The sequence below is a fragment of the Lycium ferocissimum genome, chromosome 1, assembly GCF_029784015.1.
Source record: "Lycium ferocissimum isolate CSIRO_LF1 chromosome 1, AGI_CSIRO_Lferr_CH_V1, whole genome shotgun sequence".
Lineage (NCBI taxonomy): Eukaryota > Viridiplantae > Streptophyta > Magnoliopsida > Solanales > Solanaceae > Lycium > Lycium ferocissimum.
The window spans coordinates 55,552,883-55,624,971 of NC_081342.1; the positions used below are offsets into that span (position 1 = coordinate 55,552,883).

At 34.0% G+C, this 72,089-nt stretch overlaps 4 protein-coding genes across 5 annotated transcripts; 1 reads left to right on the plus strand and 3 right to left on the minus strand.

The window, feature by feature from the left end:
- Positions 1 to 10,729: 10,729 nt before the first annotated feature.
- On the minus strand, positions 10,730 to 13,233 carry LOC132030157 (uncharacterized). Its single transcript, XM_059419670.1, has 2 exons — positions 12,893 to 13,233; positions 10,730 to 11,894 (listed from the first exon to the last, which is right to left on the minus strand). The coding sequence occupies exons 1-2, from the start codon at positions 12,957 to 12,959 to the stop codon at positions 11,320 to 11,322; spliced, it is 642 nt and encodes a 213-aa protein (XP_059275653.1). The 5' UTR covers positions 12,960 to 13,233; the 3' UTR covers positions 10,730 to 11,319.
- Positions 13,234 to 25,671: 12,438 nt separating this feature from the next.
- On the plus strand, positions 25,672 to 34,512 carry LOC132055809 (uncharacterized). 2 transcript variants are annotated; one of them, XM_059447809.1, is made up of 7 exons: positions 25,672 to 25,821; positions 27,450 to 27,601; positions 27,949 to 28,058; positions 28,144 to 28,229; positions 30,671 to 30,772; positions 30,846 to 31,023; positions 34,130 to 34,512. In XM_059447809.1, exons 1-6 carry the CDS (start codon positions 25,712 to 25,714, stop codon positions 30,982 to 30,984), a joined length of 699 nt encoding a protein of 232 aa, XP_059303792.1. In that variant the 5' UTR covers positions 25,672 to 25,711; the 3' UTR covers positions 30,985 to 31,023; positions 34,130 to 34,512. The 2 variants fall into 2 exon arrangements, with proteins under 2 accessions (XP_059303792.1, XP_059303800.1); XM_059447817.1 differs by having other exon boundaries at positions 30,849 to 31,023.
- Positions 34,513 to 35,908: 1,396 nt separating this feature from the next.
- Positions 35,909 to 39,499, minus strand: LOC132055788 (F-box protein At4g18380-like). The gene is made up of 2 exons (XM_059447777.1): positions 38,017 to 39,499; positions 35,909 to 36,292 (listed from the first exon to the last, which is right to left on the minus strand). The coding sequence occupies exon 1, from the start codon at positions 39,314 to 39,316 to the stop codon at positions 38,063 to 38,065; it is 1,254 nt and encodes a 417-aa protein (XP_059303760.1). The 5' UTR covers positions 39,317 to 39,499; the 3' UTR covers positions 35,909 to 36,292; positions 38,017 to 38,062.
- Positions 39,500 to 65,035: 25,536 nt separating this feature from the next.
- On the minus strand, positions 65,036 to 66,451 carry LOC132065468 (uncharacterized mitochondrial protein AtMg00810-like). Its single transcript, XM_059458884.1, has 2 exons — positions 66,305 to 66,451; positions 65,036 to 66,187 (listed from the first exon to the last, which is right to left on the minus strand). Exons 1-2 carry the CDS (start codon positions 66,449 to 66,451, stop codon positions 65,036 to 65,038), a joined length of 1,299 nt encoding a protein of 432 aa, XP_059314867.1.
- Between the last annotated feature and the right edge of the window lie 5,638 nt (positions 66,452 to 72,089).

Here is a 72,089-nt window from a genome sequence, read left to right on the forward strand (position 1 = left end):
ACTGAGCAGATATGTCGTCCTCTAAATCTATACCTGCATCGTGAAATGCGGACCCCAGGGTAAATAAAGGGACATCAAGACATTAAATGTACTAGTATGTAAAGAATGAAATAGACATGGCGCGCATACGAAATAACACGGTGGGGTGGCTAAAACCGAAACCTAATCTGAGCATGAATGTAAAGATATATATATATATATATATATATATATATATATATATATATATATATATATATATATAACATGAGAAAAGTATCGGTGGAAGAGCATTAGTATAACCGATATGTAACCACCACGTTAGTACGTGGCGTCTGATCTCTGCCCGACCAGCTAAGCCATCCGGTACCTTGCCAGGGTACAAGACATGAACATGAACATGAATGGATCCAAATCCCTCAATGGGGAATATATGAAGGAATCATCCTACTGGGCGGAACGATCCTTATCCTACGTTGGCATACGTAGTTTTAGGTATATAAAACCTTCTCGGTAATCTGCGCAACTCCCAAATTACATGAACATGGATATAATTGGGTTAGTAGCCCATGAATTATATAACTTGCTTGTAAACATGATTCTTGCTTGTATTATAACATGACGGTGATATACAATATAACTTGTATGAAAACATGGAGACATGTAGGATTTTCAGGAATTTAAGCATAATAACTCATATCTTGCATGTAAGGACCCATGGAATTCAAAGAATGGGTTCTCATGGATTGCGGACAGATTCTCAATAACCAAAAGGGACTATTAAGAATACAATAAAGAAGTAATCATACAAACATAGCATGTCATGGTACATGTACTTAGGGCTATCATGAACATGGCTAAAACCCTAGTTTGATATAATCTCAGACTTTCATGGAAGAACGTGGCGTGAGGAAGAATAAAGATGTTCCCATACGTGGATAGAAACTCTACATACTTGTAGTAAAAATCTGAATTTTGAAAAGAATCCCAAAGCTTAGTCTTGAATTCCCTTTAACTGGGTTTTCTTGAAACCCTAGGTTAAGAACAATGGATTCTTGCTTAATGTTCATAGATATATGTTAGAATCCATTTGGAATAGGTTAGGGTTGCTTACCTTAGTGTTCTTGGTGATGGAGAATGAGAGCAGGTCGTTCTAGGGTTCAAAATTCGAAAAAAATAATGAAATAAAACTGAGTCTACGTATTTATACAGTTCACTAAAGCGAATGAAATACGGACGCCAAGTATGTCCCGTATTTTAAAGTACGGGCCGCACCTTATGGCCCGTACCTGGAATGTCAACTTCCAGTGAGCATCAAATTTCTCTGGTGAAGTACAAGCACCAAGTACGCCCTGTACATTGAAGTACGGGCCATACTTACAGCCCGTACTTGGATGCCAATTTCCAGTGGCTTCTAAAATTTGACATCGAGATACGCCCTACTATGTATGTCTTGTACCTTGAAGCGCGGGCCGTACTTGGGTCGTAAAAATGCAATTTCACCGTTATGAAGAAATTTTCGAGTTCCAACACCTCCATCTTGGTTTCTAAGTCTCGAATCATGAACGTAGCCTAGTTTAAGGTACGAGGTGTTACACTTGCACTGCTATGTCTCACTGAATGTAGTCCTTTGATTATAGTTGCTTTAAAGTATGTTTGGGACCCCTTTGAGTTTGAATCTAGCCTGCTCTAATATTTCATATATTAGAAATATGTTAAGTAGATTAGGAATCGACTTCGTTTGAGGATAGCTTAAGAATCACTCCTTGCTAAAAGAAAGAAATAACTAGGAGTTTAATATATTCAAAGGTTTAAAGCCTGGGAAAGACTTGGAGTTGCTTGCAACCCAGTTCAGTACGGCCAACTTAAATCAATGACTGTTTAAAAATTAAAACTTAATATTAAGGTGGCACTTGGAGGGATTAAGAGTTGCTTGCAACTAGGTCCGGTAAAGTTTCACCAATAGACAAGAGGGGTAATTAAAAGATTGTGCATAGAGGAGTAGGAGTTTATTTCAACCCAACTTAGTACGGTTCAATCAAAATAAGGATCAGGATTTACTAATGATTAGAAGTGGTTTTCTTAAGAATTAGTTGAAGCTTGAAAAATGATATGCATAGGATATACACAATGTTCTTCATAAAAGATGTAGTCTTAACAGGGGTATATCAGGTATATGCACTTGATATATATGTCAAAGTGTATATCAAAATTGTATATATATATATATATATATATATATATATATATATATATAATTGTATAAGTAAGAAGTGTATATTAGCCATTCGAGAGATGTATAGTCTATAGGTTTCAATACTTAGCCAATCCAAAGGATTAGAGGAGGTTTGGGCTCGGCCCATCCGAGATCAATATAAAAAGCCTACATCTACACTTAGAATTAAAGCAAAGGGACAAAGGGGGGTCGAGTAGCCCATTAAGAAAGCTACATTGGGTTATCAATGTCAGCCCATTTCGGGAATTATGCTTTGTGTAGGTATGCGTCATCCGTCCTCCAAGGGTATATACAGGTTGTGTATATGTATATTTGTGATAAGTTCATAAAATTAATTTTAACCGGGTTTTTCTTTTCTCCCTTTCTCCTCCATCTCATGGGCCATTTGGGCCTCAAACCTCCCTACTGGGCTGAGGCCTAACAGGCTCTTCTTTCATAGCAAAAGCAGTTCACCAACATGAAAGGGAAACGAATATGTACGTGATTGCGTTGAAGGCCCAACCATGGGTAAATGGTCAACTAGGGGCTTGATATGCCCCTAGCCTAACCTTCCTTTTATTATTTTTATTTTATATTTCGAGAATGTGGTATTTTATTTGTGTATTTGTAAAACTCACATTCATATTGAAATCCATTATGATTAGTGGTAGTCGTCTTAGGACAACTGTGCTTATGCCGTTTAGTAGACTTTAAGTCCCCAAACGATTTTCAAAACCCTGAAATAAACATGACAACTTTGAAAACTCGAGAACAAAAATGATCTTTTGCAATACAAGTTTTGATTAAAAGACAAATGATTTCAAAATCTAAAGTGTTATGGATATTGTTTTCACAAACCGCTTTGTTTTATCAAAAGGAAAAGGTTTCAAATATATATGAACCGGACTGAATCCGAAAAGAAAATAATTTTTGTCTATTAACGAATAAGTATTTTGTGCCAGGACCCAACAAGTGTGAACCGGACTTTGGGCCAAGCCCCAACTAAAATACTTTTCATAAAACAAAAAAATGCAGATTTTGGGCCCAAGCCCAACTCAAACCAAAACCAATTTTGCTTACATATATACGGATCCTAGAAAAAAAAAATCAAATCATTTTTACAAACAGAACTTATTCAAAAAAATAAAATAAAGCACACTTGTAAATACGAGGATCTAGAATGGGATGTTTTGTAGTAACATATATATATACTAGTTATATGAGGCTCGTGCTAAGCCCGGGCCCAAACTCAACATATATATTTTAATTAAAGAAATATAATTACACACACACACACACACACACACATACTCATGTAGTCCATTTACAATTACGTTAGTAATAATTAAATTTCATATAAGTATATTTTCAATATATGAAAGTAAAACTTTCATTCCACTTTTTAATATTTTAACTTCCATTTTTATGAAATTATTTACTTCAAATCAAATGAAATTTGACATTTATAAGTTATGTATCCTAATTTTCTAAAGTTATTTAGTTCTAAATAAACAATCTATACATAGTTAATGAACTTTAAAGACAAATATATATTTAACTTGTGCAAATCCTCCCTTAATTAAGGATCAGGGGTTCAAACATGGATATGAAAAAATCTTTGGAGGGAGCGTTTTCCCCGAATGGGCGCTATACAATGCGAATTATCTGGATTAATTGGGCTCAAATGCGGATATCGAGCACCAAATAGAAAACCAAAGAACATAAAAAAATGAGGTATGAGGTTCGATAGCTTTAGAAAAGTAGACCTTAAAAACAAAACAAACAAAAAAAATTGACTTAAATATATAAGATTAGGACCTAAAAGTAATTAATTAAAAAGTTTTTTAAAAAATTGAAAATTCTTGTGAGGACTACAAAAGTCCCTATGTTTTCCCTTATATATATAGTAATATACACACACACACACACACAGACGCATATTTACAAATCTAGATGAGTTGGCACTTTTCAAAACAAAATATATTATCCTTATGCATGAAAGGGATTTATTCTTATCCGGATATTATAAATCCAAACCTAAAGCGCCCTTATAAAGGTGATATATTCAATTCTTTTCAAAAACCCAAATGATATGTTGAATGACAATATTTTATAAATGCGGGAAATTTAACACAATATAAACAGTTCATGCATAATTCATACATTGGAATTCGAAGGTCAACCGTATACTAGATCCGTATAAAGGGTGCATAACACCTTCCCTGGGGATCACTGTAACCCTTACCTAGAACTTTGGTTACAAAGGCTTTTTCACGGTATTTGAATAAACCCTTTGAACCCGATTTTCCTAATTTCCTAAAAATTAGGTGGTGACTCTTTTTCAAAACAAAGTCTGAAAGAGCACCAACTATCTCTTAGTAGCTTTCCGAGCGCTAACCCCGCCTACGAAATGCTAACTGTAACACCCCCCAAGTGTGATCATTAATATACTTGTAGATGCGAAACCTAGTCGTGCTATCATACTTATTGGCCCACATCTAGCCACAATTAGGAGATACGCAATCCACGCTATAGAATTTTCTGCAACTCTTATTCGGTTTAAAACATAAAGGTGTCTTCACCAAAGCTTTATTCAATAACAACTTTAGCTCTCGCTTGTTACTAAATGTTTGCCCGAGATAAAAACTAGTTCTATCATTGAAGTTGTGGTTGGGTTGTGATCCAGTATGTTGCCCAACACTACCATCACACTCTTCGTCATCATTTTGGGGATCATCCATATCTATTGGATAATCACCATGCCCTCATATTGCATTGTATTTTTATCTAATGTTGGCTGTGGTGGGGTTGGGGTAGAGGTGGGGCTTCTGATGTTAATGTTGAAGCTACTTGAGACCTCACAACAACATTTATCCTTAAAATGGGCCTAGAACCATTAGCAGCAACATCAAGCATACACAATCTTATCTGCCTATCATTCATTATGAATGAAGAATAAGTTTCCCCTAGCAAGCAGAGCATCAATCATATAACTAGTGCTCAAGTCGTTGGGCTCACAAGTTAACTCCCCGCTTCCATTACGCTCTCAACCATGGCATTATATGTATTATTGTGATGTGTGGCAATGGACATTGTCACCTTATTCACATATTTCAAATTCAACTTTTTGGGGTATATTTCCATTTACCCACATAATCACCACCTACTATAACATATTCCACAATCGATATAATAAACCTAGATCGGTTAACTGGAAAGAACAGAGATAGCTCCTACCAATTACAAGCTGAGCTATTGGAATGGAGCAATGACTCCCTAAGAATGTATACTCCTAAAATGACTTCCAAAGTCGCTAATTGTCATGACCCAATTCGGGGTCACGCGGGCACCTACCTTTACCACTTCGGTAGGCGAACCCTCTATCGAATAGCACATCAATTAAACAACAAATCATTTAAAGCATTAGATAATTAGAAATACCGTGGAACTCCATAATATATTCAATAAACTCAAGTGTTTATATGTGTACAACAATACGTGATTATAGACTTGATACAATTTCCCATGACCTGGTCTAGACTGGTACAAGAGCGACTAATGACTTCAAATTACCACTACATTTTAAGACTCAACCTCCGTCCTGGAATGAAATGGGAGGTCGCCAGATAGCACCGCGTATTTCCACATATGCTTGATCAATCACCTTAAATAATCTACACCCCCAAAAGGGTGTAGCAAGTGCAATATCAAGACACAAACCACGCGTACTGAGTAAGTATCATAGGCCGACAATGGTTAGTAAACACATATCACTAAAAGAATTCACAGTTAAACATGATAACAACCCAATCAAGTCATACGTCTATCTACCACACATTCTATATCAATACCCTTAAGCATTAATTTCACTCTAATAATTCGCAGTCAAGCTCACAACGATCTCGAAACTCACAGATCATCATTAAATCGATCGTTTCGGTCTAGTAGTCAACTCATCATTAAGACACCGTTATCCTACATCACGCCAGACCAAACATATAACTAATCTTACGGACGGTCTATGGGATACCTCAACAAGTTCAATCAATAAATCCGCATCCAAGTGCACATCATTGCCTAAGTAAAGTATCTAATCCCAAATGTGCCAAGTCTGAATAAATCAATCTGAATCCAATCATCATAAGTAAACGCCAAATCATCTCAAACAAGCCATAATGCAATGCAATGCAAGATGTATCAATGCAATGCAATGGAAGATGTATGAATGCAATGCCATGCCATGCCATGCAAATGAGGTGTACACGTGTACTCCGGACGAAAATATCGACGTCTCGGTAGCACAACCTTGTGTGACTTGCAAAATCTAAGTGTCATCCGTCCCGGATCTTTGCCCAAATAGGCAACGGACCCCTGACAGTGCTCACGGGGTGAGTCTCAAGATCCTCCGAGGACCGCGGAGTCCATGCACTAACAACGATTCCTAGATATCATCGGAATCGGCCATGTAACAACGATGCCGGAATAGATCATTGGACATCGGCCATCTCACAGTCACTCAAGTAAAAGAGTCTGTCAAATATCAATTTCACACAATCAACGATTCTGGAATTGAACCTCGGATATTGGTCTTCTCACAATCACTCAAGTAAAAAAGTTTACCAAATATCGGGTTTCATACAATCAACGATTCCCGTAACGGATCTTCGGACATCGACCTTTTCACAATCACTCAAGTAAATGAGTTTATCAAAATATCAATTTCGCTCAATCAACGATACCGGATCATCACCGGGTATCGGCCATGCATCATGAATAGATGAGAATACGTGCAATGCGTGGTTCAACATCAACAATCAAGCTCTATATCACAAGTACGAACTATGGGGTACGCCAACAATGTATCAATATCACAATACCAATAGTGGGTAGGCCAACAATGTATGAATATCACAATACCAACAGTGGGTATACAAACAATGTACCAATATCACAATACCAACAGTGAGTATGCCAACAATGTATCTATATCACAATACTAACAGTGGGTATGCCAGCAATGTATCTATATCACGATACTAACGGTGGGTATGCCAGCAATGTATCTATATCACGATACCAACAGTGGGTATGCAAACAATATATTCCAAATCAAGATGAATGCTAGGGTCTAATCTCTATCAACAACCTCGGGCATCAATCCGGACAATAGAACTCGTCAAACACGACTCAACGGTCAATCAATCGATATACATTTTACCACTTCCTTAAATCAAACCTATTATCTTAGAACACAAATCTAATCTTACACTCAAAATCTTTCGTCACAAATCATTTAGAACTCAATCACAATCGTTGGTACATTTTATCCTCCTATTTATCCACTAGATTCACTATTAATGACATAACACAAGTAATCACATATTACAAGAAACTTTCATCATTAGGCACAAAATTAAGCTTCGTCCGCTACTACCATGTCATATAAATCCACCGATATTCAAGAAAAACCACATCAAACAACCTAGGGAATCTACAGGCCACAAGCCCGAATAAATGAGTTGGACAGCAATACCATCCTAGGATTCCATCCCAAATCTCCGATTTCCTACACATGCATTCTCCGTTCCTTCTAATGAAAAATATAGGAAGCTAACCGGAGTCTACCGAAGGGAAGCCATAACCTACCTGGCAGCCAAACAGGTGCCACGAACCCACACGTTGCTTTGTCTTTCAAAGCATCTCCAAACAATCAAACTCTATCACATATGAATTCTATGTAAGAAACCATGAATAATGATGCCCATATTGGCTACTTTCTATTCGGGCCAAATTCCAACCCTTAATTTAGGAAAAACGGGCCCTAAGGGCAAAACGAAAATTTTATGACCAAAATACCAAATTCAATACTAAAAGGTCAAAACCCATTACTTTAATCATAGGAATACTCAATTAGTTCTCAAAATCATCATTTATATGAAAACCCCAAATTTTGGTCTAAGAACCTAACTTTGATTCAAGAATTTTAACTCTAGAATGGATGATTATTGGTTAACAAGCCTAGATATATCATTATCTAGCATAAATAGCAACATTAACATCGTTTATTCACAATCTAGGAAGCCAATTCGTTTTGAGAACCTTTTCAAGAAACCCCCCCCCCCCCCCAAAAAAAAACCTTCTTTTAGTCTTAAGCTTCTAGGAATTTCTAGCATGGATTCTTACTTAGGAAAGAAAATGGAAGAGATTAGGATTAGGGGACTTACTTCCAAGAGAAATCTGACCATTCACCCCTCAAGTCGCCTCCTAGGTGGCAAGAAAATATAATAGAAGTTATGGGAGGAAATAAGGGTTTTTGGAGGCTTTAAAACATAAAAACTGCTCGTCGACCGCTACAGCGGTCGCCCTTACCGCTCTAGCTAATGTCACCTTTACATTGCGGCAGAGTACGCGTAGCTGCCATCCTTACCGTTGCGGTCACACGTACACTCGAAAAATCTGGTGTCTTCCAAATTTGAAAACGACATCCTGAAAAATCCCGAAACCTCCCAAACACAAACCAAATATGTAGATATACATAAAAACACTCTACAAACGCACTCGTGGCCTCGGAATTTCCAACGGAGGCTTCGTTGACCAAGTCAACCCCCGATAGCCTAAATATCAACTTTCCAACCCAAGTCCCAAAATGCAACCGAGTGCATTAGGAACCGAACCAAACCCACCAATCAATCACAAATGGTCATCCGGACCTCTCAGAATTGACAGATTTCCGAACGAAATCCGTTCACCCAAAAGTCAACTCCCGGTCAAATAGTTTTCGCTTCAAGCCAAATTTTTCTAGCAAACATTCCAAAGCCCAAAACGATGCCTAGGAAGTCATGCCAACTATCTTCTCGAGTCAAAATAGTTCTAACAAGGCTCAGGAACGGGTCAACGAGGGCAAATATGGAAGAATCACGTTAACGACAAAACGGGTCGTTACACTAATGAGGCTGGAATTTTCACCAAAGAGAGTTTTTACAACAACGGGAAGCTAATTGGAGCTCTTTTCAAGGATTTTGGAAATCTAGGAAGAATAATGGCTCAACTGGAGAAGCTTTCCGGCCTTAGGGGGTGGTTTTCCGACGAAAATGGACCGGAAAAGGGGTGGGAGGGTGGGGGTAGTTTTTGGATGGAGAAGTTTATTTTATTTCTAAATCAGGGATCTAAAACATTGGGGACGGAGACTATCTTATATCTTTTAAGACTTTGGGGCTGGGGTGTAAGTCTTTTAAGACTTTGGGGATGGATACTATTTTGTATTTTTCAAGACTTTGGTGCTAGGATGGACAGCTTTTGAACTTCTGTTGTTGATGTCATAAAGGATGTCTATTTTACCAATTTTTCAAGACTTGTGGGGATTTTGCCAATTGAGAACTCAAAGTGGGATTTTATCCAAGAGATCCGAGTTTAAAAATTCAAACTCATTATTCAAGAAAATGGACGTTGTATTGAAACTTTAGTTCTTCAATGATCGCATGAATGCCCTTATCTTGGGGTGGTCTTTAATTTTTTCCCCCTCAAGTCGTAGGTGTTTAACTTTTTTGTCCTTCGACACGTTAAGTAACAAAAAATTGGCCGCAAATACCCCTGACATCGAAAAAAAAATCGCCTACCCACCTAATTTAGCAAGCATAGTTCTATAGAAATTTTGCCTTGTCCGGCATAGTTTTTGTAAGTATTAAATTTTCCGGCATAAGTTGTATAGTAACTGATTCGCTCGACACTACACAACTTATGCCGGATGATTGAATTCTTACAGAAATCATCTTTGGACAACGCAAAGTTTCTATAAACTTTTGCCTTGCGAATTAGTTAATACACAACTTATCTTTGAAAAATTTAATTTCTATAGAAACTATGCCGGACAAGGCAAAGTTTCTAGAAAACTATGCCTTGCGAATTTTTTTTTTTTTTGGTAAGAAAACCGCGAATTCATCATCTCTGCTAGGGATCGAACCCAGAATCTCTAATTTCGTAGACTAATGAATAAGAGTACTTTGGCCCACACATTTTCATTAAATAAGAAGCTGGGGCAAAATTAAAGACCAGTGATTTGAGAGGCAAAAATTAAAGAGCAATCTGTTTGAAGGACAATCTGTGCAAAAAATTGTTCTTTAATTGTTTTAGAACCAATTGGTTATAAGGAATACATATTTTAGCTTAATTTTCTTTCACCATTTAGTATTAATGTTGATAATATGATTAAGTAATTGATAATGTTATGGTTGGAGAATAGAGAAAATGTAATATTGATCGGAGAGAAAAGAAGATTAATTCTTTAGTTAGACATTTTTTATTTTCTCTCATGACCGCGTGAAGCGTGGGCAAATGCTCTTGTGAAAAATAAGAGAAAGGTTGGGGCTGCTGTGGTTAAAAAAAAAAATTGTAATGGAAAGGTTTTTTCCCCTTTATTAAACTTTTTAAACGCATTTAAAAAACTCTTTAACACATGTATGTCTTTTTGACATGTTATCGGCCAGTGTAATTCACGCATGTGGCATGCCGGACTTGAGTATTCACGAGGCACATTATTTATGTAGACTAGAACTATTTGGTCGCTTGGATTGTTAAGGTGCTTAAGTGGCTGTTGGTGACAAATTTAAGTGTCTCTATATGTATTTCATCTTTAATATAAGTAAATTGATTGTGTCCTCTTAAACACCATGCATTCTTTTTAATATTAAAGGTATATTTTGAAAGTAATTGTCAACTTAAATCTTGAACTTCTAAAGTGAGAATTATTTTAGAACTTTTTTTGTTTTTTGAGTTAAAGTGAAAGTTAACTTGGGACACAGGGAGTATATATTTCTAAATAACGTGCAAATAGTGAGAAAACAAGGCAATTGTATGGCTGATCTCTAATTCTAGAAAAAAAAAATTAATATTCGCAAGACACTTGAAATTCACTTAATCTGAGATATCAATGTATTTGAGGGCTCTCATAAGCTATGTTGCTCAGACTCTTCAAAAATATCGTTGGGTGCATGTCTGATATTCCAAAAATAGTGTATTTTTGAAGAATCCGACGTAGATGTGGCAACACTTTTGGAGAGTCTGAGCAACATGGCTCATAAGCAGGTGCCTCATGACTTAATTACTGGCATCTTCAGAAGCTTTGAAACCTACTCATTAACTTCAGTTTCTTTTATATGGAGAAGCTCGAGCATATACTCCACTCCATTTACCAAATCATATACCATCAAGCCTATTGTTCCTCCTACCCAACTGCCCAACTGACTTCCAACCATATAACCAAACCTGCCTAAGTTGTGTTCACCAAGATAGCCAACCCAATGGGTGCCCAACAAAGTACCTAAACTCCTAAGGAATCCCTCAACTGATGTACCCCCAAAATAAAGTGCTTCAAAAAAATCCCATCCTGCAGAAATAGTAGGACCAATAACACGCTTGGTTTCCCCGACAGCTGTCTTTGCTGCTTTTTCTCCTTCTTTCTGAGCTAGTTTAGTTGCATCTTTTGTCGTTAGGCCTTGTGATATCGCATCACTCAAAGCAGTCTTAATTGCTAAATTCTTTACTCTATCCACATGAGAGGATCTGCTGTTATAGAAATACAACTTCACACCTTCCTTGACGGCACAACCTATGGTTCCTGAACCCCCATCAAAACAGTTCCACCATCTAAATTGGCCACTCTTAGATGCAGCCTCTTGACCGACCAAGTCGCGACATTTTCCAGCTGTAAAGTAGTAGAATGTTATAACATGGTTGGTTTGCTACAATATTGAGTACTACATAACTATGTTGGAAAGGAACAAGAAAAATCATCAGATACCGATGATGAACTAGAGTTAATTGAACGTAAACAGTAAAAGGCACAAATCCCTTGTAACAGTCTCAACAAGACCTTCCGAAGCAGAAAAGATAAGCAAAGAAAGTGTCTGAACATAGCTCCATAAAGCTACTTTTGAGCAGGGAAGCACACAAAGGCAGAGTCCGAATTGGAACCTTATAGGTCAGAGATTCTAGTTCTTTAAAGTTCTTTGGGTTCTAAGTTAATAACTTCTACATATTCAATAATTTTTTGAAGACAAATACAGGGTTTGAACCGAGATTAATGGATTCAGCTGAATCCATAAATTATATATTGGCTCCGCCCCGGGAAGCACACATGGACATGGAATTTCCATAAATTAATATTGTCAGGATGAGTGATCAAGATAACCACACATCATGAGAGCACAAAGGATGAGAATATTACTCCCAAAATACATATTACTGCAGCTGCTCAACTATATTATTAAAAACATTTTAGCATCAAATTAAGTCCTGCACTCTTGCTTGAATACACAGCTCTACACATAGAAGCACATATGCAAGAAATATGTAGCATAAGATCAAAATAATTGCATATTATCTCCCATTTGCACATTACTTCCTACTAGATAGAACAAGTCTTTCTTAAACTTCATGCGGAGCCAAACTAATGCCACATAAATTGAAACACAGGGTCAGGGAGTAGTATTTTAATATTCTTTTATTATCATTAATATCATAATATAACCTTTGTTTTCCGTCAAATACCATAATCATATATAGCATGAAAGGTAATAAAAAGCTAGAGAATTCAGGTGAAAAATCAGAAAGCAACTAACAGAATCTAAGAAAGCGTACTCCATTTGGGGCTCGATCGAATGAAATTAAAAAAGCGAGAAAAATCAAAAATTGAAATATTACCGGTCATGCTAAGAGTGATCATGCTAGCTAGAAAGACAAGAATTTGAACTCTCTTCTTCTCAATCATGGAGCTTTTTTGGCTGGTTGCACCTTAAAATTTTAATGGTGTCTATCTAAACAGATTGGAATGTCAAAGGGTGTAAAGAACCAATTGAACAACGCATTGGCGTCAACTTCTTTCTTTAATTTCCTTGATCGCAACAACAACAACGACGACGACAAAACCAAGTGTAATCCCACAAGTGGCGCGGATCGCTTTTTTTTCATTTTTCCTTTTCTCCAACTTTTTAAGCATGAAAGAGTGCGCTAGACTAGTCCAATATAGGGGGATCCGGCCTACTCTCAGTCCGTAACCAACTCCCCTCTTCTCATCTTTGCCCAAAAAACAAGAATAAATAAAAATAAAAATAAGATACATTAATTAATAAATGAAAACATATTTTTCTTTTTGGGTGTGAAAAAACCGAAACAAAACAAAGAGTATTTTAGTTAGCATCTTAGGAGCTGCTATCCTTTACCTTATATCCTATAAGTGTTGTTTAGTTCACGGATAATTATTGTAGATATCGTGGCGTACGTAAAAAATCTCCTAAAGTTTTAACTTTGCTTAAGTATCCCAAATCCTATTAGTGTTGTTTAGTTCACGGATAATTATTGTAGATATCAGTGGCGTACGTAAAAAATCTCCTAAAGTTTTAACTATGCTCAAGTATTCCAATCTAGAAAGACTTTACATCCTTAACTACAGTTTTGTTATTAAAATAGTTTCTGAATATACTGGTTAGTTTGGGCCTTTCTAGTCAGAGGCGAATTTAAGATTTCTAGAACATGGATGCAGTACTAAAGAAAGGAGAAATGTGTTAAGTGGGAATTGATCCTTATTCCTCTTGATAAATAAAGCTTTTAACCAAGTGCATTTCAGCCTTTTTGTAGCATGAGTGCCATCAGGTAATATTAATTAGATCAATTCTAGAAATTATGTACATAAAATATCTAATTTTAAGGAAAGACCATGAATTCACGTGCCCCCAACATTTGCACATAAATTTGCCCCCGTGTCTAGGTAAGGGGTCGTTGGTAACCGAAAAGACACGAAAAATTCACTTACTGAAGTTCGAATGCTCGACCTCTCCTTAAGAATTCAAGCACTTCGCTTGCGAACCAAGAAGCTCTTTTTGATAAGTGGTGTCATTTATGTTTATTTTACCAATATTTTATTTTTTGTATTATTTATATATGAATATTTGCTCAAATTTTCTGAAAAAGCTGTGTGTAATGTGTGTTCACCTAGGATAGTTCTAAATACAAGAATTGTTATATAAGGATTTATAATTTTTATATTTTTTTGGGTGCAGACGCATTTTAGTGAATGTTTGATTCATAGTATTAAAAATGAGATACACGTATGATGTACAATTTAAAACTCTATATTTTGTTTTAAATTGAATGAATTCTTGCTTTCAATTATAACCTCGAAACACCCAAAGGTATAAGGAAAAAGGATTTGGAAAAAGGCAAATTTGATTTTTGGATTGTTTTATCCGAATATACTTAATCATTATATTGTTATACAACAAAGATTCTGGTATACGGTTCTTGTTTAATAATACTTGGGTTAACTATATTATATTTGAAATGGTAACCAAACTAAATAAAAAAACAATACATCTTTTTATAGAAGGATTATATTTTTTAATACTGGTAACCAAACATTCCAAACGTAATTGGAATTGGTGTAATTACTACCCTAGTAATTAAAATGTAATTATATGAATTAATGTTAAAAAATAGCATATATAAATGATATTAAATTATTTATTTAATTAATTTCTTGAAAATATGTTAATTAATAATCATATAGTAACTAATATTGTGAAAAATAATTGATACATAATTTCAAATTAATAATATTTTAATTGATTATAAAACTTAAAAGCATACCTTTTTTGTAAGAACATCACGGGATTAGACTTCATTTAGAGATGTTTGATAATAACTAAGTGAAAAGATGATATTTATTTTTAAAATCAAAAATATAACCTCAAAATCATAATATTTTTAAGTTTCAACGTAACATAGAGATACTCTTATAAATCAAAAGAAAGGGAAAAAATATTCTATAACTCATTCACAATGAAATTCTACTTTAATAACATCACTCATTATGTACCAAGTTTGTTAATGACTCATTCTTTCTAATATTAAGAGATGTAGTTTTAAAAATTAGAATATTAACACGGTTATGCTAAATGAATAAAATAAAAAACTAAAAAAAATACAACAATTCAAGAAGTAAAAGGTTGAGAATGAGAAGAAAGGAAAGGAAATATAAATACTATAAAAAGAAAAATATATTTTAAAAAAATAAAAATAATTAAAAAGTAAAAATAAAAAAAAATTAAATAATATAAATTAAAAAGAAAAGAAATAATAGAAATAAAAAATAAATTAAAAAAAGAAATAAACTTAATTAATTCTACCCCCTCTTGATTTCCAATTCCAAAATACCGGTGGCTTTCTAAATAGGCCCTAAAAGTATGAATTGTAGCTTCATTTATTAAATATTTTAGTCATATTATTTATCCACTTTTCACTTTACACATCCTTTAAGAACTCATAAATAAAAGTGTATTTTTACTACATTACTCTTTTCTCTGTCCAATTAATTGCCCTCTAATAAATATTGATTACTATAAAAAACAATCAATGTTAAGGGCAAAGTAGAAAAAACTTAATTAATTCTATCTTGATTTTATAAATGAACAAATATTTTAGGACGGATATTTATAGTAAATTAGTAATGTGGCAACTAATATGAAACGGAGGGAGTAATTATGAAAACTACAAAAAGAAGGAATCACTAAAAAGGAAAACTTTATCAAGAGTTTTGTCAAGAAAGAAAGACAGAATGGTTGATACTTCATAACTTCAAGGTAAACCACACATTGTACATGAATTTTGAAAAAGAAATTGAATATGATTATTCTTTTCGCGGAAAAGGCATATGTATTCCCAGACTTGCCCCATTTTTATAATTAGAGAAAATGGTCAATTAAAAATGGAATAATTTACTCCCTGAAACGTTATACCCATATCTGAAATATGCAGTGAAATACACGCGCCAACCAGCATTTAACACGTGTATTTTTCATTTAAATTCGTTTTTTATTAATTTTTCCCTAATTCTTCTTCTTTCCAACATACTTCCACCATTAAACAATTTTAGAGCTCCAAATTGAAGAAATATAGAAACCCATCATTCAAAGGCTATCAAAAATCAACAGACAAAGTATTGTTTCATTGAAAACCAAAGATTAGTATGAAATACTTCTTACCCGGAAAGAAGAAAACTTTGCACTAGCTTAAATTTAAAAAATAAAAAAAATAAGTCGCCGGAGTTGAGGAGGAAGATGGTGGAGGTCACCGAATTATTCCATTTTTTTAATTTCTTTTTCTTTCCTTTCCCTTCCACCTGTGCTTCTTCAGAGCATGTCACAATCTCCTTCCTTACTTTAAGATCGATCTTTTGCATAGCAATTAGCGTAGAGATTCGTCTAGGGTTAAATTCTTGATTTGATTCCTATTTTATTTAATGTTGGCATTTAGAATGATGGGCCGTTCAAATTTTCAATTGGCTCTTTAGTTCCTTTTTTCTATTTGTGTATCTAATATTCAGTGAAGATGGTTGGATCAGACGAGAACCAACAATGGTGAAATTGGTGTAGTTCCAGTACTGAACTGGTGGGGGAATGACGGCCACCAATGAAATGAAGGTGGTGTTTGGACGGCAATCTTGAGCTCTATTTTTAGGTCTCTCAATCCTGTGTCCGCCTTTTTCCTCAATGTTTAGCCCATTTGTTCTTCTAAAAATTAAATGCACAAAATCTGGAAAGAAAATTCCCAATCTCTAAGAAAAACGTGAACTCCCATATCTTGTTTTCTTGGGTTTTGATTTCTGATGATTTTGATCTTTTCTGAATTTTCTTGTTTTGATCTTATTTGTTGTTATGAGAAAAAATGGAGTTTCCAAGGGGAAATTTTTCCTGCAATCAAAATCCAGTGACTTGTTGAAGAGAAGAAGAAAGAAGAGAAAGAAAATGAAAAAGAAAGAGAAAAAATTTAAAAAATCAGAAAATTAAATAAAAATACTTATAAAAATAAAGTTTTAATAATCTATTTTTGTCTCTCATTCTCTTTGAGAGAGTGAAATACACTCTTTCCAACCTCAACATTTAGGGAGCAATATATTCCACTTTTAAAATGCTCAGGCGGGTAATTAGGGGTGGGCATGGTACGGTATTTGAAACTTCAATTTTCGGTTTCTAAAAATACTATACCATTACCGTGCCAAATTAATTTGATATGGTTCGGTATTTTAAAGTTCAGTTTCGGTATTTTATGGTACGGTAAATCGGTACCATAGTTTGTCCTACTTCGACTTACATATACTCATATCGTGGAGAATTATGACTTCCGCTACTTAAGAAACGTCTCAATTATTATGTACTAAATACCTTACACATGTAAAAATATTCAAAAGAAAGTACAAGTAATCCCCATCGTAAATCAATTACACAGAAAAAACATTTAAATCAAATAGAGTAGTCAAAGTTCCATCGTTTAAACAATTAGTTTTCTAATAATACTAGTTTATATATTTGTTAGTATTATAATACTAAGATATATGAGTTGTATATACTTCGGTATGGTATTCAGTATTTCGGTATTTTCTTTATGAATACCGAATACCGTACCGAATATCAAACTTTTTAAAAATGCATACCAAATACCGTACCAAATACTAGGGATGTCAATGGTACGGTTCAGGCTGTTATTTTATAAAATGTATACCATACTAAATTTTGGTTATTTAATTTATAGAACCAAAATCAGACTTTTCGAAACCGTCCCATCATCTCGGTTTCTCTTCGATATCAATACGGTTCAGTTAATTTTTGGGTTTTATTTAGAAAAAGAACATCATGTTATAGTCACTAGTAAAAGTTAAAGACACTATATGATGCATACTTTTATAGGACTTTGACCAAAATTCTCTAGATATTTTTATTATTTAAAGGGTGAAGAATCAAGAAAACATGAAAGACGACAAGAATAAAGATTGATCCCACTATTTTACGATAGTGTAAAACAATGTTAAGCAAAGACAAAAAGTATAATTTAAATCGCATGAGGGGGCAAAATCAATCAAGATGGGACTCAAGAACGGAGTCTACTAAGATTAAGTATCTAATAAGATAAATTTAAAATCATACGAGAAGAAAGATATCTAATACTTTGTCGTTTTTCATCCAAGATCGTTAGAATACCTTGTAGCTTACAAGCTAGTTACTACGTCTCGAGATTTTAGAACTAATTTAATTCAATAGGAGTAGTATAATAGGTTTTAGCGTTGGAACTTTGGTGTTAATTATGTTGCCGCCTTGTAGTCGTTTTCATCATCCCAAACCCAAGGTAAAAATTTTAATCTTTTATTGCATTCAAATTTAATATATGGAATATATTTTACACATATAATCTTATTCGGTGCGGTTCGATATTTTTTTGATTTATTTTTATAAAATTAAAAATCAACCTTATTCGATACGGTTATAAATTTATATAAAAAATAGTTGGTTTTATTAAAAAATCCTAAAAATCGGTTCGGTACGGTTCGGTCTGTTAAGTTGGTTTTTTGAAAACCATTGACACCCCTACCAAATACCGTAATACCGAAATCGCGGTATAAAATTTTTGATTTCGGTATGATAATCAGTATCTACTATACCATGCCTACCCTAAGGGTAATAGGATTCCCGCAAAGATAAGGTGTGTAGTTGGCATTTCGGTCAAATGTTGGGTGTTCATTTGGCTATTTCCTCTTTATAGTTAGACACGTTTACTTTGCGATAGTCCTATTATTCTGCTAGACTTCTTTCGATGTGGAACAAACACCCTTAAATGACGATGTGACAGCAAAAGTATTTTATTTAGAGGGAACATAATGAGTTTAAAACTGAGTAATATGTCCACATGGCATTCCTTAATGAAAAAATGGTGAAAATGCTCTTTTAAGTATGCAAAATTCACGACATTTTCCCTCCATTAATGGTTTAACTCAATCATGCCCATATCCTTACTTAGTTGGACCAAATATGCTTCTATTCATACGGAACCTAACAGATCATAATTAGAAGACTAATTGAAGGGCAGTTATGGACCTACTGGATGCATTAAGGGCATATTTGATCAAATTTTATTTCCAACTGAATGTTATGCAAAAACTTGGTTAAGTTAGTAGTAAATTTTCACTGATGCATCACATAGAGCACATTCTGTCTCATTTTTTAACAACTTAAAGTGTCATTTTATGCAATTTAAATTAGAAGCTCTAGGTAAAGATACAACAACCATAACGTCAAAAAAAAAAAAAAAAAAAGAAGGGAAACTACATAAATGACAAAGTTCTGGACTAAACTCAAGCCACATAGCATATGTTTCACCAATTACATTTGGTAACAACATTCAGCAATATAGCGCGTGTATACAAATTTTGTTTTTTCGCTGTATACATGAATACATTATTTGTATTCATGTATACAACGAGTTAAAATTTGCCCAAAAATTAACAAACACCATATTTTTCGGTATGTATACAACAAATACAGGCGTATACAACATAGATACACCAAAAATATTAACAAAAACAGGCGAAAAATATTGTATACAACATATGTACACAAAAAAAAAAAAAAAAAAAACGAAGACACTCAAAATATTGAATACAAAAAATAAAATTGATTGTATTCATTTGTATACATGCGTTAAAAGATCTATTCATTTTTACAAAAAATCTTTTTCAAAAAATGCGAAAAATATTATATACCGTGTATGTATACACGTATGTATACAAAAAAAAAAAAAACTTCCAAAAAATATGTATACATTACTTTGTATGTATACACGATGCGGAAAAAAACTTTCGGTCAAAAATTCGATCAGATCTGTGTACACCTTCTTCTCGTTCACCTTCTTTTCTCCGTCATCATCACCGTCACCTTTAGATCTGAAAATATCTTCACTGAAAGGAAAGTAAGCTCCGGTTGGCTGCGGTTGGTGTTGTTGTTGTGGTTCACCGGAGAAGTAAGCTCCGGCGACTTCTCCGGCGATGGCTGTTGTTGTTGCTGTTGCCAGTGAAGAGGAGAAGAATGGCTGTGGTTGGTGTTGTTGCGGTGGTGAGAAGAATGGTTGTGGTTTTGTTGCTGTGGTTCGCCGGAGAAGTAAGCTCCGGTGATGGCTGCAGCCATGGCGGCGGAACAGTGGGGGAGAGGGGAGAGAGAGATGGGAGGGTTGGGTTGGAAGTGAATAGTGTGATGGGTATTCTACTTTGTGTGTATATATATATAGTTACTAAATGTCATTAATATACAAATGTTTGCTATGAGAAGTAATTAAGTTAAACTATAACTACTAAATGTCAATACTCACTATATGTTTGTTATGTCATGTAGTTATCCCAAAAAAAATTGTCATGTTACTTCAAACCACAAAACATATTTAAATTCCATCAAACCACAAAATGATTTACATTGCCTCAAAATAACATAACTAAGCCCACCAATTGCTTTAAAATATACTTATATGATGAACTAGAACATTACGACATTTTATAAACAAATGAGGAAGATGACTTCTATATTACTCCAAATGCCTAAACTTAACTGAAAATTTACCAAATTAATGGAAAAAAACATAACCCACTTGAGAATATTTGGGAAATTTAGAACAGGGGCTAGGGTTCGAGTAATAATGGACCGGGTTCGATACGGGTAAAATATGATGATTTAAAAGGGTTTGAGAAAGGGGAGTGTGTATTACACTAATTAATCTAATTATGCCAGCTGGGGTCCCATGTGAAACAAGGCATATCGCCACAACTAAGTAATGGTAGAGGCATGGTTGGACTAAATTAAACTATTAGCCAAGGAAAAATATTGTGAATTTTGCACACTAAAAAGACATATTGATCCTCTTCCCTTCTTTAATTGGACAATATGAATTTAAAAACACTTAATTGATTATCACTACAATTTAAACCGACATTTTATCATTTCCATTATTTTTTTGAGACATCTAGTCAACAAACCGTCGTGTTTGATTATCCAAAAAACTTTAGTTAGTGACGGTGGTGGTCAAAAGTTTTATACACCCAAAGAGTTGTATACACCCAGAGCTTGTCTCAAACATATACCCTCCAAACCGAGGTCAGGAAATAGTCCCAATAGGACGAGATGATCTAGAAATCAAGCATAAGTTTACTCGTCCCCGTTAGCCATACCAACACCGATAACCCTGGACCAGAGGAGGCGCAATACATAACTGCATACTTGTCACGCTTTAAACCCGATGTCACGACCCAAATTTCAAGTCGAGAAGGCACTTATCCCTACCCGGTAAGCGAACCATCTACAACCGATTAAGCAAGTTATTAATCAAGAATTATGCAAAAAGAATAAAATAAAGTCAATTCAAAGTCATAACAAAGTCTTATAATCATGAATAAGCGAAATGAGTACTACAACCCAAAACCCGGCGTCTCAAGTACAAGAACTACTAGAATAAGAAGTGTAAGTCCGGAAAAAATCCAAATACATTGTCTGAGTATGAAGATGACAAAATTTAAAATAAGAAAGTGGAGTCCTCAACAATCGGCGAAATCTCGTGCTCTGTTGGTATTAGGGACAGACTCTGCACACAAAAAGGTGCAGTAAGTGTAGAGTGAGTACAGGAAAACAATGTGTACTTAACAGCATCGTTGACCGACCCTAAACTATAGCGGTGGAGATAGTTAGTCTTTGAATGCTTATTCCCACACTTAACAGTTATTAGTTCATAGGGCGTAACCGTAATCCAACAAATAAAAGAAGAGTAACATACACCGTTCCACAAATATCTAGGTAATCAGTCAAGTCAGAAAAGTACATTTCAACTAATCTCTCAAATAAGTCAGATAATAGAGAATCAATGAAATGATATGATATGATATGATATACAAATGCAATGCAAAGGCCATGTATCATAGGTATACACACACTCCTTAATAGGGAATATGTGACCCGTAGGGATTCGCGTGGTTCATATATCACCTGCAATCATTTCCTATTAGGTTCTCAAGCAATTTTGGTCTTGATCTCAATACTTAGCCCACATTCGGCTATCATCCGCATCACTCCGTCCGGAACCATTACTCATCGGGCATCAACATATGTATCCTCAAGTGTAATATTGTCAAGACCCAATTCCAAGTGTGAAGGCACTTACCTCCACCTAATAAGCGAACCATATACAATCGGTTTAACAAGTTATAAATAAGTAAGATATGCGAGAAGAGAAAAGTAAACCCCTTTTAAAGTCATAAACTAAGTCTTATAATAATAAATACGTGAAATAAGTACAACCACCCAAAATCTAGTGTCACAAGTAGTAGGATTACTAGAATAAAAAGTACAAGTCTGTAATAATATCCGGATACACTATCTGAATATAAAGAAAAGACAAAAATAAAGTAAAAGAAAGGGAATTTAGTGCCCCAAATTAGCCAATAGCTCACCTCGAATCCTCCAAATCAGTCGCCTCAATGGTGGTGAAACCTCGTGCTCCGTTAGTACTAAGGACAGACTCTGCACACAACAAGGTGCAGCAAGTGTAGAGTGAGTACGGAAAAATAAGTTGTACTCAACAATATCGTTGACCGATCCTAAACTAAAATGGTGACAAGGGTTGTTATTTCGAATGCTTACTCCTTCACTTTAACAGCTATTAGGTCATAAGGGAATATTCATAATCCAACAATTAAAAATGAGTAATTCACCCAATTCAGCATGTAATCAAGTAATCAGTCAAGTCATACAAGTACATTTTACCAATCTTTCAAGTAAGTCAAACAGTAAATGATAACGACAACACCATCATTACTTCTAGACCCTTCACGAGGAGTCAAGCAAAGGAACTTCAAGATATTGGAAGACACTTGATGACGATAGATACCGTGAGAACCCTTTGGAGATACCTACCAAATATTACAATATCATACAATGGAAGGTAGATCAAGATTTGAAGGATGGGGACACCTTGGAGGGCATATTACATATTTAGGCCTACTTAAAGGGTATTTTTGGACATTTGATGTATTATTTAGCCCTAGTATAAATACTTCACAACCTAGCTTATTTTGACTAGATTATGTTCATGAATATTTGTGAGCTTATTGTTGCCTTTGAACTTTGCCCTACGATTTGCAAGAGGTAACCTTCCTCTTGAGGATTCTACTAGTTTAGGTGCTTTTATTGAGTATATTAGAGGTGACTAGGATTCTAATCCTAATTGTTGCTAATATTTCTTCAATATTTGTGTCTAGCTTTTATCTTTTCTTGCTTCATATTTTCAATTCCTTGCCCTTTTAATTTAGTTGTTATCAGTAAAGAATCAATGAAATGGTATGATATGATATGCAAATGCAATGTAAAGACCATATATCACCGAAACTCATTCGACTCTCATTACTTGTACTTAGCCCATTTGACGATTATCCACATCACTCCACCCAAAACCATTTCCCACGGGGCATCACACATGTATCCTCAAGTATAATATGTATGAGATACCAGATGAAAACATGAATATGACATGCACACAAATAAGCAACAAGGATATAAAGTAAATGCTTAACTTAGTTCTTTTTCATCCTTAAAAGAGAATTTTGGAGTGATGAGAACACATAATCGAACAATTAAGAGAGACATATCTCATATAAGCATCAAGTAAGAGATTCATATCTCATATCACGATCATAACAATCAAAATTAATTATCGGCTAATGCTCACATGCTTTAGCATTCTTACAATCGAAGTAAGCAATTCAATACTACACAACTTCTCCAATCATGGCACCGGTATCCATACGAGTGTTCATCACCTCACAAGTACGAGACCCCCTTATTACCCATTTCCCTTATCATTAGTTAATGGACCAACCATGAACTTTAAATAAAGTCAAGGAAGGTCTCAACTTGCCTGATTTCGAAGCTCAAAGCTCAAAATAAAGCCTTGCCTTTTCCTAAAGCTTCTGAACGGTCTCGATCTATTCAAATATGAAATCTACATAAGCATACGAGTCCGTAGACACCCATAATGCTATATTACTAAGTCGAACCAAAAAAATCACCCAGAAAGTCGACCCCAAAGGCAAAACTGTAAATTCATCCCAAAATCAGTTTACCCATAGCCCCATAGAGTCTAAACATCGGAGGGAAAATCTTTCTCTAAAAATTCTCATCTTTCAGCACCAGCAAATTGTCATTAAAGCATTACTAAAGCCATCATCAAACAAAAATCACCAGCTTTGTAACCCAGAGAATCTTCCACCAAACCAAGTTTCCCCGAGAAATTACTCTCCGGTCCAAATTACTGGCGACAAAATTAGAATAAAGAATTAAAAAAATAAAGTACAAGAAAAGAAAATATAATAGAATAACGAGAAGCCAATATGTCTTCTGGATTTTTGCGGGAAAAAAAAAAAGGACGAAAGGAATTGAAAAGCAAAAGAGGAAAAGGCAAGTGAATAACATATACGGAAAAGGGCCAAAAAAAAAAAAAAAAGAATCGTTATCTTTAGGGAAATTATACCTAGTGTTATACTATGGGGTCAATTATATAAAGGAATTGAAAAGATAATTTTTCCAAAAAAAAAAAATATAAAAAAAAAAATATTTTTTTTTTTAAAAAAAAAAAAAAAGATTGAATTGGAGGCAATATATATATATATATATATATATATATATATATATATATATATAATAAAAAAGGAAAAAAAAAGGAAAAAACTATAAAATTATTTAAAAATTGTGAGATATACACGTGGCGGGACGTGGACATCACACTTAACTCAGATTTTGAAGAGGCCAATCAGGAAGATATTATCTATTTCAGTTCAAAATAATTCAACGGGTAATATCGTGCGTTAAAGCAAATCCGGTCATAGTTAAGCGTCATTTTAGACATTTTCCGCATGATTAATTATTACTCCATATTACTTGCCACTTTCTCCTTTACACGCTCTTTAAAAACTCATAAATAAAAATATATTTTTACCACACTACTCTTATCTCTTTTCAATTAATTGCACTCTTATCAATATTAGTTACTTTAAAAAATAATTAATGCTAAGGGCAAAGTAGAAAAAATTTAATTAATTCTATCTTGATTTTGTAAATGGACAAGTATTTTGGGATGAATATTTATAGTAATGTGGACACCTAATATGGGATGAAGGGAGTAAAAATTAAAGAGGTAAATATGACACTTTTGTGTATTAAGTACTCCCTCTCTTCACTTTTACTTATTCAGTATACTAAAAATAAATCTTCACTTTTATATGTCTACTTTAGCAGATCAAGAGAAAGATAAACTTTTTTTTTATTTTACCCTTAGCATTAATTACTTATCTTTAAATTATTTTTCAAAGCCATTGAAACTATACATCAATTATAATGGGTATTATGGTAAAACAAATACTTCATTTATTAATATTAATTTTAAGTGGCATGTAAAATTAAAGGTGGACAAGAAAAAGGGAAATGATAGTATAGATTAATTAATAACTATGCCATACTAAAGAGGTTGGAGCGGTATTTCCTAAACCCCAAGAACCCAAGCGACAGAGTTTTATAAACCCCAATGAGATTTTAGGGTTTAACATACATAAACCCTATAACAAAATTGTCATCAAGGCTCTGTTTTTAGCTCGGTCCAAATCCATAATCAATGGAGGGACTGAAAGAGTGTAGGGCGAATATGGTTGTCTATTTACATCCTTCCAACGCCAAAAAGGTCGAAGCAGCTGTTTATCGAGAACTCAGCTCTCTTCTTTTCAAGTATTTCCTATTCCCTACTCTTTTCGATTCCTATCTTCAATTTTCAAGTTACTGATTTTGGGGGCTGTGCTTTATTCAGTGAGTTTACTATAACCAAATTTAACAACAAAAAAGTGATCTTTTTTTTTTGTGGGGGGGGGGGGGGAAATTACGCTGTATGTCCACTGGGAGAAAATATTTACACCCTTTTAGCCCATATTTTGAGTTTGTTATCCAGTTTAGCCCATATTTATGTGTAATGCTTTCCCCAGGTATAATATTGTATAAACTGAAAATATGGCTACGTGGCGTAATATTTTGACTGAGAAAAGCTCAAAACCCAAAATGTCAGTCAATGTACTATAAAGCGAATTTAACAACAAAAAGTGATTTTTTTTCTTCTTGGGTGTGAGGAATTTTGGTGAATGCTGTATTTTGGTGTGAAATTAATTAGTTGGTGATGAATGTTTATCGCAAACTCAGCTCTCTTCTTTTTCAAGTAATTCCTCTTTTGATTGCTATCTTCAATTTGAAGTTACAGATTTTGGGTTGTTGTGCTTTATTCAGTGAATTTATAAACGAATTAACAAAAAAAAAAGGGGGTAAATATGACCTTTCTCTGTATTAATTTTCAATTCACCGAGAAAACCACAAAACCCAAAATTTGTAACTTCAAATTACGCTCTATGTCCACCGGGAGAAAATATTTACACCCTTTAGCCCATATCTTCAATTTGAAGTTACATAGTTTGCATTTTGTGGTTTTCTCAGTGAATTTAACAAAAAAAAAAAAAAGTGATTTTTTAAGAGAAATTTTTGGTGTGGAGTCAATTAGTTGATGATGCATGTTTCTATAGAGGGTTAATAGTCTATATTGCTCAATTTGAAGTTATAGATTTTGGGTTTTTTGCTTTATTCAGTGAATTTTTAATCGAATTTAAGAAATTTTGGTGAATGCTGCATTTTTGTGTGAAGTTAATTAGTTGATGATGAATGTTTCAATAGAGGTTGCAAAACATCTCTGCAAGTAGTTAGGGATTGATGTGTGCCTGATTATTAGTCCCTCCGTTTCAATTTGTTTGTCTAGTTTTGACTTGTCAAATAGTTTAAGAAAGTAAATAGTAGTAAGACTTTTGAATGTTGGAATATACCAAAATGCCCTTTAATCTTGTGGTCTTAAAAATGTCATGTGGAAAGTTAGAAATTAGAATTAAAGAGATGTCAAAAAAGTAAAGATTCATTCTTTTTGAAACGGACTAAAAAGAAAAGTACAAAGAAAGGGAAGTGTTGGGAGTATTATTTTTTGATCAGCTGATGTGTAGTTGATAATTTGAATGATTGATTTGTAAATGGATTGCGTAAGCAATTTATTTATTCAGCCTGTTCAATTAATTGGACAGATTATTGAGTTTATTTCAGGGGGTATCTGATGGCCGCCTCTTTACTGCCTGTTTTATGTTGGTTGACAATCCTGCTATTTAAAATTCCTATTTTTCTTTCATATTTTCTTTCTTCTCTTTCATCTCTCCCTTCCCCATTATTACTTTCGAATTTGGTGTTTTGAGTGTGTTTGGACTTCTACTCCACTTGTTTTGTTTGGTACTTTTGTTCATAAGGTTCCTTTTTTTTTATTTTTTTTATTTAAGCAGGTTTAATGAAGCTTTAGATGGCGTGGTATTGACTTATGAACCGAAGTTCAGTAGCAATTTGGCTAAAGTTCTTCCAGGAATTCACCCTTATTTTGGTGTGGGATTTGAAGCAAAATTGCTACTTTTTAATCCAAAGCCAGAAATGTTATTAGGTAGTCCTGCGATATAATCTTATTCATGTGATATCATGTGGATTCAATCTCATTATCTATTTTTTTTTTTTTTTGTTGCAAAATTGTACTCTAGCTCTAAAGTGATGGCAGTTTTCTTAATTTCACCACCCTTATTATTCTCCCTTTTTCAGAAACTCAAAGCTCAACACTGTTAACTTCACCCAAAAAAAAAAAAAAAAAATGAAAGAAAAAAAAAGCTGGACTCATCACCCTGGAGATATAAATATATAGTAAATTCTTAAGAGGGGATGACATAGATAATATTTTTAAATTCTTTTGGGTTGACTTTGTTTCTTTAATCCGTCTTTTGATATTGATCTTTTCAGAAGGTGAGGTCGTTAAAGTTGGCCAGCAGTCTATTCACATAATTGTTCTTGGATTTTCTTCTGCTGTCATAGCAGAGGAGGACATTCGAGAAGATTTCAAGTATAAAATTGTAAGCACTTTGAACTAATGAGACCTGTAGTTAAGATATAGATTTTGATACTGGTTTGTCGTTGGATATGTTTCTCTTTTCGTAGAAACATGGGAAAGAAGTTTTTGTCAGCAGATCTAACAAGAAACACAGGATCAAAGTGGGAACTACTCTACGGTTCTCAGTCAAGAAGTAAGATGTTCTTTCATATTTCTTTTTTGAGCTCTGGAAACTCTTTCCTGCATGTACACACTTGGAATTAGCTTTCAACCATTTGGTTCACGAAGTTAAAGGTTCTCATTGATGTAGTAGGGGAATATCAGAAGTAGATCCTCCACGCCACCAGGTTAAAACAACTTGGCCACTTCGGAAATATGATAGGCAAAAAACGTACATGTAAAGAATGTAATAATTAAAGCTCTAGTTGAAAGTGGAGATTAGTGAAGGTGTTGGGTAAAAATATGTTCAGGATCTCTGTGAAGTTTGGTAGTCTCGCTTAAAGACAAACGTCTTATGTTTCCTTTTTCAGAAGAAGGTCCATGGCATGCAAGGTGCATACATGTTTTTTTCGAAGAGGTAGTGGTTGTATTAATAAGTAGTAGCATAAAGTGAGTGCTAGACTTTCCCCAGACCCCTCTTTGTGGGATTTCACTGGGTATGTTGTTGTTGTTGAACAAGAGCTGAAAAGCAAACCAAAAGTATGGCCCTTTTCGATACTGGGATTTAATGAATTCTGACAAGGTTTGTCCTCATTAGCATACTCCAACTTACACCAAGAATGAAAAAACAAAAGATAATCAAACTTAATCCTCTGAACTGATTTGTACTTCTCTCCAAACCATCTGGAGTTCCTTTCTCTCCAAACCACCCACTACCAGATACACATCAGCTATGTCTTACTTTGGGTTGTCCATGCTTATGCCAACAATGCAAAAGATAGTTCAAGGCATGGACCATTTGATACTTGCAAATTTCAGGAATAGGTACCGTAGCTGGCTAGTGAGAGGACAATGCAAAAACAGATGCATAAGAGATTCTGCTTGGCACCTACATAGGCAACATCTACTACATAGAAAAATACTGCTTTTCTGAAGATTACCAACTGTTAGGGAGGCTTCCTTGGCCACAATCCAAGAGACACTTTTTAAGGGAATCAAATGCCATGTTCATGTAATATCCTTTTATTTTCCCTTGAAATCACCCCCCACAACCACCACCACCAAAAGGTTTTCTGCCAAAGCTTACAAGATATGCTTCTTTCTCTAAATAACTTCCTATCATTTCAACACTCGTCACTCTCGTTAAATTGAGAGGAGGATTTTTTAGGAGACATTCAGTTTGGTCTCTCTCTTTTTCTTCTCTAGTGAAACGCCCCCTATTTTGTCTCCACAATAAAATTGCTGAAATTTGACGTTTTTCCTCTAGTATCCAATCAATACTACAGAAATAATTGTATAAAATTCAGTTTGTATGGTGCTAATATGTAAATCTCAGATTATTTATAACCAATCACTTGGAGAAATATTCTCACATGATTTCATTGCATACTAAACACTGCCATTTATTATTCATTTACATCCGAAAACATCTATACTATGTGGTCCGGGAATTATCAAACCACATAAAAGACTAAAAGGATGACTTACCTTCTTAATTTTTTGGCTCGCTTCTAATGTGTTAAGAGTGTGCCATGTTTTTAACAACCACAAGCAATGAAATGGAGACTATGGTGGAAAATTCTAAGATGGTTTTTGTATAACGTGGGTGATGCCAGACGTAGTGAAAGAGTTAATGTTTTGCTAGAGTTCCGGTAGAAGGAGAAGTTGCAGTGTGTAAGATTGTGCAGCTAGCACTTTTGTGGATTGTTTTGAAGGAAAGAATTAGGAGAGCTTTTGAGGGTGTCGATATGAATACATTTCAGTTGAGGAGTAGCCTCTTTTCTCTTATTTCTTTTTGGTGCACCCATAGGGTTCTTGTATGAATAGAAGATTGGGTGTCCTTAGTAGAAAACCATATCTTTTGTAGGTTTTTCTATGTTTTTTTGGTATACCTCTTGTATACGGGCATGTTTCCCTGCCGAAACATTAATAAAATCCTATTACTTTATCAAAAGAAAAATAAAAATAGAAACACACACCTTTTCATTCCCCTAGAGAAAGAAAGCGTGAGATTTAGGAATAAGGTGCATAAATATGACCTGATGTCAAGGGAGAGTCATATAATTAATTACTTTAAATTGTTGCAATAGTTAAAGGTGTAATTTAAGATAATTTAAGAGGTGGCTTTTTGGTTTTTTAATTTAGCACAAATGAAAAAAAAGGCGAACAATTGAGAAACAAGTAAAATTTGTATTCTAATCATTGAGAGAGCCGCACCACCAATTATATTAATATAATTAGATAGAAAGATATAGATTTTCAATTTGCTATAGTAGCCCTATTTATTGGGTTGTCTAAATAAATGATTTCCTGAATTGCGTGTTCCTTAGTATTGATGTGGTTAGATCGTAATCCTTACAATGTTTCTACTAGTGAAGTTCAATGCTCTTTTTGCTTCTTTCAGCTCTGCATTTTATGTTGTGGTTAACTTTAAAGGATGAATTAGACTTGGTAACAACGTGCTCTTTATTGTAGTTTTGATGAAGAGATACTACATATATGTGGGTCATTGGTTCCAGCTAACACAGGAAATGTTCAGTGGTTGGAAATGAAGGCAGAAGAGTCTCAAGCTTACAGGTTTGCTAGCTGTGAAGTTTCCATTTTACTTATTTCATTCCATCACTCTGCCTCATGCATTTTTCTAATACAGCAGCATTACGAAAAAGAGTATAGGCAACAAAAGGGCTGCTGAGTTGCTTGAGCCTGATAACTTAGTACCCTACAGGGAAAAACGGAAATCCGAAAATCATACTAAGAAATCGAAAAGATCTAAAAGCAGAGACGGCTGAATGTGCTAATTGTATGCATACATCACGACAATTTTTGTGGTAAGTTATTTTTTTCCTTAAAGTTTTTGTTTCCATGTCTTAGTTACTCTGCTGATTAAATTCTGCTTTTGTTGATCTTTCATTCATTCTGCGGATCTCAAATAATTTCCACCCATAATCTTTCCAATGTTTTTAACACCCCCCCACCCCCCACCCCCCAACCACCCCAACACACACACACACACCAAAAAAAAAAAGAAGGAATTCTTTTTCTAACTAACCTGTACTTAACTGCATTGCATGTGGAAATTTCTGTAGTGCTTCAACGCATGCAACCAAATATTTTCATCTCCTTGAAATTCTCATGCTACTTACATGCATTTAATTTGGCCCATGAAGGTGGATGTCAAAATTACAGAGAATTGGTAGAAAAGCTTGGGTCTCAAATGGGAAAAGGCATCAAAAACCCCTAGACTATATCCGGGTTTTCAGTTACACAAACCCCTGGACTTTCTCTAACCGGGATTATTACCACCCCCTTGAAATGCTATAGCCACGCGTTGAGGGGGGAATTTCACGCACGGATTTCACCCGTCATTAATTTTCCTTTTCAGTTTTCCTCCTTTCTTTCTTCCTCCACCATCCACTGCCCCTCTTCTCACTCACCACCCTCAGAAACAAGAAATCTTTCAATCCCACCAGAAGATAAATCAATCCTCGTCTTCCAAAATCAACTAACAAACCAAAATTTGTGGGTGTTTAAATTCAAATTAACCCAATACAAGCAATAATTTTTACAAACCCAACAAGAACAGTCAAACCTTCAAATGTACAAATCAACCAAAAATCAGAACCCAAAAACCTGATTCTGGGTATTTTTTAATTCATATGTAATCGCAAAAAGAATAGTTGTTACTCCCTCCGTCCCAATTTATGTGATATAGTTTGACTGGACACGGAGTTTAAGAAATAAAGGAAGACTTTTGAATCTTGTTGTTTAAAATAAGCCAAAGATATTTGTGTGGTCATAAATCATTTTGTTAAGCGAAAAGGTAAAGTTTAAAGTTAAATTGTTGTCAAATAAGGAAATGTATCATTCTTTTTGGGACAGACTAAAAAGGAAAGTGTATCACATAAATTGGGACAGAGGGAGTACATTTTTAAAGATGAAACTAGATATTTAACTGAAACAGTGAAACTTACGCAACTGAAAAAAAATTAGTTGACACTTCACAATGTTACATTGAGGTTAAGAGCACAGAGTGGACGACAAGTGTATTGAAGAGTGTCGGTTGCACATAAAGATGGAAGAAGATATTTAATTGATACTTCTGAAGCTGGATAACTAAGACAACACTTCCTGTGTTACAAAGAGTTCAAGGACAAATTAATTGCTAAACCCAACGAAGGGAAGAGGATGATTCGTTTTGGGGCATGGAGCGACAACAATATGGGATTCAGTCAAAAGGCAATTTATAGCCTTAAACGTGGCATGGTGAGAGAGGCGGCGGCTATGACTCATCCTTCTGGTGTATAATGTGAAATGAAGTTAAGCTCATTTTCCTTGTGCCCTTATGATAAGGTTATAGTTTGGATGATTTGCTTAATAAATATGAAAGCTCGAGGATGTAGTTAATAGAAAACAAACATAAGTTTATGCTCCTTCGTGCCGTTTGCTTTATGATGGTCGTGGTGAGAGATTTGATGGTTTAGGTGATGGTGGTGGTGGAGGAGAAAGGTCTTGGGTTTTTGTCGAAGGTGGCTGTGATAGAGTCCTGGTGGCTGGTGAGGTCGTGACATGGTGCTTCGGAGGAGGAAAACAAGACAAAATAAGAGAGAGAAAAAATGAAAAAAAGACAATAAGAAAATTATATATTTAAGAAAAGATGTTAAAAAAAAAAGTTTATAATATGTTCTCTTGCTTCTCACTGTTTGAGAGTGTAATACACACTCTTCGCCCATATGTGCTTAGGAGGATAGTAATTTCATTTCAAGATAGCCCAAGGGGGTAATAGGAGATTCGCAAAGTAGGTGTGTGTAACTGAAAACCAGGGTATAGTTTAGGGGTGTTTTTATGCCTTTTCCCATCTCAAATCAATTTCCACCCATAATTTTCCGATTTATTTTGATATGACATATTGCGCCCACCCCCTCGCTTTTATTATAAACGGAAAAGGGTCATATTTGCCCCCATACTCTCAGAAAATAGCTATATTTGCCCTTCGTTATATATTTTTGATATATTTGCCCTCCATCCAACTTTAGGGCCATATTTACCAACCCTGAACCGTTAGTTTACTTGTTCCCATCTTTATTATCTTACGTGGCGCCTACGTGGATATTTATTTCTCACAAATAAAGTCCGTTCAATTGAAAACCCAACCCGTTCATATTAAACTGACCTAACTTGCATATTCCAAACCCGCCACAAAGATTCTCTTTAGAAAAACCAACACCGAAGGGATTCCCAAACCCAAATCGCTTTGTCAGTTCCCTTTCTCTCCACTTCAAATTTCTTCAACTTTGGAGAAAACCCTACTCCCCTTTCCCAATGATTTTTTATATGGTAGAATACAAATTGTAAATTGACTGTGAATGCAAATGCTACTCTGCTTCCACTGGTACTGGGTATTTTGAAACCATCGCCTTTGACTTGTTATAGTTCTTCGAATGTATACATCAACTCTCCTATAAGATAATGGCTCCATGATTGTGGTACCATTGGTTATTCTGTCTTTGACAATTACGATTCATTTTTCTCATGAAAAGAAAAGAAAAATTAAGACTAGAAAGATGAGAAATTATCATCTTATTTTGCGCTTTTAGTTCTTCAAATGTAAGTAACAGATTAAATTTATTTACTTGCTTATACTGGTTTGGGGATCTCTTCGCTGTTGTTTTCTCTGAAGAGAATCTTTGTGGTGGGTTTGGAATATGCAAGTTGGGTCAGTTTAGTAATTTTATTTGTGAGAAATAAATATCCACGTAGGCGCTACATAACGGTTCAGGGGTAAATATGGCCCTAAAGTTGGATGGAGGGGCAAATATATCAAAAAAGTATAACGAAGGGCAAATATAGCTATTTTCTGAGAGTACAGGGGCAAATATGACCTTTTTCCGTATTATAAATGTACTTAACCACATTATATACATGAAAATTTTGCAGTGCCTCGACTCTCATGCAACCAAATTTCCTTGAAATTCGAAGGCTGTTACATGCATTGAATTAGGACCCCAAGGTGGATGTCAGAACTACAGAGAATTAGTTGAACTTGGATGCAAGCTGATTTATTCTGTGGTTTGTGAAGAACGGACCGGTAATGGTGGCTAATGTACACTGGTTTTTTGTTGTTACTGCTCATGACGGGCAAAGATAATATAGGAGGAAGATGAAACGTTGATTTACTTAATCTATATCAATGTAATCTTCTGATTAAATTCATGCTGCTAGTAACTGTTACGTACATTTTCTTATCCTAAATTTTGCTCTACTTTGATGAGATGAAGATTTGTTGATTGATTAATTTACAATTTTTATGCCACTCCAAATTTGAATTTTGCTCGGTTGGTAGCCCTTTCTACTCGAGTTTCTTGGATTTACTTGCATGACAGATGTTGTTAATTTTCTTTTCGGGTTTGACAACAGTTTTTGGTTGGGGGCAGGTGTGGGATTTTCGGTTCTTGTTGGAAGGATTTAGTAGTTTGTTCAGATGGAAACTTGTTTACAATTGATCTTTACAAGAACCAAAACGAACCAAAAGCATCTATCCAGTGTACATCGTAATTTCACTAGTTTTAAATACGGTAAAAGATGTTATTCATGTCGGAATTTGCAACCATTTTGAAATTGGAGGAATTGAAGAAAGTGGTGTGCTCATACCTCAGGTTCAGTTGCTCCAAAGGAAGATAAATACTTTTAATAAACTCACTGGGTCAAAACGTAGTGTTATAATGGCAATTGCTTGAGTTAAAACAGTGAGTACCTGGCCAAACATGCAATTTTAATAAGTTAAGCAATGTAACTGCTTTCTATGATAATGAACTAACAAACATGTCATCTGACTTTGAACATGATTTGTCTTTATACATTCCAACTAATTTGGTATGGCTTTCAATCATTTGGCTTTGCCAAGAGCATCATTGGCAACTGGCAATTGACTGGTTGCTTCAATTAAGCTTGGCTGTCTTTTTCTCAGAGTTGGCCAAGTAACCAGGTCTGCTTTCTATGTGGTGCACATGTTACATAGCAATCAGTCTTTATTTTCGGCCTATTTAAATCTAACTACTAAAGGATGTCAGTGCAGAAGCTAAAAGTGCACAAGAAGATTACCCAAACGACAGATTCCCACCAGGCTAAATATAGTTAAATAAAACAGCAGTCCGGATGCTCAGCGTCCAGAAAAGGGTCAGGCCACATTAGGTCTATAGTATGCAACCTTTGCATATGTAGGAGGTTGAACCCGTGACCTCTTAGTCACACAACAACTTTTATTGTTGCGCTAAAACTCCCCTTCAAATATAGTATATATCAAATTTCTCAAGTGTAAGCAAGCATCCATCAGCCCTGAGGTCTACAGTTTCTAACATAGAGCTCCATGTCTATAATATCATGAGTTTGACATAGATACATAGAACTGAGTAACTCGATCACCACATTTGGATGTGTATCAGATCTTACCAACATGTATCAACATCCTTTACTCAAGAGATATACATCAACAGTATGGATTCTACCATTAATATATCTCATGAAGTCACAGCAGAATTCACCCTACTTCTGTCTCAAATGATGAGCGTGATACAAATCAGATTGCCAATTACACTACTTCAGAGACTCACAAATGTTAGTACTAGCTTTACCAGATAAAACATAAAATTCATGAAAAGGGTAGTGTACTATTTCACATATGACACCAGTTACAATAAGTGAATAAACTAGCACAAATGTAGCAAAACGTACATTTCATTGCGCAATGAAACCTTAAAAGTACATGACATGGCATATGATATCCATAACCACAATATTTACAGAAAGAAGTAACTATCAAATGTGTATTGCTATAAATTTCACGGCACAAAGCTCCTGTTACATGAACAGGAAGCACTTTGTGCATTCTTAGAAGCATATGCCCCAAACTAAAACATAAGCAGATGCCTATCATCGTGCATAACACGGGGTGATTTAAAGCTCATAGTTAGCCAGCAGCTGGCATTTCATCTCTAAAAGCAACTGGCTTCAACTCAGGGTGAGCTAGCTCAAAACAAAATTTGTCTTTTCCGCCCCTTTTCAGCATTTGTTCATCCACCTTTCATAGAAATGTAATTTTCCCTGAAAATGATAATAAGATTGTTCAATATAGATGCATATATACTGACAACTCTGGATATACGCTTCATATTAGTTCTGATGCAAAACACGTAAAAAAGGTGAAGGAAGCCAAAAGAAGCAGCTGCTTTACGAAAACTAAGACACTACCACATTTGTTGGTTGAACATAGTATTGACCCAAACTGTATTCCACCTTATGGTAATGAATAATCTTGCAGGGCAAGGATCAGCAGATGTATCACTGAATGATGAAGATAGGCATTAAATCACCACATTATCAAACAAAAATCATCACGGACTAGCAGGTTGCAACATAGAATAATGATTATAGACATTTCCAGTAATATTTTTAGTAATTGAATCAATACATTGCCTCTTTTATCAAGAAAAAAGGAGAGATAAGTTTAACATGTTAGCTTCTCAGGATATTTACGTGATCTCAAGAGGATATAAAGACTGGTACAATTATGCATACAAATGAATCCAAATAGAAGGAAAGCAAGATATGAACAAGCTTAAAATGCAAGTTCAGCACTAGAAATTCGGAAAAATGGTTCCCGCTGACACAGGCAACTAACAGCTCCAATTTTAAAGGCAGATGCCTAGTCTTAAGGATTTAGAAATCAGCTCTCTAGTTTTAAAAGAAGTGAAAATGAGCTGGATGCCTTTATACCACTTATTTCAAAAAAAAAAGGCGCCTTCTCATTTAAGGATTTAGAAATAAAACATTAACAATCAGAAAAAAAAAAACCCACATTAACAATGTCTTCAGTCATGACCAACTCATCTCAGATTATACCAGTATATTTTCAAAAATAAATCAAGAAACTCCTTAGGATTTGCATATTGGTAGACATCATAATGACGACTTTCAATTCCTAGATTCTACAAAAAAGGTATGCAAGAGAATTCTGCAACACACATATATCAGATGACTAAATCAAACTCGAGATGATAAAAGATAAACTTTTGCACAAAACCACTGAACGACAAACACTTTCCTCTAAGATGAGAACCAAACAGTATTTATCAATGTATATATGTGTGTGTGTATAGAGAGATCAAATAGACTCGGATATCCTATATCTCTGAAAGTCTGAATGGATGATAAACAATGGACAGACGGATCTAGAACTCAAAATGATACGAGAAATTGTAATCAACAGAGGCGGATCCAAAATTTAAATTTAGTGGGCGTTTGGCCATAAGAATTATTCACTTTTTTCCGGAAATTTTTTTCATTTTTTTTACTTTTAGCGTTTGGCCATAAAAATTATTCACTTTTTTCCGGAGTAGTATTCCGGAATACCACAAACAAGAAAAACTTGTTTTTCAAAAAAATTTCACTTTTTTACACTACATTTCACCAAAAACCACAATTTCAAAAACTATGGCCAAACACAACTCCAACTCCAACTTCAAAAGTTCCAAAAAAAGTGAAAAAGTTTTTGGTATTTATGGCCAAACGGCACCTTAATGGTTCCAACTTTTAAGATGCTTAGTATTGAACTCATTGTATTGTTAAAATTATGGGTTCAAATATAATATTTCCTGATATTTCAATAAGTTTTACATATATATATATATATATATATATATATATATACTCTGTGTTGAAAGTTATGGGTTCATCCAACCCTGGTAATCAGGACAAGCTGCTTTGATCTTCTAGCACTAATCCTACAAATTTTACACCAAAAATAGATATATAGGACAAGAAATTACCTCAGTCATCAATCCAAGAAACTCTCAGACCAGTTCAAGCCTATATTCAAAACGAGTTCATCTCCAAACAGTAAGTCCTCCTCTTAACCAACATCCTCGCAGCCGTCCCATACGGCTCCTCAAATGCTTCCCCCACCCAATTCCCATCTCCTCCAACCACCTCTTTCTTATTACCCTGTTGTTCACTAGGCCTTATCGCTACCAACGTCGCCCCTTTAAGCACCGTCCCATCAGGCAATTCCAAATGTGCTGCATACCATAACCTCATATTCAATGCTGGCACCATAGTCCTTTTCGAAGCTGATGAAGCCGAAAGAGGCTTCACTCTCAACTCCTCTAACTGTTCCTTATTCATACACAACACTCCTTGCCCATCAACATCAGTCAAAACCAAACTCTCAAGCTTCTTGTGCTCCAATATAATCGGCTGCAACAAATAATGCCTAGCAGAAGCCGCTATTAACGAACTAATCGTCCACACAACACGCAATTTCAAACCCCCATTCGTGTAAAACGACTCGGGTATACTCCCATTATCCACCATTTCTCCATTAATGTTACTTTCCCCAGACCCCACTTGTGCGATTACACTGGATATGTCGTTGTTGTCGTTATCATTAACCCCGTTACCATCATTACCACACTGTACATCGACTAGATTAGTGCTATTATTCATCACCGACGATGCCCCAAGAATAACACAATTATCAAGAGTGGAACCAAAATCAGCTCTCCATTTAAGCAAACCACCCTCATCAATACCCAATTCACCACTAGGCAATTCAATCTTAAGCTCCTTAATCTCATCAAAATTCTTCAAAACTTGGGTAGGTGAATGATGGGTAACTGAATTCTTCTCAAACTGATCAAAACCATCATCATCATCAAGAATTGAAGAAGCATTATTACATCGATTTCTTGAAATGGAAATCAGTTGAGTAAGTGACAAAAAGGGTTTAATAAGTAGTCGAAAAAAAGTCGAAATCGGGTGAAGTGATGATTTATGACCCGACCAGGTAGAAGAAGACCCGGATCCATTAAAATGTTCATTGTTGTTGTTATTATTGTTGTTGTTGTCATCAGAAATGACACAATCAACACGGACAACAACGTTGTCAACTTGAGGGACAAGTGAATGGAACCTAGTACAAACAGAACAGCATCTACCAAGTGTTTTAACATCACCGATCTTGTTGAAAACTAAGAGGAGAAGTGGATCAGGTAAGTTGTCGAAATGGTCAATGGGTTCTGGATAGATCATCATCGTTGACCGACTCAGATCTGACTTTGATGAACCCATTTTCTTCAAAAAATTTCTGGTTAGCACAAAGGGTTAAGGAGAAGTTTATTAATGGAAAAAGGGAAATTTTTTGGTAGAGAAGAGAGAGTTTTTGGATGTGTGTGTTAAGAGAGAGAGAGAGAGAGAGTGAAATGAGAGATGGGTAGAGAAGAAACAAGGATACCATGGGAGTTTGGGGATAAAGTGTGTGTGTTTGTTCTTTTTTCTTTCTTCAATATAAATAGTTTTATCCTATCATTTGCATAAATAAATTATGATAGAAGGATAATAATACGGAAATTAAATAATAATAATAAAATTATTTAGTACACCCTCCGATTCAGAATAAGTGTTCAATTACTTTTATCGCACTCTTTAAGAATACTAGTATTGTTTACGCGATGCGCAGTCGAGACTAAAAGAAATTAATTATACAAATTATTATCTTGCTCAGTTGAGCACACCAAATTTTATTGTTTTAATAAAATTATAATTGTATTGATTCCTATGCGCAATATATCCCCGAACAAAAGGATGATGAATTAAAAATGGTAAAAATTTATTTGCACTAATGCTTACGTCAAACTGAGCACATTCTCTCTTTAAGTTATAACTTAACCATAGAAAATTAGTATGATTTAGTGTAAACACTGAGCGCGATTTTTTTTTTAAAATAAAAACTAACTTAATGGGTACACTACCTTCAATCACCATATATGACAATTTATATCTTCTTCTTTTTTTTTTAAAATAAGCTTCTAGTTTAATAATTTATACGGAAATACCGTATATAAAGTAGGACTTATCTTGAATTATCAACCTAACGTGTTATTTAAATTTGAATGTAAAAGAAAATTCAAACGTTGCCCGTATTCTTCTGCATTTTGGGATGGTGACTTACTTTTATTATTTATTCATTCAAAGAAAAGTATTGACATGTTTTGAATTTAATATTTTGCCATTACAATTTTTATTCATATTACTTAAGCATGTTATGATTCGATTACTGAATAAAGCAAAATTAAATGAATATATATGTAGGATTTATATAGAATTACTAACTTTAAATAGAGCTGAATATTCCTTCAAAAAACACACGCTCTTCAAATTTTATCATAATTTCAAATCAAGATATTATACACCTTAAGTTCTTTGAAACTAAAAAAAATTCTCTAAAAATTTGTTGACAACCTATTTTATCTTTACAGTGTACCTTCTAATATTTTACCCATCATCTTTAATCTAAAGTCCTCACTTCAATATACGAACATCTCTATCTAATATATTTATATGCATATAAAACTTACATAAGAATTAAATTTTTGCCTAATTGATGCTCACATGTATCTAATTCAAGCATGTTAGAGATAAAGATAATCTAATATATCGTGTTAAAAAGAATCTAATATAAATTTTAATACTTAAGTCTTATCCTTCGGTACTTTTATACAGAAATCTTAGCCTACTTTTATTTTTATTTGTTCCTTCTTTATAAAAAACAAATTAATCCATATAATTGTTATAGTGACATTGTCATATGATCGTTATTATCTTGTCACTTAATTGTGAAAATGATTACTTCTCAATTACTTACAAACTCCTACTATTTTTCATTTACATGCCTAAAAATGGCTAGTCCACACCATTTTTCCTATATATAATAACACTAAATTATTCCACCTGCTATAACATTTTGGATTAGACAACGTTGGAGACAGTCATTTCGGCTTGGATTAGACACGACAAAATAAGCTTCGATCCTCAAAACTATATGGTTTTAGTCTTATATAGATGAGAAGTACTTACTGCAATAAACGGATAATACACTCGTTGTTTATATATTCACAAATTTTTTATTCACAAGTTTTTTCCTTAAATGTAAGTTAGAAAGTTATGTATATATAAACTAAATATAATAAAATCCAAAAAAAAAAAGGGAATTAAATAGGTTCGGGAAAATGTCATTTTCTAATAAACCCATACCCTAGGTTTCTTTGGATTGATGAAAAACATTTAGCATTTGTTTCAGGAGAAAAAAATTAAACTTTCATTTTAAGTTTTAAAACTTTATTTTTTAATTCAATATTTCATATCACGAATGCAATTACGTTAGACGTTTTGATATAATAAAACTAACACTTCCATCATATCCCATGAACATATATAAAAATATTTAATTTATAAAATACTAATATAACTACATTTGATTTAGTATAACTAATTTATCATATCCTATCTGACATATTTATAACTAATATAAAATAACTATTAACATAAAAAAAGGTTTTAACATTCAACAACAATTTGACCTTTTTTGAAATATTAATTTGAATAAAATAACTTTATCAAAAGATACCATTTTTTTTTTTTTTTGCTTGTCTCATATCCTTTTGTTTATATATTCGCAATTTTTTTCCGGAAAAGTAAGTAAGAAAGTTATGTGTATATATATACACACTAAATTTAATAAAATCCAAAAAACAAAATGTGAATTAAATAGGTTTGGGAAAACGCCATCTTCTAGTAAACTCATACCCTAGGTTTCTTCGAATTGATGAAAACCATTTAGCATTTGTTTCAGAAAAAAAAAAATTAAACTTTCATTTTAAATTTTAAAATTTTATTTTCTAATTCAAGAATACAATATTTAATATCACGGATGCAATAACATTAGACATTTGGATATAATAAAACTAACACTTCCATCATATCCCATGAACATATATAAAAGTATTTAATTTATAAAATATTAATATAACTACATCTGATTTAGTAAAACTAATTTATCATATCCAATCTGAAATATTTATAACTAATATAAAATAACGATTAAACACAAAAAAGCTTTTAACATTCAGCAACAATAGTATTGACCTCTTTATTGAAATATTAATTTGAATAAAATAACTCTATCAAAAGATACCATTTTTTTTTTTTTGCTTGTTTCATCTCCTTTGTTAGAACTCCCATGCCAAAAGAGAAAAGTACTCTTTGCTGCCTTTTGTTGTGTCCTTGTACCTCTACATCAATTTTTTAAAATTGAGTATAGAAAATAGAGCAATATTGAAGTTAAAAAAAAAAAAAAAAAACATTCAAAAGATGAGGAAATCATTTAGAGAGGAAGAAAGAGAGAGAGGGAGAGAAAGTTAGCAGATTTATTATCAGTCATATAAATAATTGATAATAAACTTGAAGTTGCTGCAGCTGCATATAGGAAGAGCGAGAAAAGATTAACACAAAAAAGGTTAAATTGCACCATTAAAAACAACAACAATGTAGTAACAACAAATTCAGTAAACTAAAAACATGAATAATAAGGAAAGAAAAGCTAACTCCATAGGCCAAAAAAGAAATCACAATCAAGCTATATGATTAAGAGAATATCATAAAAAAAAAAAAAAGAATGATCAGAAGCATAACCAAACAACTTCATAAATTAATGAAAACAATAAGTCAATAAAAAATAAAATTCTCATATTCTTTCTAATGAATAGCTTACTGGATTTTGTAAATGTTGGCTTTTACTTTAGATTTTATAGGGGATTAAATAGGTGAAGGAGAGAGAGATAATGATAACATAGAGATATGATTAAAATTCAAAAAAGAGTTTTCAAGTTAAAATGAAAACTTTATCTTCAGATTCAAAAAATATATCTTCAAATTAAATTTAAAATAAAAGATTATCTCAATACTATGATGCAAGCAAAATAGTTGTAGTCAAGAAATAAATAGTACGTAAAATGCAACTTTATCTTTTTTTTTTTCCCTCCTTATTATTCTCTTTCTTTCTCTTCTAACGAAAGAAAGAAGCAAGCTTATCCATATTCAATAATTTATCTTTCAAGCCCAATTGAAATTTTATCCTTTTTTTTTTTTTTGTAAATTCATATACTAATATATTTCTAATTAGATTCAAATTCAGTTTCAAATATTTAAATTAACCTCAAAATAAATATTATTTAAAATATTAAATAATATCTAGCATTTATATGACGATATCTAATTTCTTATTGTTATTATTTGATTTAAAATATTTATCCTCACATTCAATATTTTAAACTTGCTCTATATCTTTAATTATCAATTTTGAACCACAGTAAGTATTGATATTACTGAAATATTTATGATCACTTTAGATGTGTAATTCTAATCTTATTCGAAATTTGTTGTATTTTGAAAAGTGGTGATATCTTGATTACCCCGAACGATAAAACTCTAAACTGCAATCATTTTCAAATTCAAAAATTTCAACTGTGTTGATTTGGATAAGCATAATGTTAAAAAACAAAGTAAAAAAGGAGACAACAACGTGTGCTATAAAAAAGAGTCAAAACGTAGGTTTTATTGGCTATAGTTGAAATATTCACTTATATTTTCTAATTAAATTTGAAGTCTAAAGTATAGAATTTTGTAAAGTTAAGAGAAGATTTTAGGTGATTTATCTCTAGTAAATTTAGTAAAGCCATATCATTCGAGATAACTACACTTGATTTTGAGAGATTTATCTCAATCAAATATAATAACTAATCAAATTTAGATGATATTTTTATAGTTTAAAATATTTATCTTTAGATTTAATTAAATGTTATTACATAACTTCATTAACTTTGTCTTAAAATTGCCAAGTGGCTTGTTTTTAGCTTGCATACAGCAACCACATTGCTTGTCACTCTCCTTTATATATATATAGATTGTACTACTTAACTCGAGGGATCGTTTGGCGGAAAGGTATAGTTCGGGATATACGGATTTATACCTTCTTATCTTATCTTATGGATTATTTTATACCATCTTTTAGATGGTATAAAATAATCCCAATAGATGGGATAAATTAGTCCCGGGATTATAATCCCGGGATTATTTCAACTATCTACCTAACGACCCCTTAGGAAAAAAAGTAGGTATTTTGAATAAACTATCCTTAATTAAATACTGCCTAATTAATCATAGTTTATTGGTTATATAAAAACTCACTTATCTAAATAAGGATAAATGTGAAAGAAAATGATTAATTCCTTACTGATTATGTAAGTGCACACTTATTTTAAATCAAAATAAAAAGTGCACACTTATTTTAAATCAAAATAAAAAGGATTAAGTGTACACTTATTATCAACCGGGGGAAGTAGTATACTTATTATCAGTGTAATTCCATAAGTGGGGTATGCGGAGGATGTACGCAGACCTTACCTCTACTTGTAGAGAGGTTGTTTCGGATATAGACCCTCGGCTCAAAAGAAACATAGTCAATGCATGATTGGAAGAAAAATAAGACAACAAAAATATCAAGATATAAAACAAATGGAGCAGTACATAAGGATAATAATCTATGCGATACCTAAATACTACTACTGAGAAAAGGAGAAGAGGAGATGCAAAGGCTAGCCCCCCACCTCTCTCACACACAGCATGACAAAACTCAACTACCTACTAAACTTCTATCCTAATCCTCGACCTCCAAATCTTTCTAAGGTCATGTCCTCAGTCATTTGAAGCTGTGCCATGTCTTGTCTAATCACCTTCCCCGATTCTTCTTCGGCCTACCTCTACCTCTCCTACGATCGTCAATCTCTCTGACCTCCTAACTAGCACATCCTCATACCTCCTCTTCACATACCCGAACCATCTCAGTATCTCTTCCCTCATCTTGTCCGCCATGGAGGCCACTCCAACCTTGTCCCGTATAGCTTCTTTTCTAATCATATCTCTCCTAGTATGACCACACATCCATCGGAGCATCCTCATCTTCACTACCTTCATCTTCTGAACGTGAGTATTCTTGACCGACCAACACTCTGCCCATACAACAATGCTGGTCTAACCATCACTCTATTTCAGCCTAGGCGACACCTTCTTATCGCAAAGCACCCCGGAGGCGAGCCTCCATTTCATCCACTCTGCTCCAATACTGTGTGCGACATCATTATCATTTCCTCATCCCTTTGTATTATGGACCGAAGATACTTGAAGCTTCCTCTTTTGGGTATAACTTGTGCCTCGATCTTCACTTCCGCATCTGTCTCTTGTGTCATGTCACTGAACTTGCACTCCATGTACTCCGTCTTAGTCCTGCTTAACCTGAAACCTTTAGATTCTAAGGTCTTTCTCCAAACTTCCAGCCTATCGTTAAGTACTCCACTATGCTTCTTGTCAATCAAAACTATGTCGTTTGCAAATAACATGCATGCACCTTGACACCTCCTTTTGAATATGTCGAGTCGATAAATTAAAAATAAGATATATAAGGTATAATATAAAATGTGTGTACGGTTTTATAACAAATGAATTTGGATAATCTTTATTTTTAATATTGATCTACTATGATCTATCTTAAGGGACTTTGAAAGAAGAGTTTGGGAATAATATACTTTTGTTATTCAGTTCTTTTATCTCGAGATTAGCTATTTCGCAAAATTAAATAATTTCACATTTTCCCCCGACATTGCTATCTCTTATTCATGAACCAAACGACCCCTTAAATGTTGATTGTAGATAACGTCACATAGAAAAAAATTTGATTAGACTTGTCTTATATATAATTATATACCAATTAACCAAGATTAAATCGTATATTTTTCAATTTTAGTTGTAACTTTTGAGAAGAAAAAAAACTCTCAAATTTAAACGATGAAAGTTGCAGAAATAAGGATGCTGAGACGGATGTGTGGGCATACTAGGAGAGATAGGATTAGAAGTGAAGATATTCGGGACAAGGAGGGAGTGGCCTCGGTGGAGGGCAAGATGAGGGAAGCGAAGCTGAGATGGTTCGGGCATGTGAAAAAGGAGATGACGGATGCCCTAGTGCGAATGTGTGAGAGGTTGGCTATGGATGGTTTCAGGAGAGGTAGATGTAGACCGAAAAAGTATTGAGGAGATGTGATCAAACATGAAATGGTGCAGCTTCAGCTTACTGAGGACATCACCTTAGATAGAAGGTTATAGAGGACACAAATTAGGGTAGAAGATAAGTAGATAGTTGACATTGTCCCGCTTATCCTTTCATACTAATAGTCGTTGTGTTACTCTTGTAGTTTCTTATTCTTAGCTAGATTTTTGTTACTATCTGTTGTTTCTTGTACTTCAATTATCGTGTTATTTTGTTGTAGTTACTGTCCCTTTTTCAGAATATTTTGTCATGTTTTTTTAGCATTTTGCCGTGGCTTTTTCACTTCCGTTATTTCTTTTTTCGTGCTACTTGAAATGGGTTTCCTTGAGCAGAGGTTCTATTAGAAACAACCTATCTTCCTCCGGTAGGGGTAAGATCCGTGTACACCGTACATACTATTCTCCTCTGTCCCCACTTGCGAAATTATCTTTTAGGTATGTTGTTATTGTTGTATTTATAACTTTTGAAATTAAATTATTTGGTTTGATGTCAATATTAAGTTGAGGTAACTTTTTTCGATAATGATTTCTTGTAGTAAAACTTTTCTAATGACGGAAAAAATCTTTTACATTATAACTACACATAAATTTAAATTTCTTTTAGTTTTTTTTATATTCTTTACTTCTTTTTTATATTCTTTTGTTTGCTTTACGACTGAAGGAAAAGTAAAGAAAGAAAAGGGGTCATGTGGGGACAATGGTTAGTGATTGGTATATTTTCATTGTCTGTTGTATGCTTGCTTTCCACTACCACCACTCTAAAAAGAAGAAATGTATGTTTTCTTTGACAAGTACTTGCTTGTATTCTTTAGCTTTTACCATATTTTGTCATATTAAATTGGGTTCTTTTTTGGGTAGAATTGTTTAGTTTTAATATTTTCTTGTTTGTTTCTTTTTGTCTCCTTTGTTCTTGTAAAGGCTACTTGGAAAGATGATAGAACTATTAACTCAAGGTCTAAGGAAGGGTGTCAAATCCACTTCTTTTCTTGTGAATATATATTTGTATTTTCAAAATACAAATAATAACTATAATTTCAAAAGGGTAATGATTCAATAGTAAGAAACTAAAGGTTGAACCAAACAAAGTTATATCTTGGATAAACCTCTTTGTAATAGTACATCTATATTTTCGAAATCTACAATCCACCTAAAATCAAGGGTCCAATTAGTTAAAGTACTAAATAAAAGAGATTTGGTAGAAGAGGATAAACAAACTAAGGTAGGATTCCGAAGAATGGTACTTTCCTACTTGTTTAAGTTAGTAATAACTAAAGGTATTTTATTTGGACACTTTGGTGAGTTAAGTAAAGCCTTCGAGAGAATGATTCTTGAATTTGTAGTTAGTGGAAATATACTTTGTTTTGGTTATACTTTGTTGCTTGCATTAGTAGCTAAAGTGGAATGACTTTATATCTTGGGAAAATAGCTATTTAAGTCCCAGTTATTGTATTATTCCTATTTTAGTCCTTGTAATATTCGACTAAGTGTATTTAACTTTCAATTAAGCAATGTGAGTGGTTTTAGTCCTTTTACTAGCAAAATCAAAATAGAATAACGGACTGTTAAAATCTACGAAAGACAATCCGGTATTTTCAAGCTAAAAACTTTCGAGACGAAACAGAAGAGAAAACTTTATCTCTACCGTTTTAATTAGATCATCTGTCATATAAAGAATCTCTTTTTTCTTCCTAATTTGCTGCAGAATTCTCCAATTGAAGACCAAAAATTCTCTGAATTTCGCTAGGAACCTGTCCTTGTGATTGTCTTCCATGTACTTCACAATTGGATATGGACTTAAATCCTCATTTTTTTTCCTCATTTTGTGCCACCATAGCTTCCTTAATCATATGCAATATCTCCATTCAAAATTTAGATGCACTAAATTAAAATTGGAAGTTACAAAATCTAGGTACAGTGAAATTGGAAGCATTTGCAGCGGCTGCTCGTGGGATACCATTCTCGACTTCTCCGACATCTTCAATATTTTCACAATGCTCACAAATTACTATCAGATTAGCGTAACTGAATTGTGATTATTCTGGGATCTAGCACAATTATATTTGAGGAATGAACAGGTTTCACATTCATGAAGAAGTATCAAAAGAGAAATCCTAGAAAAAGAAATGTTGGACTCAAAACAAAGCTTAAATTGGGAAAATTTTGAGAATAGACTTCGAATATAGTGAAATCGGAGCAAAGCTGAATATTTTTGTGTTGGTTTTCAATTTATTGCGTGTTATTATTGACAAATAACCCATCAGAACAATACAAGAAAGAATTCATGGAGTACAACCATAAATGAAAGTTTAAATACCCAAATTGACCTCTGAAATATTTAACAATCCGTGGTTCTATTAGTAAAAGGATTAAAACCACACACATTGCTTAATTGAAGTTTAAATACACTAAGTTGAATATCACAGGGATTAAAATAGGAATAATACAATGACATAGGGACTAAAATAGTTATTTTCCCTTATATTTTATACATCGTTAGTGTATAAGTTTTTAATATAGTTATATTAAATTAACCCTACAATGATAGGCAACTCTTTATAACAAATCTAATATGGTACTCTACAAAGATAAGAGTAATAACATGTTATGATCGATTTAATTGCACTAATAATGTATATTTGTGTTGTCAATATATAAAACTTAAAATCTGAATTAAGTTTAAGCAAGTGTCATAACCTCTTTTCTTTTAATTTAATCATCAAATATTTGATACGCACTAATCCGACAAATTCAGAGCACAACGATTAAAATTCTTTAAAAAATAATCTTTATCATAATTTTCTCTATACACATAACTCGAACCGGACAATTGGCTTGACATGTAGATGTTGGTGGGGAAGTTAGAGTTGCCACTTGATCTTTTTCCCCTCCCACTCTCAACCTCCCTCCTTTTATTGCTTTTTTCACAAAGTAAGGACTGCAAGTTGATGTTTGGTGACATATTTGTTAGCTGACAAGTGGGTTTTGTTGGATATCCATTAATACTCCACTTTCAAAGGCTAGTAATGAGTTGAATTTCCCTATTTCACGCAAAAATAAGCCTACGATCCTATGCTTTCCCAATTTGCCTTTTACTTTTTGTTGAGACTATGGGTGTGTTTGGTGGGGAGGAAAACGAAAATATTTTCGAACTTTTTCATATGTATTATTTAAAATAGTATATATTCAAAGAAACAAGTTTCTCTAAAATCAGAAAAATGATTTTCTTGAATCGATTCTTTCATTTCTTTGAGTCATTGGCCATCTGCCGGAAGTTTCAGGTTTAATATCGATGAGGGAATAGAGAAAACAAATTCTATAAGTAGCAATTCACAAAAATATTTTTAGAACTCGCGCACCTCGAACCCACCATTGTAGTAGTATTTTCTGGATTAGATATAGATACTTTTGGGATAAAGATTCTTTTGCTTAAACATAAAAAAAATAAGTAAGAAAATTGTTTATTTTTCAAGAAAATATCCATAAACACCCTAAGAACAGGCTTTTTTGCTCGAAAAGCATAGAGAACTTAACTGGATAACATTAACTATGAGAGTATCAAGATTTAAGCTTATTATACTATGACTTGAATAGTGACTTTGACCATTGAATTGGATAACAATAACTATGAGATTATCAAGAGGAAGATACTTACTTATTTATGGGTCTTATAATATTAGTCCACAAGTAGTTGTCGATTGATCATGTAATTATCACAACAATTCCTCGATACTTTCAAGCTAGTAGGAAGTAGGGGTGTACATGGACCGGGTTGGTTCAGATTTTTTAAACACCAAACCAAACCAAACCAATAAAACGTCTCTTTCACGTTTTTCAGTTTTTTCGGAAAAAACATATAACTTTTACTTCAAATAGAAGGTAAGACTATATAATTAAGGTGTTTCATAACAAAATAACAAAAAATGAGTAAGAGTGATGACATTGTATTAAAATATTCAACAAAAAGATAATAAAATCGGTTAAAATAAATATTGCTAATTAATAAGCCATAAAAAATGATCATAATCTAAAAATACTAAGTCATGTTAAAAAACTATAAGTAATAAGTATTAATTCATGACAAGACTAAAAAAAACTTAAGTTATGTAAGTTATGTATTTTCACTCTCTAAACCAATTATGCAAAACTAAATAATAGCTATCCAACATTATTATCATTCCTAGTGGTAAATTGAATTTCTTTTGTTAGTATTAATTAGTGTTGAGTTGGTTTTGGCCAGACTTTCTATGAGGATATAAAAATGATATTCAAAATTTAAATTGTTTCGAATAATATGATAATAGATTAAAAACTACTTAAAAAAATTTAAGAAATATTTATAAATTACTTTACAAATATATATATATATATATATATATATATATATATATATATAACACCAAACTAAGTCAAACCAAACCACTAGTCGTTTTTTTCTCGGTTTAATTGGTTTATTGGTTTGGTGCTTTTACTTTGTCGGTTTACTTTGTAATATATTGCCTCTTTCACGTCAGGCATAAGAAGGTGAAATATTGAAACCATATGTAAAAGCGATAACCAAGCTAGGAATTTAAATTCAACCAAACTATACAACTTAAGTGTATGCAAAAAGTGACGAAGCTAGGAATCTTATTAAGGGTGCTCGAATATATATATATATATATATATATATATATATATATATTAAGGTTGTTCAATATGTAATATATTTCTGTAACACGTAATAATTGACATGTCTACACCGTATAATTTTTCGGCGAAATGTGTTTGGTTGAACACCTTTGTTGGGATGTGGTTCCGCCATTGTATGCAAAAATAATTATTTTATCCTATTTACATAGTACTATAATTTTTCAACAAAGAAGATTTACTTGATCTCCCTTGAATGCCTCTACCTCCACCCTTGTTTATAGGTGTTTGAACATGATTTTGTTGAAAAAACAATTTGCATTTGAAGTTTAGTTGAATATAGTTATTCGAAAGTTTTGTGTTTGGACGTGACGAAAATAGAGTTGAAATTTTGTGAATGAAAATTTGAAAAAAATTCTTAATGCCTATTTTTCGAACTTCAGATCATATATTTTAAGTTCGAAGTTAAAGTAACGAGTTAATTTAATAAGCAAACACTCATCTAAAATACTTTTTTTTTCCCAATTATTCATGGCCAAACCGCTAAGAACTACTAAAAACGTTTTGGGAGCCTCAGTGGTAACTTAGACTACAATGGTTGTTCTACATGACCAATTTCATGCATAAACTATACATTCAAGAGATTTTGTGTTTGCTAATTAAGTACACTGACTAGAGCTAACAAAACTTAATCCATATTCGGACGAAGTTATGCATTCTACTTTTAACGATACTCTTTTATAGAAATAACATAACATGATATATTTAATATCATAAGAGTCAAATTTATTTTTCATATGTTATATATATATATGTTCAGTTTAAAATTATAAAAGTTGGAATTTTTTTTATATTTTTAAATTTATATCCAGTCAAACTAAAGAAAGTGTAAACTATTCAATTTGAGATGGTGACATGATTATAGCGTGAAGATTAACCTTAGACAGAGGATATCAGCATCATTTTTGCCACTATACATGAAAGGATATGCGTAAAGGCAAAGTTAGGTTTTTGAGTTGAGTTTTAGATTTTAAAAAAATAATTTACCGAGTTCTTGATAAATTATTTATACATATTAAGTGAATTTTAAAATATAAAAATAGGATTTGAACCAAAACTACCATACTCTATCGAATTCGTCGCCGAAGTTCTAGCTCCGCCCCTGAACACGTCCTAGATGTCGAGTGGATTGTTACCCTCCTTGCGTCAAGCACATCGAGTGTAAATTTTTCTTTGCGCTAGTTTCATTCTTTATTTCCGCACTTGTGTGTTATAAATATGTGGAAATTTCTCAAGTTTATTCCGTGCACTTAAAACGTAGCTTTAGAATTACGATATCTGATTCTGTATTATCGAATTGTTACCCCATTGGCAATTTTGTCTTAACTGATTTAATACTAACTAGTCAATTGGTATCTACATGACCAACTTTAACTGCCAAGTGACGACCACATTAAGGTAATTCTCAAAATAGAACAAAGTTGGTACTGGCTGTGTATATACTGGAGGATGAATCTCTTAATTTACTTTTTTTTTTTCCTGTCTGTGGAGGCGGATTTAAGATTTGAAGGTGGCGGGCGCCACAATTTTCAACGTACATTTTGTTAGGGCCGCGTATTGGGTCGGAATTTGTAATTTTTTAGTTTTTTGGTCAACTTAATAAAGCTTTTTTTTTATTTGCAAATATGAAATTACATTCAAAAAATCAAGAAACGAACATAATTAGCATCTTAAATAAGCTTAATCACACCCATTACAATAAAAGTAAAATCAACATTTTCACTAAAGGGCTTGCATCTCTTACGTATATTAAAAAATGAATTTGCACAAAAAAATAACATCTTGATAAGGTGAATTACGGAAATCAAAATACGAAAAATAATAGAAAACTCTTTAATAGGTAAATACACCCATAAGTAAATGTAAAATTAGATAAACTACAAGTTCTCAAAAATAAATCATAAATTTCATGTTTTTTTATAAAAGTGCTTACGAAATTTCCATCACATTTTAAGTAGTAAAGTGATTTAAATTGAATTTAACAATTATAGAATAACATAAATTTTTATAATACACTCCCTCCGTCCATTTTTATTTGTCCATTGTACTAAAAATATATGTCCACTTTTACTTGTAAGTTATATAGTTTGAAAAACCAAGACATAATTTAACATTTTATACCTATTTTACCCTTATTATTAAGTACTCCAATCCATTTCTTATTTTATTTATTGCTTATTAAGACTTTCCCAAATCAAATATAGACAAGCAAACATGGACGGAGGGAGTAATAAACAAAAGAAATTATATATAAAAAAAATTGAGACCCAAGTTTTTTGATTTAAATACTCGCATTTGAGATTAAGAGAAATGCTTAATTAAGGGATTTTGAAGTTTCGATTTGTGTGTTCTCGCTAGAGATCACAGATAAAATAATATAAAAGAGGAAAGGCAATATAAATAATAAAAGATAAATAGAAAATTGGGAAGGCCGAAAAGGGAATTACTGGTAAAAGAAAGTAAAAAGCACAAAGAAAACGGAAGTCGAAAAATTTCCAAGATACATTCAAACTTGTCTACCAGCCGTGACACGTTTGTCTAATGTAAGACCTAGAATGGGTAGGATCAAATATTTAACCTAATTTAAGCAAATTACAACATAAGTATATAAAAAAATTATTAATCTAGGGGGTGCCATGCCACCCCCACCCTAAAGGGTGGATCCGCCCCTGGCCGTCTGGTGTCCGCATTGGAGTCCCGATTTATTCGGATTCGCATAGCGTAAGACCCATTTAAGGGGAAAACGCTTCCGCAGATTTTTCTATAATCAGCTCAACACGACCCCAATTGGCCGATTGATGAAAGGATTTAATTCATCCCACCACAACCAGTGGCGGATCCAGGATTTTCACTCAGGAAATTCGAAAAAAACAACAAAAGCTAAATATAAAAAGCTATATTGTCCTTGGGATCGAACAGATCTTGAGATAATTTTGAACACCCTTGTCAGCAAAATTTAAGCTAACCTTTGCATTTGTTCAATGTGTTCAAAAGTCAATATATGTACATAAACAAATAAAAATTACCCTATATATACACACTGTAATTTTTTGCCGAGGGTGTCCATGTAAATCCGCCGCTGACCACAACCCTGGTTGGTCTCTTAATTTACTCTGTTATAACGTATAAAGATATTCTAAAATGAAAAATAGAAGAGTGACAAATTGTTTAGACGGCAGAGTAAAAAGACCAATACAGAAATACATACAAATCCTATGATTTTACAAAAAAAAAAAAAAAAAAAAGGCTAATAAAAGATAATGCATATAACTTAAATCTTTTATAAAATGTTAGCGGAATCACATTATGAGTCTGCTTGGATTGGCTTATAAAGTTTGCTTATTTTTTTTTTTGAGTGTTTGGTTAAAAATTTTAAAATTATTTTGTACATAAAATAACTAAAAAATAACGCAATTTCATTTTTATAAATACCTTTTATAAGTCAAAATAAATTTTATAAGCCAAAAAAATCGTTCTACTTAACTTATTTATTTTGACTTATAAGTTATTTTCAGCTTATAAACTGCTTATTTTAAACCCATCCAAACAGGCTCTATATTTCTTCTTGGCATCACGATGCATGTGCAATTAAAGGGTATTTTTAAGGACACGTCGAGAAAAGATACGCCAGTGTAATTAATGTTTGGTTTTCTTTTAATTTCATCAAACAAACCTCCAAAACTTATGCAACTTTCCATGTGAGAAAACTTTTAAAAAGTAAATAAATTCAATGAAAATATATTGTGACCATACGGTACCGTGCAACACCGTACTAAAATATTAGAATCAACATTGCTTGGAAATTCACACCTCGCTCTTCCCAATAGAATCTTTAATGAGCCCACGTTATTATTACTACGTTTATTCTAAGCAGGAACAAATAAAAAAAATTAAAAAAAAAAAAAAACAGAAGAAGAAGAAGAACTATGAATGATTAAATTGCCAATTTGCCATGTATTTTTTTTTCTTTCAGGTGAAGATACATCAATTAGTACAAAATACAAAACGGTTAGGATGAAGACTTGAATATTGCTGAATTTTAACAATCAATATATATATATATATATATAATATGTTATGATAATATATATGTATATATATATATATTAAAGTTAGGTATAAATATTGGCACAACATTCCTATTTATCCCTTCTCTTATTATTTTTTTTGGAATTTTTACCTAATTTCTCTAATAAAAATTAAATATACAATAGTGGAATTTAATGTTTACTTATCTAACAATCACGTCTTAAGCTATTTAATTACACCTCTTTGTTTTCCGTTTATTTCTCCCACCTCTTCTTCTTTAAAATTGCAAGTCCGTAACAATTGAAATTTATCTCTTTTTGCCTTTTTACCTTTCTTGCGGTTTGTCTTTTTATTTTGTTTGCATATAGGACTCTTTAATGACCATTTCCACTAATAACTTCTTTCAGCTAGCCTTTCCAATTCTCAATATCAGTTTTTATACATTGAATGATGCAATAAAGAAGAATAGCAAGAAATAGATCAAAATATCAATAAGAGAGTTCTTTAGTACCATGAGAAAATGGCTTTTTGTGTGTGAATGGTGTGTGGTGTGTCTCTGCTTAAAGAGAGACGATATCCTTTGTTTTCCTTTTCCATAGAGGTTCATTAACCAGATCATAGAGAGACAGGAAAGGACACCGGTTTAACGATTTAAGATCTGGCAAAACATCAACGACGACTTTAACGAATTATTAAGTGCGGCATGAGAAGGCTCTTGAATGGTGATCGACTTGTCGGAGTGAATATGGACAGCTCAAAAAATTATGTATTAACTCCGCATTTTTATCTTCTATTTTTTGATGATTACGATCGTAAGAGTGATATGCATATTGTATTATTTTCGTTTGTTTTCTCTATGATTCCTCTTTAGTTTGATTTTTATATGAGTTTCTGATTGTCGTAAGTTTAGTAACTTATAACTTTGTAAGTCTACTAACCAAGTTTCAAAAATAACAACTGATTACTTAAAAGGAATAAATTTTAAACATTGAAATACACTGTTTATTTGGTGTTCGAGAAGAAGTACCATTTATTTTTATTTAAAGATTTATTTATTTCTCCTTTTTTTTCTTTTACTCGGAGAAATGATATATTTATGTAATTTAATTTAAGACAGTGTAAATTGCAAGAATATATTTGAAGTAATAATGTTGTTATATTTACTGTAGTACTATATTCATGCTTTAGTTTAACTTGAAGAAGGAGGAGGAGGAGGAGTAGTCTCTTGAATGATGATCGGCTGTGTGGGAGTGGATGTCGACAAGAATAAGGGAGATTATGTATTATTTTTTTTTTTTAATGCTTTAAGGTCGTAAGATTGATGTGCATATTGTATCATTTTCTTCTTTATTTATTATTTATGTGTTCTCTCTATGATTCCTCTTTAGTTTGATTTTTATATGAATTTCTGGTTGTCGTAAGTTAGTTATTTTTATGTTTTTTCTTAAATTTATTTACTTTGTGCATTTGGGGTTTTAATTCTTCTAAATTTTAATTTTTTAGGCTTAAAGCTCACAAACATGTGTTTTCCTATTTTTCTATATTCCTTTCTTTCTTTTCAGTAGATTTACAATTTCTATGCTTATTAGCATGTTAGTTCTACTTTTTCTTTGCACTCATATTGTAAAAGTTTATTTCTTTGATTGATAGAAACAAGTATTTTAAACTACATGTAGGAATCAATGTTTATACCTTTTATTTTATTTATCGGTAATTTGTTTGTATTTTTTTTTTTTATTATTAAATCTGTAATCTTTGTATTTGTAAGAATATTTTTTGTGACGGCGCGAAGCGAGGTCAAGTGCACTAGTGAAGACATAGACACATAGTTATGTTTACGGTCACTGAAGAGACATAAATTTCTCATTCTCAAATGGTTTCATAATTATATTTTCTCCGGTTCATATTTTTTGCCTTTTCCTTTGTATAATACTGCTTTTTATATTTAGTCTAAGAAAAATAATTTTTTATTTATATGATCAAGAAGATATTATATTTTTTTCTTTCAAATTTATCCTTGATAAGTCTGTTTTTATTTAATCATGAAATCATATTAAATAAGTATTATTACATTAAAAGGTAACACTACTAGAAACAAAGATTTTTCACACCGACATTCAGTGGGAAGTTTATGCTATAAAACATGATTTTCCCACTTCATTCCCATCGAACAATCTCACTGGGAAAATGCATGGTGGGAAACAGGTTCACATTGAATCGCTGGGAAACTTCCTAATTTTTTTCTTGTGAAAACACTACTATTTGTGTTTTTCCCACAGACATTCAGTGAGAAATTCAGTGGGATTAATAGTGTAATTTAGTGAAAATACCTCTTACTTTTTGGGGGTGAGTGAATTTCTTAAATGATGTACCCAAACAAAAAACTCCATATCACATAACTTTATTTTGTCATTTAAAAGGCATAACACTATTATCTTGATAACCAAATGGTCATCATAGCCGGAAAATATAACTTACAGTAGACTTTTTCATTTTTTCACCCTTCTCATTTTTCTTAAACAAATTATCATAAAAAATAATAGATAAATTTGAGATTCATCAATAAGCTCTTGGCTGAAGATTATCGTTTTTTTTCCTCATCACTCCTTTTATATATTTTATCTTGATAAATTTTAGAACAAAAGTTTTAGTTTTATTAATTTTTACCATTTTGAATATGTGTAAGTTAAATACAAAGTAAAATAATGACAATAAACTCCAAATTATTCTTTTTCTAAGAGAAGAGCTCAAATCTAAATCATAAAATAAATCGACTTGAAGGTTATTTCAAACTGAGTGCTACGAGCTAAATAGACGGTTGTGTGCATCAACGAACAACTTGGGAGGATTGATGTTTGGCAAGGCGCGTAATTTGTGTTATTTGATAGTGTAACAAGATATTGCACTTAGAGATTCTTTGGTTAAAAAATGTGGTGTATGAGGCCACAAGCCTTGTGTCAAATTAAGTGTTCGAATGGTGAACGAGTTAGGTGAAGAACGCCAGAGGCTAATGTAGTGAAGTATTCCATGTATTTAGGTTTCATGAAATTGAATTATGTTTGCGTGACTGATGTAAATTGAGAAACAAGAGGAGTAATGTCATAGATATAGTTTATTGGTACTTGAGTTGATGAACTGGGTAAAATTCAACATTTGAGGTCGGAAGTGTTAGCACGAAGTTGGTTATTCATGCGTAAAAGATGGAACGGGTCACAATAGAATATGAAAGACTTATTACCTACTTTGAAAAGATTTGAGCTCAATTCGGGTGGCCACGGGTAATACTTGAGATATCTTGTACTTTATACCAGGTCAGATTTGCTCATTTAATGTCAGGTGGCCAATTAATATATCATCGGGACGGTTGCCCAAGTTTCCTATTTTCATCAGAGTGATGGGGAAATTAGTTGCTTTTTACTGATTTTGCATAGTAGGATACTTATTAGTATGGCTGACCAAACATGACATTTGGAGATTTATATGTGATTTGACATTGACTAGCGGTTTAGAAGCTTGAATTTGATAAGACAAAGTTACCGGATTTGGAATCACCACAATTGGCACTGAATAGGTCAGTATGAAAAAAAATAAAAAAAATAAAAACCAGCTTAGAGCGGGCAAGAGTTCTTTTACCCAGCAAGAGGAGTTCATCTTTTAGAGTTACAATGTCTACCAACGTGTTTTCCAAAGGTTCGTGGTACCAATAACGATATTGACGTGTGTGAAAGAAAGATGAGTTAGAATCGAATATTTTACGGTACAAGTTTGATAGTGGGTTGTTGCAGCCGAGGAATTGATGTGGCTATAAAAGGAAGACTTAGGAGTGAAATACTTTCATTTGGCCATTTTACAAGTCTTGGAGAGCTAGGGTTCTAACACCCACACTTGGGGATTGAAGATTTGAATACTTTGATGAGAAATTTGTTACTCTTTTACTCATTTCTTCAATTCCTTGTTTTGTATTGTATATTTAGGTGTTTAGAATTTTATTCCATCACTTTAATCTTGTTTATGAAAATATTCATTTGCAAAGTTGGATTAAATCTCTTGCTATGCTTATGTATTGAATGATTTTTATTTCTAATGAAGTGGGTCTTTACCTTTTTAATTAATCTTGTTCTTTAAAGCTTCTTAGGGGATTAGCTAACCCTAGGACTCGCCATTTACTTCAATTTGAGCTCGGAAGAGGAAAATTAAGATTGAGAAAGATTAATTAACAAGGATTTTGGGTTTTAAACCCCAGCTTATAACTTGAGCTATGAATAGAAAAGTTAACTTGAGGTTAAATTGGTTGTGCTTAACTACACACTCTAAGGCTTGGAAGAGCTTAGAGTGAAATTCATTGATTTGGTTGGAAGACTTTCAATGAAATTTTAGAAATCATTATCTATTAACATAAACTCGCTCTTAATTATAAAATACATTGGATCGTTACTTGAGTTATTTCCCTTGTATCCATGCTTGTGGCCATTGATCATTTTACTTGCTTTCTAGGTTAATTTTATCTTTGTTAGTTTTTAAATCAAAAACCAAATATTGAAAATGTGTTTGTCTTAGCGTAGTTGGTGATAAATCCTTAACTTTCTTAATCGCCTTTATATTGTTCTATGTGGGATCGACCTCGACTCATAGTTGGGTAAATTATATTGCGACGACTATGAACACTTTCTCTTTGAGGAGTGGATTTGGACGTTATCAACCCCTTGGATACAAACCTAATATGCATATCAACACAAAAATACGCTGTGAAACCACCCGTGCCCTCGGAATTCCCAACGGAGGTCATTTTGACTGGGTCAACCCCCAACTTAGGTTTCCAACCAAGGACCCAAAATGCTCCCGAGTGGCTCGGGAACCGAACCAATTGCCCAACCAAGTTATAAATGACTCTCCGAACCTCATGGAATTGATGGACTTCCTAAAAAGGTTCGTTTACCCAAAGGTCAACTATTGGTCAACGTTTTTTTTCACTTTAAGCCTCTAATTCCCTCAAAACCAATTCGGATCGCCTAAGGAACCGCACTACCCATCCCCACGAGTCAAACATGCTCTAACAGATTGAAGGGAAGGCTCATCAGGGGTAAAAAGGTCAAAAAGCCTAAACGAGCAAACGGGTTGTTACATTACTAAAATTGGACCTCTGTACTGGTGCACTAGCTGAAGAGGGAGCATGTCTTGATTTTGATTTCTTAATGAACTAGCGATTACCACTTCCTTGAGATCCCCCATGGCTGAAATTTATAGTAGACTTAACTCTTTTGCTGAATTCCCTGTCCTTCTCTTACTGTAGCTATTCTTCCTCCTTCAGCCTGTCTTCGTTCCTTTTGAACAAAGGCAATCGTCTTAGTGATGGTGATGTCATTGTTCTGAGCAGCTATATTAGTATCAATAAATAAACGGTCTGAAAGCCCCAACACAAACCGCCTAACTATGGCCCTCATATTGCCCACCATGTCCGGAGCATACTTGGCCAGAGCGACGAACCTGAGGTAGTACTCGTTCACACTCATCTCATTCTGTTTAAGTCTCTCAAACTCTAAAGCCTTATCTTCCAAGACCTCAATGGGTAGAAAATGCTCAATAAACGCGTCTGTAACTCCTTCCAAGTCGCAGGAGCCGTATCTTCCCTTCGGGACTCTTCCCATATTTCATACCAGGTGTTACTAACATCCTTCAGCTGGTACGCAGCAAGCTCTGCTGCCTATATGTCTGTAGCATGCATCACTCGAAATATCTTCTGAACCTCATCAATGAAATTTTGCGGATCCTCACCCTTTTTGGATCCTTTGAAAACTGGAGGTTTCATGTTGAGGAACTCCATGCATCTGGAACTAGCCATCCTATCATTAGCACCTATCCCCTGCCTCTGAGCCTGAGTAGCAACAATTTGGGTGAGCAACTGGATAGCTCCCCTGACATCCATATCTAAAGCAGTGGGCGGCGGAGTAACTGGGACCTCCGTAGGCACTCAGTGCGGTGGGGGTGCAATTGGGGGTCCGAACTTGATGCGGCTCTACGGGCTTCGAGGTTCACCTCTTGGCTTGATCTCGATATTAACCCTCTGGCCAGTGGCTGAAGTTCTCTTATTGTACTTTCTATTGGGAGGCATTTTCTAAAATACGTAACGCACACGAGTTAGAAGAGTTCCTGAAGTCATAGCTCTATTTGCACGTTCTAGAATAAGAAAGAAGTGAGGCAATCCTGAATGTCTTGGTAGTTCACCATTTATACTTGAGGCCGGCACACACAAATAAAAGAAACTCCACTGGACACGGCTTCATAGACTCCCTAGGACACTTAAACCTAGTGCTCTGATACCAAGCTTTATCACGTCCCGAACCTGGGCCTGGACGTAACACGGCATCCGGTGCCTGACTGCGTGTGACCGAGCGAATCAACTGGCTGCTGAATTAACATGTGATATCACAACATACTGAATGCGAAAAATAAACTAACACATGCTAATATACTGAAAGTCTGAATGATAAAAATCAAAATGCGAAAACACTAATATAAGTCTGAAGCATAAATTATAGCCAACATGGCTTAACATGAAAAGCCTGCGACTATGGCTAACTGTCACTCAAGTCTATGACACCTCTAATGAAGTCGAAAACAACATCATTGTCGGGGACAAGGCCTAAATGTACGTAAATCGAAAGATCAGAAATAATGACAATGTCGCGAAATATTGGGGCTCATTAATCAGCTGATACTAGAAATCCTAGCGAGCAGATTCGTCGTCCTGTAAATCGTTACCTGCATCGCAAAATGCAAGCCCCGGGAAAAAGGGACGTCAGTACATTTGAATTGCACTGTATGTAAAGCAACTGAAAGAAAGAACTGTTAGTACTGAAACTCAACTAATAACTGATAACTGAAGTGAATAAAAGAAGTAAAGATACGAATACTTCCTATTCCGAATGGAAAATCACCTGTTTAACTTAAATCATAATATGTGGCCTTAGGCCCAGTATATGTGCACAAATCTGTGGCCTCGGGCCCAAGTATATGTATACATATCTGTGGCCTTAGGCTAAAAAACACACGTGTTCAACATTAAAACAATTTATATAAAAGAACTAAGAATCATGCTAAAAGATACAACACTAACATACTGAGCAATGATTTACTGAGACATGTATTCATGAACTGATTATGAGACTTAGAGCCCTAACTATTTATAAACATTCTGAGTAATCTAGATTGAGATTCATGAGTATCAAACACAAGTATATATTAATTACGTACTAAGTCACAATATTCGGAATGAAAGTCATGAACGAATTATGTAACTAGAGAATAGAAGCTCTGTAACTATTCAAGGAACTAAGCTTGACTATATTTCTGAGGCAATTCGTAATGTTGTAAAAGAACGTGGTGTAGGGAGAACATTAACATACCCAAACGTAGAGAGTTAGCCTCACATGCCTTAACTCCAACCTTTAAGAAGAATACAACGTTCGTCACCCCTTTAAACTTTAATCTATAGCAATACAAGTCAAGGGGAATCAATATTAGCAAGGATACTCATGCTTTTTTAATCTACGCATTTTATCAAACACTTGGTGGGCATAAAGCTCCACAACCTTCATTAATGGTGTTTCTTCATCCAATTACCCAACCTCTTGATTCTAGGTGATTCTACAATCTCAAATAGATAGAATTAACATCATTCTTCAACCCCCCATATGATTATAATAACCCTAAGTCAACAATATAAACCATACATACATTTCTTACTATCTAATCCATTAACTTATCTCTCAAAAACTTAGTGTCCATAATCACCAATTCAAAGCTATAATCGATTGGAATAGGAAAGTTTTAAATACCTTAATCGCTCCAAAACACTCAGAGAAGAAACCAACTTTGGAGAAGAATCCCAAAAGTAAGAACTTGAATCCTTGAGAAGGGTTTTCTTGAGAACCTTAGGATTGTAAAGTAGAATATTGTTAATAATCCGTATATGGGTGTTACTTTTTTTTTTTAATATGATGGAATAATACTTGGGGGTTTGAGGAAGAACTCACCTTAGGAGGTTTGGGGAGGTTATAGGGCCTTTCCTCCTCAAAAAGTCGGCAAAAAAGGAAGTGGAGTGAATAATTTTTGAAAATTTCACGCTCTGTACCTTTATAGCCAAGCACGACCTGCAAAATGCAGGTGTGACCTGCTGGACGCTGACCAAACGCAGATTGTGATAGTAAAATATGATTTTTGGTGTTCAAACTGCGAAACGCAGGTTGCGCCGTAGACTGAACCTACGAAACGCAGGTTGCGCCGCAGCCTGTTGCAAGTTAGTAAAATGGTCATAACTTTTTACTCATATGTCCTTTTTAGCTTCACCATATATCGTTGAAAAGGTATTTCAAAGGAATACAACTTTCATGTTTTAAGTTTTCTTAAATTCCCAACGGATTTTCACGTAAACTTGTTGGAAGGAAGACCTACCGTAAACTTAGTCGATTCTACTGAATTTTATGCACCTCACTATTCGTTTTGATTCCGAAGCAACTAGTTCCACCCAAACTCATATCGATAAGGCTTCATATGGCTAAAATTTCACATTAATACTCATTTAATATATTCACACCTAATCCATATTCATGGAGTGTTACAATCTGCAACTACCTTCACTAGAATTTTCTTTTTCATCATTTTCTTCTAACTCTTCTCTTTTATGCATTTTTCCTTTCTTATTTCCGAGATGACCTAGCATACAACAACTTGATTGTTGTTTTTTTTGCTCTTCTACCCTTAGAAACTTCTTGACAGCCTATTCAACATCCGGATCATCAAGTAGAATTGACTAATCTATGATAAAGATTCGGACCACGATTTGAATTTCACACAGGATAGAAAACTATCATGCTTTCTTACAAAGTGGTTTTTGCCTATTGGAGATAATAACTTCCTGAGCACATTTATTTGGGCTAAACTATGAAAAGTTTACATTCCTTAAAACTTAAAGCATTTTATTTGTATTATAAGACATAATAAACTTATGTCAAATGAACTTCGTTTTACTAGAGGGATTATTGAATCACTGAAATGTGAACAATTTGATGCTAATGCAAAGGATACCTCGCACATTATCAGAGAATGTCGAAAGTATCAACAAATATGGAAGCACTTCATTTCACAAAATGATATTAATATTATGAATGCTAAGCCTATGCTTGAGTGGCCTGATCAGATTATCAATGATATCTCGTCTGCATAGTATAACACCACCCGTGTAATTTCAATTATGTGGCCTATATGGAAAGAGAGAAATACTAATTTGATTGAAAAGAAATGTCTACCTATTAAAATTATTAGTAAAAATTGTTGAACTATTCCCAGGTCAAGTTCCTACTTTTAAAAGAAGCCAAACTAATCGTTTGGTTTCAACTTTTTGCAGGAAAGATAAAGTTGAACACTGATGGTAGTGTCAAGATTGGGACTGAAGACGTCGTATTTGGAAGGATCTTTAGTGATGATTGATGTAAATGGTTGTTGGAATACACAGGTAAGGTGAAACCCACGTCCAACCTCACTACATAATTATAGAGCATGAAAAAAGAGCTAAACGTAGCTAAGATAATGGGTTACCAAGAGGTAAAGGTAGAAACAAACTGTCTTCTTGCTATCAAGCATATTAAGGACGGAGATATTCAACATCATCCTCTTAGGGACACTATTGAATACTGTAGATACTTGTTGAATGTCAACAAGGCCACTATTAAACACATCTGGAAAGAGGCAAACCAATGTGCCGATTTTCTGACAAATGAAGAATACAAGCACAATGAAGATTTGATAATTTGGGGAAATTGTAGAATTCTCAAGCTACTCAGAGGGAATACTTTGTTATTGATGATGAGAATAGCCGAGTACATGTGCTCCATTTATAGGAGTGAAGATACATAGAGACCTTAGCCTACTACACTTGAAATACATGAGTTCTATGTTAATACAAACAATACTACCTAAGCCTTATCATGACTCAACTAGATACATACAAGAGTTTGAACACAACTACAACTCAAGTAGCCGGATAACAAACACTAATGTATATCCGGTATATCCTGTATATCTTTGTGTATATCCGGTATATCCTGTATATCAGGATCCTTATCTTCAACACTTCCCCTCAAGCTAGTGGATGGAGGAACTGCCACTCCTAGCTTGCTTAAAACCAAGAAACACTTGCTTTGTCAAGGCCTTAGTGTGTATATCAGCTAGTTGATCCTTTGACCTTACAAACTGTGTTAGCAATTGTCCTCTAGCCACCTTTTCCCTAACAAAGTGGTAGTCCATTTCAACATGTTTAGTCCTTGCATGCATCACAGGATTAACAGTCATATATAGAGCACTCAAGTTATCACAGTACAATATAGGGACTCTTTTAATGTACACGCCAATATCATGAAGAATGTAGGTGATCCATGTCATCTCAGCTGCAGTAGATGCTAAAGCTCTATATTCAGCTTCAACACTTGATCTTGCTACTGTAGATTGCTTCTTGGATGCCCAAGAAATGCAGTTTGCTCCAAGATAGATGCTGTAACCTGTAGTTGATCTCCTAGTAGTTGGACAACCTCCCCAATCTGCATCTGAATAACCATATAACCTGCAAGAAGACTGTGAGATAATCCTGAGACCATGCTGCAGAGTTCCTTTGACATATCTGAGGATTCTTTTGACACCTAGAAGATGCTCACTATTAGGACTCTGCATAAACTGACTAGCCAAGTTGACTGCATGAGTGATATCAGGCCTGGTGAGTGTTAAATACTGGAGACTCCCAACAATGCTTCTATACAAAGAGACATCAACAGGACTGCCTGTTGCTTCTTGTAATCCATGTTTCTGAGCCAGAGGTGTATGCACTGCTTTGGCCAGTGTCATGTCAGTCTTATGTAGAAGTTCAGCAGCATACTTGCTTTGACTCAAGTGAATTCCTCCTGAGAACTGCTTGACTTCAATGCCTAAGAAAAAATGGAGAGGACCAAGATCTTTCATTGCAAACTCTTTGCCTAGTGTGACGATAATCTCTGAGACATGCTCAGAATTACTTCCTGTTATTATGATATCATCTACATACAGCAAAAGCAAAATTGTGCTTCTTTTGCAATGTAGGATAAACAAGGAAGAGTCTGCCTTGCTGCAAATGAATCCTAGATGAAGTAAATGTAGGCTGAATCCGTCAAACCAGGCTCTAGGTGCCTGTTTGAGGCCATACAGTGCTTTCTTTAGGACTTGTAAATGACCATGTAGAAAGGCATTTTTGACATCTAGCTGCTTGATCTGCCAATTTGAGCTGACTGCAACTGACAACACAACTCTTATGGTAGTGGCTTTAATCACAGGGCTAAAAGTTTCCTCAAAATTAATTCCTTCAAGCTAAGAAAAGCCTCTAGCAACTAGTCTTGCTTTATGTCTGTCTATGGTTCCATCTGCCTTCAACTTGGTTTTGAACACCCATTTTGAGCCAACTATGTTCATCCCTGCTGTTTTAGGCACCAGTATCCAAGTCTTGTTGTTATGTAAAGCCTCAATCTCCTCTTGCATTGCTTGAAGCCAGTGTGGACTCTTCAAAGCTTGCTTAATATTTCTTTGGTTCCTTGTATGTCTCTATTCTGCTAGCAGTAAGAGAAACATGTGTTATAGGGACATTCTTAGACTTGTACCTTGTCATCATGTGATGGCCTTGCTCACCATCAGTTGTAGGATCTGCAACTGACACTGCTGGAGCTGTATTGGTTGAGTCTAGGACATGATCTGGAGCAGCACTTGTTACTTCTTGATGTTGACTAGCAGGATTGAACCACTTTGAGAAATCCACTTCCAACTGTATACCTTGAGGATTATTGACAGAAACAGTATTTTCCTGTGCTGCACTTGACTCAATGTGATCATCAGAGTGATCATCAGACTCAAAGTGTCAGACTCAATGTGATCATCAGAGTCATTATGATCATCTGGAACTTCTGCATTTGAAGCATGATCAAGATTAGTTGCTGTAACATCTTTTGCTGTTGAGTAGACTGCAACATGTTATGTTGAGTGTCATCAGTAGTTGTACCATCAGTAGGCACTACTTCCCCTGAAGTGATACTATCAGTAGTTGCAAAGTCATGATCACCACGATCATCATAATCACTAGGCAGTACTTCTCCTGAATTGTACCTGTAACTTAGAGAAAAATTCAGTAAAAGTGGATAAGTGTGTTGAAACATCAGGTGTTGCCTGCCTTTGATCTGAGTGGACATAAGGCAGTAGAGACTCATCAAATATCACATGCCTAGAAACATATACTCTTCTTGTTGAAAGATGATAGCACCTATATCCCTTATGCAAACTGCTGTAACCTATGAATACATAAGGATAAGTTTTTAGACTGAACTTTGTCTTTTGCCATTTAGGTATGGAAAACACCTACATCCAAACACTTTTAGACCTGTTATAGTCGGGTTGAGCACCAAACAACTTAACAAAAGGTGTTTCCATTTTCAATACTGATGAAGGCAATCTATTTATGAGAAACACTGCTGTTAAGAATGCTTCTACCCATAGGAACAAAGGCAACTTGGCATGAAATAGTAAAGTTAGTCCAGTTTCAACTATATGCTTGTGTTTTCGTTCAGCAATTCCATTTTGTTCTGGTGTGTTAGGACAAGAAATATGTCTGATGATGTCACAATCTTCCAAATGTTTAATGAATTCAGTTTTTATGAACTCACCACCTCCATCACACTGAAAAATTTTTATGACCTTTGAAAACTGCCTTTCTACCATTTTCTGGAATTTGAGAAAAATGCCAAAAAATTCTGATTTCTTTCTCAGAGGATAAATCCATGAATATCTTGTATGATCATCCACAAACACCACATAATATCTCATATGCTGAGATGATTCAAGTGGAGCAGACCCCGTATCACAATGAATTTTTAACAAAGGGTCTTTCTCAATTTTATTTCTCAAACCAAATGGTAGTTTACAACTCTTTCCCAACTGACAACTAGAACAAACACTAGGCACTTTATTCCAACTACTAACATCAATGCAACTATTTCTACTTAAAACTTGTAAAGACTTTAAACTAGGGTGTCCTAATCTACTATGCCAAATAGTGTACGATTTCTTCAGATCTTGTGTAGCAGTTAAGGCACACAAGTTGTTATCCTCCAATGCATATAAGCCTTCCTTTTTAGTTCCCTTGGCCAGTAGACTCCTTGTCTTCTTGTCCTTAACAACAAAATGAGACTCATCAAATTCAAGAGTGCATGAATTATCCTTTGCAATTTTACTGACTGAAAGTAAGTTCTTATTGATCTTAGGAACTACAAGAACTTCCTTTAGTTTCAGTCCTGCTCTAATTGTGTTTCCAATATGAGTAATATCTAACTTAGAACCATTTCCAACAATAATCTTATCAGAACTATCATAACTCTTAAGTTCATTGATTACCTGAGTTATTAGTCAAATGACTAGTTGCACCTGAGTCTATATACATTGCATCATCTGTATTGGTTGAGTTCTGCAGATTCATAGCACTCAGTGCTTGTGGCAATTCATCTGCTGCTTGATATGAGTAATCCCACCTGTAAAAACACTTTAAAGCAAAGGTGGTTGTTTCTACCACAAATCTGGCATGACTCAGAAGCACCTTTCCCTTTGTTCTGAGTTCCACCTGAGTTGTTCTGATTACTTTGATTATTGTTTCCTTGGCCAGCAGGCCTGAAACCTCTTCCCTTTGAGTTGAAGTTGTTGTTTCCTCTGCCTCTTTGAGTGTAGTTTCCTCTTCCTCTACCTCTTTGAGCAGAGAATGCCATGTTAAAGTTCTGTTGAGGCACTTCTTCTTCATCCTCGCTCATGTCAAATCCCCTGAGTGCATTGACAAATTGATTTAGAGTAGGATAGGGTGCCTTACCTAACATGACAGTTCTGAAAGTCTTGTACTTGAGGCCTAATCCTCTAGCAAAATTAATCACTTTGTTGTCTTCATTAACAGGCTTGTGTATAGCTGCAAGTCCATCACAGATGCCTTTGAACTCTTTAATGTAATCATCAACCTGTTGTTCCCAACTTAACATTCTGCAACTGTTGTTTAAGTTGAAACTCCTTATCTTTGGTTGCTTGGAGATAGGCTTCCTCCAAGCACTCCCACATCTCTTTAGCAGTATTGCATCCTACTATAAGGTACATACTTTCTTCTGTCAGAGTTCCTGAAATCCAACTCCTAAGCAAAACATCTTTCTCCTCCCAATCTTCATTCGCTATCGTCTACGCTTTCTCCAGGCTGGTTTCGGTTAGCTTTTCCGCTTTTCTTCACAGATCTTGGTCTTTGTTGCATCTTCCTTGATGAGATATGTCAATCTCATCACCTGAATAAGTTGCAACATCTGTGTCCTCCATATCAAGTAGTTTGTTGGCTTAAGTTTGATGGAACATGAGGCAATAAGGTGGTGCAGTGATGAAGTTGAGAGGGTATTAGTCGTAGGTGTGTTTGGAGCCATTGAGAGTGGACAGAGAAGGGATAGTTTCAAGGTTTTACAACTTAAGCAGCGAGAAGAGTTCTATCGCTCTGATACCATGTAGAATTCTCAAGCTACTCAGAGGGAATACTTTGTTATTGATGACGAGAATAGCCGAGTACATGTGCTCCATTTATAGGAGTGAAGATACATAGAGACCTTAGCCTACTACACTTGAAATACATGAGTTCTATGTTAATACAAACAATACTACCTAAGCCTTATCATGACTCAACTAGATACATACAAGAGTTTGAACACAACTACAAACTCAAGTAGCCGGATAACAAACACTAATGTATATCCTGTATATCTTTGTGTATATCCGGTATATCCTGTATATCAGGATCCTTATCTTCAACAGAAATGCGCCCAAGGACATGGAGTTTCTTCTCCTAGCAGACAAAAGAGGCGTTGCTTTTGAAAGACTGCAAACTTTTTTACTTTTTTCCATTGTACCAAAAAAAAAAAAAAAAAAAAAATACATGCTAGAGGTGTTAAGATGATGATCATGTTCCTGAGACGGAATTGAGTCTCTCTCTCTCTCTCTCTCTATATATATATATATATATATATATATATATATATATATATGAAGTGAGAGTCATTACACGTGCACTTCTAGTGCTCATTAAATGCTAAAGTTTGTTTGCAATTATAACAACTGTTATTTTTTATTTATAAATCTCTTAGATGCATTGAAACGTCTTAATGTGTAAAAATATTATTTATTCTTGTTGGGACGTATATTTATGCATGTTGAAAGTGTTGAGATGATCATTATGTATTTTATCATTCGAGAATAACATACTAAATAAATTTTATTTTTTCTCAGTTATTAAGATATTAATTAACGATCAAATCACTCATATGTTATGGTTGAAGAACATGTTACATATTTTTCAATAAATTTCTCAGGATCCTTTGAACCAATCACAAATTACAACAGAACAACTGTCTTAGTTAGATCATCTTCAACCTTCTCAAACTTTTGATATAACTACTTAAGCAGTAAGCCTTTCTAAAGTAGCCTCTTTAAATTTTGTCAGCTTGGAGAATCTGCAACTACCTTCACTAGAATTTTCTTTTTCATCATTTTCTTCTAACTCTTCTTCTTTACGCATTTTTCCGTTCTTCTTTCCGAGACGACCTAACATACAACAACTTGATTGCTATTTCTCCGTTCTTCTACCCTTAGAAACTTCTTGACAACTGATTCAACATCTGATCATCAAGTGGAATTGAGTAATCTATGATAAATATTAGGACCACAATTTGAATTCCACACACGATAGAAAGCTATCATGTTTTCTTACAAAGTGATTTTTGCTTGTTGGAGACAATAGCTTCCCGAACACACTTATTTGGCTAAACTGGGGAAACTTTGCATTCCTGTAAAATTAAAGAACTTTATTTGTATTATCAGACATAATAAACTAATGTCATATGAACTTAGTTTTACTAGAGGGATTATTGAATCACCGAAATATGAACAATGTGATGCTAATGTAGAAGATTCCTCCACATTATCAGACAATGTCTCAACAAATATGGAATAATATTAATATCATTTTCACAAAATGACGTTAATATTATGAATCTTAAGCCTATGCTTGAGTGACTTGATCAGATTATCGATGATATCTCGTTTGCATCATATAACACCACCCTTAGTATTTCAACTATGTGACATATATGGAAATAGCGGAATACAAATTTGATTGACAAGAAATGTCTACCTATTGAGCTTATCTGCAAACAAATTACTAGTTATGCTAGAGAAATTGTTGAATTTATTTCCAGGTTAAGCTCCTACTTCTAAAGAAGTCAAACTAATCGCTTGGTCGCCACCTTGTGCAGGAAAGATAAAGTTGAACACTTATGGTACTGTCAAGACAGGGACTGGAGATCCGTGTTTGGAGGGATCTTTAGAGAGGATCAAGGTAATTGGCTGCTAGCATACTCAAGTAAAGTGAAACCCACGTCCCACCTCACTACAGAATTATGGAGCACAAAAAAAGGGCTAAACGTAGCTAAGATAATGGGTTACCAAGAAGTAGAAGTAGAAACATACTGTCTTCTCACTGTCAAGCTTATTAAGGACAAAAAAATTCAATATTCTCCTCTCGAAGCTATTATTGAAGACCGTAGATACTTGTTGAATGACAACAAGGTCACTATTAAACACATATGGAGAGAGGCAACCAATGTGCAGATTTTCTGGCAAATGAAGGACCAAAGCATGATGAAGATTTAATAATCTGGAAAATACACTCAAGGACATGGAGTTTCTTTTCCTGGCAGACCTAAGCGGCGTTGCTTTTGAAAGACTGTAAACTTTTTTAGTTTTTTTCATTGTACCAAAACAAACATCCACGCTAGAGGTGTTAAGATGATAATCATGTACTTGAGACTGAATTGATATATATGAAGTGAGAATCATTACACGTGCACTTCTAATGCTCGTTGAATGCTAAAATTTGATTGCAATTATAATCCTTGTTATTTTTTTTATTTATAATAATAATAATAATAATAATAATAATAATAATAATAATAAAAGACACTGTCACTAATATTAAAGGTAAAATTGCTCGATTTGCTTTATTCTCTTGTAATAGCGGACTGAGATCTTTTTCAAGGCTGCTTAGCCACGAGACAATATTTTGATA

Coding starts and splice junctions, on each gene's coding strand:
- LOC132055809 (XM_059447809.1), top strand. CDS start 25,712: ATGGAGGGACTGAAAGAGTGTAGGGCGAATATGGTTGTCTATTTACAT. Junction 28,059..28,143: donor AAGATTTCAAGTATAAAATT/GTAAGCACTTTG, acceptor CTCTTTTCGTAG/AAACATGGGAAAGAAGTTTT. Junction 28,230..30,670: donor CTACGGTTCTCAGTCAAGAA/GTAAGATGTTCT, acceptor TCTTTATTGTAG/TTTTGATGAAGAGATACTAC.
- LOC132065468 (XM_059458884.1), bottom strand. CDS start 66,451: ATGCAAGAGGAGATTGAGGCTTTACATAACAACAAGACTTGGATACTG. Junction 66,188..66,304: donor ACAGACATAAAGCAAGACTA/GTTGCTAGAGGC, acceptor TCAAATTGGCAG/ATCAAGCAGCTAGATGTCAA.
- LOC132055788 (XM_059447777.1), bottom strand. CDS start 39,316: ATGGGTTCATCAAAGTCAGATCTGAGTCGGTCAACGATGATGATCTAT.
- LOC132030157 (XM_059419670.1), bottom strand. CDS start 12,959: ATGATTGAGAAGAAGAGAGTTCAAATTCTTGTCTTTCTAGCTAGCATG. Junction 11,895..12,892: donor GATCACTCTTAGCATGACCG/GTAATATTTCAA, acceptor ACTACTTTACAG/CTGGAAAATGTCGCGACTTG.